Source organism: Triticum urartu, chromosome 5 (genome assembly GCF_003073215.2).
Source record: "Triticum urartu cultivar G1812 chromosome 5, Tu2.1, whole genome shotgun sequence".
In the NCBI taxonomy this organism is placed as follows: Eukaryota; Viridiplantae; Streptophyta; class Magnoliopsida; order Poales; family Poaceae; genus Triticum; species Triticum urartu.
This window is the reverse complement of record NC_053026.1, coordinates 45,622,417-45,694,505: the sequence shown is the minus strand read 5'-3', so window position 1 is coordinate 45,694,505 and position 72,089 is coordinate 45,622,417. Positions and strand designations below refer to the sequence as shown.

At 44.5% G+C, this 72,089-nt stretch overlaps 2 protein-coding genes across 4 annotated transcripts; both read right to left on the bottom strand.

Moving 5' to 3' along the window:
• Positions 1–34,656: 34,656 nt before the first annotated feature.
• On the bottom strand, positions 34,657–53,732 carry LOC125507786 (histone-lysine N-methyltransferase ATXR7-like). The gene is made up of 22 exons (XM_048672283.1): positions 53,213–53,732; positions 52,378–52,447; positions 50,837–52,033; positions 49,886–50,422; positions 49,014–49,088; positions 46,888–47,033; positions 46,332–46,782; positions 46,119–46,241; positions 45,174–45,464; positions 44,739–45,071; positions 44,323–44,628; positions 43,889–44,237; positions 42,813–43,808; positions 42,331–42,734; positions 42,127–42,249; positions 41,956–42,036; positions 41,593–41,646; positions 41,364–41,515; positions 40,542–40,584; positions 36,408–36,689; positions 35,561–35,670; positions 34,657–35,470 (listed from the first exon to the last, which is right to left on the bottom strand). Exons 1-19 carry the CDS (start codon positions 53,269–53,271, stop codon positions 40,563–40,565), a joined length of 5,769 nt encoding a protein of 1,922 aa, XP_048528240.1. The 5' UTR covers positions 53,272–53,732; the 3' UTR covers positions 34,657–35,470; positions 35,561–35,670; positions 36,408–36,689; positions 40,542–40,562.
• Positions 53,733–56,092: 2,360 nt separating this feature from the next.
• Positions 56,093–60,291, bottom strand: LOC125507785 (protein TRIGALACTOSYLDIACYLGLYCEROL 2, chloroplastic-like). Of its 3 annotated transcripts, XR_007282989.1 has the most exons (7): positions 59,843–60,285; positions 59,198–59,582; positions 58,433–58,762; positions 57,486–57,601; positions 57,291–57,381; positions 57,011–57,212; positions 56,093–56,469 (listed from the first exon to the last, which is right to left on the bottom strand). XR_007282989.1 is itself a non-coding variant. In XM_048672282.1 (6 exons), the coding sequence occupies exons 1-6, from the start codon at positions 60,166–60,168 to the stop codon at positions 57,120–57,122; spliced, it is 1,341 nt and encodes a 446-aa protein (XP_048528239.1). In that variant the 5' UTR covers positions 60,169–60,285; the 3' UTR covers positions 56,813–57,119. The 3 variants fall into 3 exon arrangements, 1 of the variants encoding a protein (XP_048528239.1); XM_048672282.1 differs by lacking the exon at positions 56,093–56,469 and having other exon boundaries at positions 56,813–57,212; XR_007282990.1 differs by lacking the exons at positions 56,093–56,469; positions 57,011–57,212 and having other exon boundaries at positions 57,339–57,381; positions 57,486–57,705; positions 59,843–60,291.
• Between the last annotated feature and the right edge of the window lie 11,798 nt (positions 60,292–72,089).

The following is a 72,089-nucleotide window of genomic DNA, read 5'->3' as shown; positions in this document are numbered from 1 at the left end:
TAACCACATACAAACTTCCTTTACAACCCTAGCGTCATCGAACCTTAAGTGTGTAGACCCTACGGGTTCGGGAGACATGCAGACATGACCGAGATGTTCTCCGGTCAATAACCAACAGCGGGATCTGGATACCCATGTTGGCTCCCACATGTTCCATGATGATCTCATCGGATGAACCACGATGTCAAGGACTTAATCAATCCCGTATACAATTCCCTTTGTCTAGCGGTACGATACTTGCCCGAGATTCGATCGTCGGTATCCCGATACCTTGTTCAATCTTGTTACCGGCAAGTCTCTTTACTCGTTCCGTAACACATCATCCCGTGATCAACTCCTTGATCACACTGTGCACATTATGATGATGTCCTACCGAGTGGGCCCAGAGATACCTCTCCGTTTACACGGAGTGACAAATCTCAGTCTCGATTCGCGCCAACCCAACAGACACTTTCGGAGATACCTGTAGTGCACCTTTATAGTCACCCAGTTACGTTGTGACGTTTGGCACACCCAAAGCACTCCTACGGTATCCGGGAGTTGCACAATCTCATGGTCTAAGGAAATGATACTTGACATTAGAAAAGCTTCAGCATACGAACTACACGATCTAGTGCTATGCTTAGGATTGGGTCTTGTCCATCACATCATTCTCCTAATGATATGATCCCGTTATCAACGACATCCAATGTCCATGGTTAGGAAACCATAACCATCTATTGATCAACGAGCTAGTCAACTAGAGGCTCACTAGGGACATGGTGTTGTTTATGTATCCACACATGTATCTGAGTTTCCTATCAATACAATTATAGCATGGACAATAAACGATTATCATGAACAAGGAAATATAATAATAATCAATTTATTATTGCCTCTAGGGCATATTTCCAACAGTCTCCCACTTGCACTAGAGTCAATAATCTAGTTCACATCGCCATGTGATTAACACTCACAGGTCACATCGCCATGTGACTAACACCCATAGAGTTCTTGGTTTGATCATGTTGCTTGTGAGAGAGGTTTTAGTCAACGGGTCTGAACCTTTCAGATCCGTGTGTGCTTCACAAATCTCTATGTCATCTCCTAGATGCAGCTACCACGTTCTATTTGGAGCTATTCCAAATAACTGTTCTACTTGGAGCTATTCTAAATTGTTGCTCCATTATACGTATCCGGTGTCTCCACTCAGAGTTATCCGGATAGGTGTTAAGCTTGCATCGACGTAACCCTTTATGACGAACTCTTTTACCACCTCCATAATTGAGAAAATTCCTTAGTCCACTAGTTACTAAGGATAACTTTGACCACTGTCCTGTGATTCGTTCTTGGATCTCTCTTGTACCCCTTGACTGACTCATGGCAAGGCATACTTTAGGTGCGGCACACAGCATAGCATACTGTAGAGCCTATGTCTTAAGCATAGGGGACGACCTTCGTCCTTTCTCTCTATTCTGCCGTGGTCGAGCTTTAAGTCTTGACTTCATACCTTACAACTCAGGCAAGAACTCCTTCTTTGACTGATCCATCTTGAACACCTTCAAGATCATGTCAAGGTATGTGCTCATTTGAAAGTACCATTAAGCGTTTTGATCTATCCTTATAGATCTTGATGCTCAATGTTCAAGTAGCTTAATCCAGGCTTTCCATTGAAAAACACTTTCCAAATAACCCTATATGCTTTCCAGAAATTCTACGTCATTTCTGATCCATAATATGTCAACAACATATACTCATCAGAAATTCTATAGTGCTCCCACTCACTTCTTTGGAAATACAAGTTTCTCATAAACTTTGTATACACCCAAAATATTTGATCATCTCATCAAAGCGTACATTCCAACTCCGAGATGCCTACTCAGTTCCTTAGAAGGATTGCTGGAGCTTTGCATACTTATTAGCATCTCTCAGGATTGACAAAACCTTCCGGTTGTATCACATACAACCTTTCCTCAAGAAAATCGTCGAGGAAACAATGTTTTGACATCCTATCTGCAAGATTTCATAAATAATGCAGTAATCGCTAATATAATTCCAACAGACTCTTAGCATCGCTACGAGTGAGAAAGTCTCATCGTAGTCAACTCCTTGAACTTGTCAGAAAACATCTTAATGACAAGTCGAGCTTTCTTAATGGTGACATTTACCATCATTGTCCGTCTTCCTTTTAAAATCCATCTACACTCAACAGCCTTACGAACATCAAGTAGTTCTTCCAAAGTCTACACTTTGTTTTCATACATGGATCCTCTCTCGGATTATATGGCCTCAAGCCATTTATCGGAATCCAGGCCCACCATCGTTTCTCCATAGCTCGTAGGTTCATTGTTGTCTAGCAACATGTCTTCCAAGACAGGATTACGTATCACTCTGAAGTAGTATGCATCCTTGTCATCCCACGAGGTTTGGGAGTGACTTGATCCGAAGTCTCATGATCAATATCATAAGCTTCCACTTCAATTGGTGTAGGTGCCACAGGAACAACTCTTTGTGCCCTGCTATACACTAGTTGAAGTGACGGTTCAATAACCTCATCAAGTCTCCACCATCCTCCCACTCAATTCTTTCGAGAGAAACTTTTCCTCGAGAAAGGACCCGATTCTAGAAACAATCCTTTATTGCTTTCGGATCTGAGACAGGAGGTATACCCAACTGTTTTTGGGTTGTCCTATGAAGATGCATTTATCCGCTTTGGGTTCGAGCTTATCGGCCTGAAACTTTTCCACATAAGCGTCGCAGCCCCAAACTTTTAAGAAATGACAGCTTAGGTTTCTCTAAACCATAGTTCATACGGTGTCATCTCATCGGAATTACGTGGTGCCCTATTTAAAGTGAATGTGGTTGTCTCTAATGCTCAACCCATAAACTATTGTGGTAATTTGATAAGAGACATCATGGTATGCATCATATCCAATAGGGTGCAGTTATGATGTTCGGACACACCATCACACTATGGTGTTCCAGGCTGTATTAGTTGTGAAACAATTTCCACAATGTCTTAATTCTGTGCCAAACTCGTAATTCAGATATTCATCTCTATGATCATATCATAGATATTTTATCCTCTTGTCACGACAATCTTTCAACTTCACCCTGAAATTACTTGAACCTTTCAATAATTCAGACTCGTGATTCATCAAGTAAATATACTCAGCATCTACTCAAATCATCTGTGAAGTAAGAACATAACGATATCCACTACATGCCTCAGCACTCATTGGATTGCACACATCAAAATGTATTACTTCCAACAAGTTGCTTTCTAGTTCCATTTTACTGAAAATGAGGCTTTCAGTCATCTTGCCCATGTGGTATGATTTGCATGTCTCAAGTGATTCAAAATCAAGTGAGTACAAAATGGTCCATTTGCATGGAGTTTCTTCATGCATATATGCCAATAGACATGGTTCGCATGTCTCAAACTTTTCAAAAACGAGTGAGCCCAAAGATCCATCAACATGGAGCTTCCTCATGTGTTTTATACCGATATGACTTAAGTGGCAGTGCCACAAGTAGGTGGTACTATCATTACTATCTTATATCTTTTGGCATGAACATGTGTATCACTACGATCGAGATTCAATAAACCATTCATTTTAGGCGTAAGACCATTGAAGGTATTATTCAAATAAACAGAGTAACAATTATTCTCCTTAAATGAATAACCGTATTGCTATAGTCATAATCCAATCATGTCTATGCTCAACGCAAACACCAAATAACAATTATTTAGGTTTAACACCAATCTCGATGGTAGAGGGAGCGTGCGATGCTTGATCATATCAATATTGGAAACACTTCCAACACATATCGTCAGCCCACCTTTAGCTAGTCTCCGTTTATTCCGTAGCTTTTATTTCGAGTTACTAACACTTAGCAACCGAACCGGTATCTAATACCCTGGTGCTACTAGGAGTACTAGTAAAGTACACATCAACACAATGTATATCCAATATACTTATATCGACCTTGCCAGCCTTCTAATCTACCAAGTATCTAGGGTAATTCTGCTCCAGTGGTTGTTCCCCTTATTACAGAAGCACTTAGTCTCGGGTTTGGGTTCAACCTTGGGTTTCTTCACTAGAGCAGCAGCTGAATTGCTGTGTCATGAAGTATCCCTTCTTGCCCTTGCCCTTCTTGAAACTAGTGGTTTCACTAACCATCAACAATTGATGCTCCTTCTTGATTTCTACTTTCGCGGTGTCAAACATCGTGAATATCTCAAGGATCATCATATATGTCCCTGATACATTATAGTTCATCACGAAGCTCTAGCAGCTTGGCGGTAATGACTTTGGAGAAACATCACTATCTTATCTGGAAGATCAACTCCCACTTGATTCAAATGATTGTTGTACTCAGACAATCTGAGCACAAGCTCAACAATTGAGCTTTTCTCCCTTAGTTTGCAGGCTAAGAAAATCGTCGGAGGTCTTATACCTCTTGACGTGGGCACGAGCCTGAAATCCCAATTTCAGCCCTCGAAACATCTCATATGTTTCGCGACATTTCAAAAATGTCTTCGGTGCCTCAACTCTAAACCGTTTAACTGAACTATCACGTAGTTATCAAAATGTGTATGTCAGATGTTCGAAACATCCACAGACAACGTTCGAGGTTCAGCACACTGAGCGGTGCATTAAGGACATAAGCCTTCTATGAAGCAATGAGGACAATCCTCAGTTTACGAACCTAGTCCGCACAATTGCTACTATCAACTTTCAACTAATTTTTCTCTAGGAACATATCTAAACAGTAGAACTGAAGCGCGAGCTACGACATAATTTGCAAAATCCTTTTGACTATGTTCAGAATAATTAAGTTCATCTTATGAACTCCCACTCAGATAGACATCCCTCTAGTCATCTAAGTGATTACATGATCCGAGTCAACTAGGCCGTGTCCGATCATCATGTGAGACGGACTAGTCAACATCGGTGAACATCTTCATGTTGATCGTATCTTCTATACGACTCATGCTCGACCTTTCGGTCTTCTGTGTTCCGAGGCCATGTCTGTACATGCTAGGCTCGTCAAGTTAACCCTAAGTGTTTCGCGTGTGTAAATCTGTCTTACACCCGTTGTATGTGAACGTTAGAATCTAACACCCGATCATCACGTGGTGCTTCGAAACACGAACTGTCGCAACGGTGCACAGTTAGGGGAGAACACTTCTTGAAATTGTTGTAAGGGATCATCTTATTTACTACCGTCGTTCTAAGCAAATAAGATGTATAAACATGATAAACATCACATGCAATCAAATAGTGACATGATATGGCCATCATCACTTTGCTCCTTTTGATCTCCATCTTCGGGGCTCCATGATCATCATCGTCACCGGCATGACACCATGATCTCCATCATCGTGTCTTCATGAAGTTGTCTCGTCATCTATTACTTCTACTACTACAGCTAACGGTTAGCAATAAAGTAAAGTAATTACATGACGTTTATGTTGACACGCAGGTCATAAATAAATAAAGACAACTCCTATGGCTCCTGCCGGTTGTCATACTCATCGACATGCAAGTCGTGATTCCTATTACAAGAACATGATCAATCTCATACATCACATATATCATTCATCACATCCTTTGGGCCATATCACATCACATAGCATACCCTGCAAAAACAAGTTAGACGTCCTCTAATTGTTGTTTGCATGTTTTACGTGGCTGCTATGGGTTTCTAGCAAGAACGTTTCTTACCTACGCAAAGACCACAACGTGATATGCCAATTGCTATTTACCCTTCATAAGGACCCTTTTCATCGAATCCGATCCGACTAAAGTGGGAGAGACAGACACCCGCTAGCCACCTTATGCAACTAGTGCATGTTTGTCGGTGGAACCGGTCTCACGTAAGAGTACGTGTAAGGTTGGTCCGGGCCGCTTCATCCCACGATACCGCCAAATCAAGATAAGACTAGTAACGGCAAGCATATTGAACAAAATCAACGCCCACAACTACTTTGTGTTCTACTCGTGCATAGAATCTACGCAATAGACCTAGCTCATGATGCCACTGTTGGGGAACGTAGCAGAAATTCAAAATTTTCCTACGTGTCACCAAGATCTATCTATGGAGAGACTAGCAACGAGGGGAAGGAGAGTGCATCTACATACCCTTGTAGATCGCTAAGCGGAAGCGTTCAAGTGAACGGGGTTGATGGAGTCGTACTTGTCGTGATTCAAATCACCGATGACCAAGTGCCGAACGCACGGCACCTCCGCGTTCAACACACGTACAGCCCGGTGACGTCACCCATGCCTTGATCCAGCAAGGCGAGAGGGAGAGGTTTGAGGAAGACTCCATCCAGCAGCAGCACAACGGCGTGGTGGTGATGGAGGAGCGTGGCAATCCTGCAGGGCTTCGCCAAGCACCACAGAAGAGGAGGGAGAGAGAGATGCAGGGCTGCACCAACGAGAGATCGAATCTGTGTTATGGGCAGCCCTAGGCCTCATATATATAGGGAAGGGGAGGGGCTGCGCCCCCTCTAGGGTTCCCACCCCCTAGGGGGGCGGCAGCCCTAGATGGGGATCAAGGATGGCGGCCAAGAGGGGGAGAGGAGAGGGAGGCGCACCAATATGGGCCTTAAGGCCCATATCCCTTAGGGTTTGCCCCCTTTCCACCTCTTAGGCGCCATGGGCCCTTGTGGGAGGCGCACCAGCCCACTAAGGGGCTGGTCCCTCACCACTCTTAGCCCACGCAAGCCTCCGGGGTTGGTGGCCCCACTTGGTGGACCCCCGGGACCCTCCCGGTGGTCCCGGTACGTTACCGATAAACCCCGAAACTCTTCCGGTGACCAAAACAGGACTTCCCATATATAAATCTTTACCTCCGGACCATTCCGGAACTCCTCGTGACGTCCGGGATCTCATCCGGGACTCCGAACATACATTCTCTATAACCCTAGCGTCATCGAACCTTAAGTGTGTAGACCCTACGGGTTCGGGAACATGCAGACATGACCGAGACGTTCTCCGGTCAATAACCAACAGGGATCTGGATACCCATGTTGGCTCCCACATGTTCCACGATGATCTCATCGGATGAACCACGATGTCAAGGACTTAATCAATCCCGTATATAATTCCCTTTGTCTAGCGGTACGATACTTGCCCGAGATTCGATCGTCGGTATCCCGATACCTTGTTCAATCTCGTTACCGGCAAGTCTCTTTACTCGTTCCGTAACACATCATCCCGTGATCAACTCCTTGGTCACATTGTGCACATTATGATGATGTCCTACCGAGTGGGCCCAAGATACCTCTCCGTTACACGGAGTGACAAATCCCAGTCTCGATTCGTGCCAACCCAACAGACACTTTCGGAGATACCTGTAGTGCACCTTTATAGCCACCCAGTTACGTTGTGACGTTTGGCACACCCAAAGCACTCCTACGGTATCCGGGAGTTGCACAATCTCATGGTCTAAGGAAATGATACTTGACATTAGAAAAGCTTTAGCACGAACACGATCTTGATGCTTAGGCTGATTGGGTCTTGTCCATCACATCATTCTCCTAATGATGTGATCCCGTTATCAACGACATCCAATGTCCATGGTTAGGAAACCATAACCATCTATTGATCAACGAGCTAGTCAACTAGAGGCTCACTAGGGACATGGTGTTGTTTATGTATCCACACATGTATCTGAGTTTCCTATCAATACAATTATAGCATGGATAATAAACGATTATCATGAACAAGGAAATATAATAATAATCAATTTATTATTGCCTCTAGGGCATATTTCCAACAGTGTCTTCATGAAGTTGCCTCGCCAACTATTACTTCTACTACTATGGCTAACGGTTAGCAATAAAGTAAAGTAATTACATGGCGTTTTCATTGACACGCAGGTCATAAATAAATTAAGACAACTCCTATGGCTCCTGCCGGTTGTCATACTCATCGACATGCAAGTCGTGATTCTTATTTCAAGAACATGATCAATCTCATACATCACATATATCATTCATCACATCCTTTTGGCCATATCACATCACATAGCATAACCTGCAAAAACAAGTTAGACGTCCTCTAATTGTTGTTGTATGTTTTACGTGGCTGCTATGGATTTCTAGCAAGAACGTTTCTTACCTACGCAAAACCGCAACGGTGATATGCCAATTGCTATTTACCCTTCATAAGGACCCTTTTCATCGAATCCGATCCGACTAAAGTGGAAGAGACAGACACCCGCCAGCCACCTTATGCATCAAGTGCATGTCAGTCGGTGGAACCAGTCTCACGTAAGCGTACGTGTAAGGTCGGTCCGAGCCGCCGGATCAAGATAATACTAGTAACGGTAAGCAAATTGAACAAATCATCACCCACAACTACTTTGTGTTCTACTCATGCATAGAATCTACGCATAGACCTAGCTCATGATGCCACTGTTGGGGAACGTAGCAATAATTCCAAATTTTCCTACGTGTCACCAAGATCAATCTAGCAGATACTAGCAACGAGAGAGAGGGAGTGCATCTTCATACCCTTGAATATCGCTAAGCGGAAGCGTTCAAGAGAACGGGGTTGATGGAGTCGTACTCGTCATGATCCAAATCACCGATGATCCTAGCATCGAACGGACGGCACCTCCGCGTTCAACACACGTACGGAACGGAGAGACGTCTCCTCCTTCTTGATCCAGCAAGGGGAGAGGAGAGGTTGATGGAGATCCAGCAGCACGACGGCGTGGTGGTGGAAGCAGCGGGATCTCGGCAGGGCTTCGCCAAGCACCAACGAGAGGGAGAGGTGTCACGGAGGGAGAGCGAGGCGCCACGGACTTTGGTGCGGCTGCCCTCCCTCCCCCCACTATATATAGGACCCCTAGGGGGGCCTAGGAGATCCATACTCCAAGGGGGGCGGCGTCCAAGGGGGGGACTTGCCCCCAAGTCAGGTGGGGCGCCCCCCACCCCTAGGGTTTCCAACCCTAGGCGCAGGGGGAGGCCCATGGGGGGCGCACCAGCCCACCTGGGGCTGTTTCCCCTCCCACTTCAGCCCATGGGGCCCTCCGGGATAGGTGGCCCCACCAGGTGGACCCCCGGGACCCTTCCAGTGGTCCCGGTACAATACCGATTACCCCCGAAACTTTCTCGATGGCAGAAACTGGACTTCCTATATATAAATCTTCACCTTCGGACCATTCCAGAACTACTCATAATGTCCGGTATCTCACCCGGGACTCCGAACAACTTTCAGGTACTGCATACTAATATCTCTACAACCCTAGCGTCACCGAACCTTAAGTGTGTAGACCCTACGGGTTCGGGAGACACGCAGACATGACCGAGACAACTCTCCGGTCAATAACCAACAGCGGGATCTGGATGTTGGGGAACGTTGCAGAAAACAAAAAATTTCCTACGGTTCCACCAAGATCCATCTAGGAGTTCGTCTAGCAACGAGTGATCGGATTGCATCTACATACCTTTGTAGATCACGCGCGGAAGCGTTCAAAGAACGGGGATGAGGAAGGCGTACTCGACGTGATCCAAATCACCGGAGATCCTAGCGCCGAACAGACGGCACCTCCGCGTTCAACACACGTACGGCCAGCGTGACGTCTCCTTCTTCTTGATCCAGCAAGGGGGAAGGATAGGTTGAGGAAGATGGCTCCAGCAGCAGCACGACGGCGTGGTGGTGGTGGAGCTGCAGTACTCCGGCAGGGCTTCGCCAAGCACTATGGAGGAGGAGGATGTGTTGGAGAGGGAGAGGGAGGCACCAAAGGCATGGGGTGAGAAGTCCTCCATCTCCCCACTATATATAGGAGGGCCAAGGGGGGGCGCCGGGCCTAGGAGATCCAATCTCCTAGGGGGCGGCGGCCAAGGGAGGAATCCCTCCTCCCCAAGGCACCTAGGAGGTGCCTTCCCCCTTTGGGACTCTTCCCTTCTTGAACCCTAGGCGCATGGGCCTCTTGGGGCTGGTGCCCTTGGCCCATGTAGGTCAAGGCGCACACCCCTACAGCCCATGTGCCCCCCCGGGGCAGGTGGCCCCACCCGGTGGACCCCCGGGACCCTTCCGGTGGTCCTGGTACAATACCGGTGACCCCGAAACTTGTCCCGATGCCCGAAATAGCACTTCCTATATATAATTCTTTACCTCCGGACCATTCCGGAACTCCTCGTGACGTCTGGGATCTCATCCGGGACTCCGAACAACATTCGGGTTACTGCATATACATATCCCTACAACCCTAGCGTCACTGAACCTTAAGTGTGTAGACCCTACGGGTTCGGGAGACATGTAGACATGACCGAGATCGCTCTTCGGTCAATAACCAACAGCGGGATCTGGATACCCATGTTGGCTCCCACATGCTCCTCGATGATCTCATCGGATGAACCACGATGTCGAGGATTCAATCAATCCCGTATACAATTCCCTTTGTCAATCGGTATGTTACTTGCCCGAGATTCGATCGTCGGTATCCCAATACCTCGTTCAATCTCGTTATCGGAAAGTCACTTTACTCGTACCGTAATGCATGATCCCGTGCCCAGACACTTGGTCACTTTGAGCTCATTATGATGATGCATTACCGAGTGGGCCCAGTGATACCTCTCCGTCATACGGAGTGACAAATCCCAGTCTTGATCCGTGTCAACCCAACAGACACTTTCGGAGATACCCGTAGTATACCTTTATAGTCACCCAGTTACGTTGTGATGTTTGGTACACCCAAAGCACTCCTACGGTATCCGGGAGTTACACGATCTCATGGTCTAAGGAAAAGATACTTGACATTGGAAAACTCTAGCAAACGAACTATACGATCTTGTGCTATGTTTAGGATTGGGTCTTGTCCATCACATCATTCTCCTAATGATGTGATCGTTATCAATGACATCCAATGTCCATAGTCAGGAAACCATGACTATCTGTTGATCAACGAGCTAGTCAACTAGAGGCTTACTAGGGACATGTTGGTGTCTATTATTCACACATGTATTACGATTTCCGGATAACACAATTATAGCATGAATAAAGACAATTATCATGAACAAGGAAATATAATAATAATGCTTTTATTATTGCCTCTAGGGCATATTTCCAACAGTCTCCCACTTGCACTAGAGTCAATAATCTAGTTACATTGTTATGAATCGAACACCCATGGAATTCTAGTGTTGATCATGTTTTGCCCAAGGGAGAGGTTTAGTCAACGGATCTGCTACATTCAGATCTGTATGGACTTTACAAATTTCTATGTCTCCATCTTGAACATTTTCACGAATGGAGTTGAAGCGACGCTTGATGTGCCTTGTCTTCTTGTGAAACCTGGACTCCTTGGCAAGAGCAATAGCTCCAGTGTTGTCACAGAAAAGCTTGATCGGCCCCGACGCATTGGGTATGACTCCTAGGTCGGTGATGAACTCCTTCACCCAAATTGCTTCATGCGCTGCCTCCGAGGCTGCCATGTACTCCGCTTCACATGTAGATCCCGCCACAACGCTCTGCTTGCAACTGCACCAGCTTACTGCCCCACCATTCAATATATACACGTATCCGGTTTGTGACTTAGAGTCATCCAGATCTGTGTCGAAGCTAGAGTCGACGTAACCTTTTACGACGAGCTCTTCATCACCTCCATAAACGAGAAACATTTCCTTAGTCGTTTTCAGGTACTTCAGGATATTCTTGACCGCTGTCCAGTGTTCCTTGCCGGGATTACTTTGGTACCTTCCTACCAAACTTACGGCAAGGTTTACATCAGGTCTGGTACACAGCATGGCATACATAATAGAACCTATGGCTGAGGCATAGGGGATGACACTCATCTCTTCTATATCTTCTGCCGTGGTCGGACATTGAGCCGAGCTCAATTTCACACCTTGCAACACAGGCAAGAACCCCTTCTTAGACTGATCCATATTGAACTTCTTCAATATCTTATCAAGGTATGTGCTTTGTGAAAGACCTATGAGGCGTCTTGATCTATCTCTGTAGATCTTGATGCCTAATATATAAGCAGCTTCTCCAATGTCCTTCATTGAAAAACTCTTATTCAAGTAGGCCTTTATGCTGTCCAAGAGTTCTATATCATTTCCCATCAAAAGTATGTCATCTACATATAATATGAGAAATGCTACAGAGCTCCCACTCACTTTCTTGTAAACACAGGCTTCTCCATAAGTCTGCGTAAACCCAAACGCTTTGATCATCTCATCAAAGCGAATGTTCCAACTCCGAGATGCTTGCACCAGCCCATAAATCGAGCGTTGGAGCTTGCACACCTTGTCAGCATTCTTAGGATCGACAAAACCTTCCGGCTGCATCGTATACAATTCTTCCTTAAGGAAACCATTAAGGAATGTCGTTTTGACGTCCATTTGCCATATCTCATAATCGTAGAATGCGGCAATTGCTAACATGATTCGGACGGACTTTAGCTTCGCTACCGGTGAGAAAGTCTCATCGTAGTCAACCCCTTGAACTTGTTGATAACCCTTAGCGACAAGCCGAGCTTTATAGATGGTCACATTACCATCCGCGTCTGTCTTCTTCTTAAAGATCCATTTATTTTCTATGGCTCCCCGCTCAACGGGCAAGTCAGTCAAAGTCCATACTTCGTTTTCATACATGGATCCTATCTCGGATTTCATGGCTTCTAGCCATTTGTCGGAATCCGGGCCCGCCATCGCTTCTTCATAGTTCGAATGTTCACCGTTGTCTAACAACATGATTTCCAAGACAGGGTTGCCGTACCAATCTGGTGCGGAACGTGTCCTTGTGGACCTTCAAATTTCAATAGGAGCTTGATCAGAAGTATCCTGATCATCATCATTAACTTCCTCTCTTGTCGGTGCAGGCACCTCAGGAACATTTTCTTGAGTTGCGCCATTTTCCGGTTCAAGAGGTAATACTTCATCAAGTTCTACTTTCCTCCCACTTACTTCTTTCGTGAGAAACTCCTTCTCTAGAAAGGATCCATTCTTGGCAACAAAGATCTTGCCTTCGGATCTGAGGTAGAAGGTATACCCAATAGTTTCTTTAGGGTATCCTATGAAGACGCATTTTTCCGACTTGGGTTCGAGCTTTTCAGGTTGAAATTTCTTGACATAAGCATCGCATCCCCAAACTTTTAGAAACGACAGCTTAGGTTTCTTCCCAAACTATAATTCATACGGTGTCGTCTCAACAGATTTCGACGGAGCCGTATTTAAAGTGAATGCGGCAGTCTCTAAAGCATAGCCCCAAAAAGATAGCGGTAAATCGGCAAGAGACATCATAGATCGCACCATATCTAATAGAGTGCGATTACGACGTTCGGACACACCATTACGCTGAGGTGTTCCAGGCGGCATGAGTTGTGAAACTATTCCACATTTTCTTAAGTGCGTGCCAAACTCGTGACTCAAGTATTCTCCTCCGCGATCTGATCGCAGGAACTTGATTTTCCTGTCACGTTGATTCTCAACCTCACTCTGAAATTCCTTGAACTTTTCAAAGGTTTCATACTTGTGTTTCATTAAGTAGACATACCCATATCTACTCAAGTCATCAGTGAGGGTGAGAACATAATGATAGCCACCGCGAGCCTCAACACTCATTGGACCGCACACATCAGTATGTATGATTTCCAATAAGTTGGTTGCTCGCTCCATTGTTCCTGAGAACGGAGTCTTGGTCATTTTACCCATGAGGCATGGTTCGCACGTGTCAAATGATTCGTAATCAAGAGACTCTAAAAGTCCATCAGCATGGAGCTTCTTCATGCGTTTGACACCTATGTGACCAAGGCGGCAATGCCACAAGTATGTGGGACTATCATACATCTTTTGGTACTCACACTATGAACATGTGTAGTATTACGCTCGAGATTCATTAAGAATAAACCATTCACCATCGGAGCATGACCATAAAACATATCTCTCATATAAATAGAACAACCATTATTCTCGGATTTAAATGAGTAGCCATCTCGAATTAAACGAGATCCTGATACAATGTTCATGCTCAAAGCTGGCACTAAATAACAATTATTAAGGTTTAAAACTAATCCCGAAGGTAAATGTAGAGGTAGCGTGCCGACGGCGATCACATTGACCTTGGAACCATTCCCGACTCGCATCGTCACCTCGTCCTTCGTCAGTCTCCGCTTATTCCGCAGCTCCTGTTTTGAGTTACAAATGTGAGCACCCGCACCGGTATCAAATACCCAGGAGCTACTACGAATACTGGTAAGGTACACATCAATTACATGTATATCACATATACCTTTCATTTTGCCGGCCTTCTTGTCCGCTAAGTACTTGGGGAAGTTCCGCTTCCAGTGACCACTTCCCTTGCAATAAAAGCACTCAGTCTCGGGCTTGGGTCCATTCTTTGGCTTCTTCCCGGCAGCTTGCTTACCGGGCGCGGCAACTCCCTTGCCGTCCTTCTTGAAGTTCTTCTTACCCTTGCCTTTCTTGAACTTAGTGGTTTTATTCACCATCAACACTTGATGTTCCTTTTTGACTTCTACCTCTACTGATTTCAGCATTGCAAATAATTCGGGAATGGTCTTTTCCATCCCCTGCATATTGAAGTTCATCATAAAGCTCTTGTAGCTCGGTGGAAGCGACTGGAGGATTCTATCAATGACCGCGTCATCCGGGAGATTAACTCCCAGCTGAGTCAAGCGGTTATGTAACCCAGACATAGTGAGTATGTGCTCACTGACAGAACTGTTTTCCTCCATCTTACAGCTGAAGAATTTGTCGGAGACTTCATATCTCTCGACCCGGGCATGAGCTTGAAAAACCATTTTCAGCTCTTCGAACATCTCATATGCTCCATGTCTCTCAAAACACTTTTGGAGCCCCGGCTCTAAGCTGTAAAGCATGCCGCACTGAACGAGGGAGTAGTCATCAACACGTGTCTGCCAAGCGTTCATAACGTCTTGGTTCTGTGGGACGGGTGCGTCACCTAGCGGTGCTTGTAGGACATAATCTTTCTTGGCAGCTATGAGGATGATCCTCAGGTTCCGGACCCAGTCCGTATAGTTGCTGCCATCGTCTTTCAGCTTGGATTTCTCTAGGAACGCGTTGAAGTTGAGGACTACGTTGGCCATTTGATCTACAAGACATATTGTAAAGATTTTAGACTAAGTTCATGATAATTAAGTTCATCTAATCAAATTATACAATGAACTCCCACTTAGATAGACATCCCTCTAGTAATCTAAGTATAACATGATCCGAGTTAACTAGGCCGTGTCCGATCATCACGTGAGACGGACTAGTCAACATCGGTGAACATCTTCATGTTGATCGTATCTTCTATACGACTCATGCTCGACCTTTCGGTCTTCTGTGTTCCGAGGCCATGTCTGTACATGCTAGGCTCATCAAGTCAACCTAAGTGTTTGCATGTGTAAATCTGTCTTACACCCGTTGTATGTGAACGTTAGAATCTAACACCCGATCATCACGTGGTGCTTCAAAACAACGCACTGTCGCAACGGTGCACAGTTAGGGGAAACACTTTCTTGAAATTATTATGAGGGATCATCTTATTTACTACCGTCGTTCTAAGTAAACAAGATGCAAAACATCACATGCAATCAAATAATAATAGTGACATGATATGGCCAATATCACATAGCTCCTTTGATCTCCATCTTGGGGCTCCATGATCATCTTGTCACCGGCATGACACCATGATCTCCATCATCATGATCTCCATCATCGTTTCTCCATGAAGTTGCTCGCCAACTATTACTTCTACTACTATGGCCAACGCGTTTAGCAATAAAGTAAAGTAATTTACATGGCGTTTCTCAATGACACGCAAGTCATACAAAAATAAAGACAACTCCTATGGCTCCTGCCGGTTGTCATACTCATCGACATGCAAGTCGTGATTCCTATTACAATAGCATGAACATCTCATACATCACATATATATCATTCATCATTCATCACAACTTTGGCCATATCATATCACAAAGCACTTGCTGCAAAAACAAGTTAGACGTCTTCTAATTGTTGTTGCAAGTTTTACGTGGCTGAAATAGGGTTCTAGCAAGAACGTTTTCTTACCTACGTGAAAGCCACAACGTGATTTGTCAACTTCTATTTACCCTTCATAAGGACCCTTTTCATCGAATCCGCTCCAACTAAAGTGGGAGAGACAGACACCCGCCAGCCACCTTATGCAACTTGTGCATGTTAGTCGGTGGAACCGGTCTCACGTAAGTGTACGTGTAAGGTCGGTCTGGGCCGCTTCATCCCACAATACCGCTGAAGCAAGATAAGACTAGTAGTGGCAAGAAAGTTGACAACATCTACGCCCACAACAAATTGTGTTCTACTCGTGCAAGAGAACTACGCATAGACCTAGCTCATGATGCCACTGTTGGGGAACGTTGCAGAAAACAAAAATTTTCCTACGGTTTCACCAAGATCCATCTAGGAGTTCATCTAGCAACGAGTGATCGGATTGCATCTACATACCTTTTTAGATCACGCGCGGAAGCGTTCAAAGAACGGGGATGAGGAAGGCGTACTCGACGTGATCCAAATCACCGGAGATCCTAGCGCCGAACAGACGGCACCTCCGCGTTCAACACACGTACGGTCAGCGTGACGTCTCCTTATTCTTGATCTAGCAAGGGGGAAGGAGAGGTTGAGGAAGATGGCTCCAGCAGCAGCATGACGGCGTGGTGGTGGTGGAGCTACAGTACTCCGGCAGGGCTTCGCCAAGCACTATGGAGGAGGAGGATGTGTTGGAGAGGGAGAGGGAGGCACCAAAGGCGTGGGGTGAGAAGTCCTCCATCTCCCCACTATATATAGGAGGTCCAAGGGGGGGCGCTGGCCCTAGGAGATCCAATCTCCTAGGGGGGCGGCGGCCAAGGGAAGAATCCCTCCTCCCCAAGGCACCTAGGAGGTGCCTTCCCCCTTTGGGACTCTTCCCTTCTTGAACCCTAGGCGCATGGGCCTCTTGGGGCTGGTGCCCTTGGCCCATGTAGGCCAAGGCGCACACCCCTACAGCCCATGTGCCCCCCGGGGCAGGTGGCCCCACCCGGTGGACCCCCGGGACCCTTCCGGTGGTCCCGGTACAATACCGGTGACCCCGAAACTTGTCCCGATGCCCGAAATAGCACTTCCTATATATAATTCTTTACCTCTGGACCATTTCGGAACTCCTCGTGACATCCGGGATCTAATCCGGGACTCCGAACAACATTCGGGTTACTGCATATACATATCCCTACAACCCTAGCGTCACCGAACCTTAAGTGTGTAGACCCTACGGGTTCGGGAGACATGTAGACATGACCGAGATCGCTCTCCGGTCAATAACCAACAGCGGGATCTGGATACCCATGTTGGCTCCCACATGCTCCTCGATGATCTCATCGGATGAACCACGATGTCGAGGATTCAATCAATCCCGTATACAATTCCCTTTGTCAATCGGTATGTTACTTGCCCGAGATTCGATCGTCGGTATCCCAATACCTCGTTCAATCTCGTTACCGGCAAGTCACTTTACTCGTACCGTAATGCATGATCCTGTGACTAGACACTTGGTCACTTTGAGCTCATTATGATGATGCATTACCGAGTGGGCCCAGTGATACCTCTCCGTCATACGGAGTGACAAATCCCAGTCTTGATCCGTGTCAACCCAACAGACACTTTCGGAGATACCCGTAGTATACCTTTATAGTCACCCAGTTACGTTGGTGACGTTTGGTATACCCAAAGCACTCCTACGGTATCCGGGAGTTACACGATCTCATGGTCTAAGGAAAGATACTTGACATTGGAAAAACTCTAGCAAACGAACTATACGATCTTGTGCTATGTTTAGGATTGGGTCTTGTCCATCACATCATTCTCTAATGATGTGATCTCGTTATCAATGACATCCAATGTCCATAGTCAGGAAACCATGACTATCTGTTGATCAACGAGCTAGTCAACTAGAGGCTTACTAGGGACATGTTGGTGTCTATTATTCACACATGTATTACGATTTCCGGATAACACAATTATAGCATGAATAAAGACAATTATCATGAACAAGGAAATATAATAATAATGCTTTTATTATTGCCTCTAGGGCATATTTCCAACACTGGATACCCATGTTGCTCCCACATGTTCCACGATGATCTCATCGGATGAACCACGATGTCGAGGATTTAATCAATCCCGTATACAATTCCCTTTGTCTATTGGTACAATACTTGCCCGAGATTCGATCGTCGGTATCCTGATACCTCGTTCAATCTCGTTACCGGCAAGTCTCTTTACTCGTTCCGTAACACATCATCCCGTGATCAACTCCTTGGTCACATTGTGCACATTATGATGATGTCCTACCGAGTGGGCCCAGAGATACCTCTCCGTTACACGGAGTGACAAATCCCAGTCTCGATTCGTGCCAACCCAACAGATACTTTCGGAGATACCCGTAGTGCACCTTTATAGCCACCCAGTTACATTGTGACGTTTGGTACACCCAAAGCATTCCTACGGTATCCGGGAGTTGCACAATCTCATGGTCTAAGGAAATGATACTTGACATTTGAAAAGCTTTAGCATACGAACTACACGATCTTGTGCTAGGCTTAGGATTGGGTCTTGTCCATCACATCATTCTCCTAATGATGTGATCCTGTTATCAATGACATCCAATGTCCATGGTCAGGAAACCGTAACCATCTATTGATCAACGAGCTAGTCAACTAGAGGCTTACTAGGGACATGGTGTTGTCTATGTATCCACACATGTATCTGAGTTTCCTATCAATAAAATTCTAGCATGGATAATAAACGATTATCATGAACAAGGAAATATAATAATAACTAATTTATTATTGCCTCTAGGGCATATTTCCAACAAGAAGAGGATGTCTGGACTTTGGTGGTAGACTAGCTCCTAATGAATTTGAAAAGATCTTGTTTAGGCTTTAAAACCTCCAGCATCTTAACAGCTTCCAGCACCCTGAAATGCATAATTGTTCCAGCATCTACAAGAGGAAGCATCGGATACACGTTTAAACTATTCCAAATGATTAGATAATTAGACTAACATTACTAGCATAAAAGTATCATAGAAATATCACATAACTGTTGGAGTTGTGCATACCCTGCGTTGCTTATACTTTTGTCTCGAATTGCTGGTAAAGATGGGCCCTTTCTATTGAGCCGCAAATCTTGTATGGCTATAATGCAATCCTTCAGCTCTGATGCCTTGTAGCCTATCGGTTTTGCATTTCCTTACTCTACTACACAAAATCACAGGATTGTTTTGTTGGAAATATACCCTAGAGGCAATAATAAAAGCATTATTATTATATTTCCTTGTTCATGATAATTGTCTTTATTCATGCTATAATTGTGTTATCCGAAAATCGTAATACATGTGTGAATAACAGACACCAACATGTCCCTAGTAAGCCTCTAGTTGACTAGCTCGTTGATCAACAGATAGTCATGGTTTCCTGACTATGGACATTGGATGTCATTGATAACGAGATCACATCATTAGGAGAATGATGTGATGGACAAGACCCAATCCTAAACATAGCACAAGATCGTATAGTTCGTTTGCTAGAGTTTTCCAATGTCAAGTATCTTTTCCTTAGACCATGAGATCGTGTAACTCCCGGATACCGTAGGAGTGCTTTGGGTATACCAAACGTCACAACGTAACTGGGTGACTATAAAGGTAGACTACGGGTATCTCCGAAAGTGTCTGTTGGGTTGACATGGATCAAGACTGGGATTTGTCACTCCGTATGACGGAGAGGTATCACTGGGCCCACTCGGTAATGCATCATCATAATGAGATCAAAGTGACCAAGTGTCTGGTCACGGGATCATGCATTACGGTACGAGTAAAGTGACTTGCCGGTAACGAGATTGAACGAGGTATTGGGATACCGACGATTGAATCTCGGGCAAGTAGCATATCGATTGACAAAGGGAATTGCATACGGGGTTGATTGAATCCTCGACATCGTGGTTCATCCGATGAGATCATCGTGGAGCATGTGGGAGCCAACATGGGTATCCAGATCCCGCTGTTGGTTATTGACCTGAGAGTCGTCTCGGTCATGTCTGCTTGTCTCCCGAACCCGTAGGGTCTACACACTTAAGGTTCGGTGATGCTAGGGTTGTGAAGATATGTATATGCAGTAACCCGAATATTATTCGGGGTCCCGGATGAGATCCCGGACGTCACGAGGAGTTCCGGAATGGTCCGGAGGTAAAGAATTATATATAGGAAGTGCTGTTTCGGCCATCGGGACAAGTTTCGGGGTCACCGGTATTGTACCGGGACCACCGGAAGGGTCCCGGGGGTCCACCGGGTGGGGCCACCTATCCCGGGGGGCCCCATGGGCTGAAGTGGGAGGGAACCCAGCCCATAGTGGGCTGGGGCGCCACCCCCCAAGGGCCCATGCGGCTAGGGTTGGTGGGGAAACCCTAGAGGGGGCGCCCCCTTGCTTGGGGGGCAAGCCCCCCACCCTAGGCCCCCCCCTAGTAGATCCATCTACTAGGGCCGGACCCCCCATGGCACTCCTATATATAGTGGGGGAGAGGAGGGACTTCATACCCAGCCCCTGGCGCCTCCCTCTCTCCCCGTTACGTCTCTCTTCCTCGTAGTATAGGCGAAGCCCTGCTACTGTGACGCCTTGCATCCACCACCACGCCGTCGTGCTGCTGGATCTTTATCAACTTCTCCTTCCTCCTTGCTGGATCAAGTAGGAGGAGATGTCTCCTGTCCCGTACGTGTGTTGAACGCGGAGGTGCCGTCCGTTCGGCGCTTGGTCATCGGTGATTTGGATCACGTCGTGTACGACTACTTCATCACCGTTCTTTGAACGCTTCCGCACGCGATCTACAAAGGTATGTAGATGCATCCGATGGCTCGTTGCTAGTTGAACTCCTAGATGGATCTTGGTGAAACGAGTAGGAAAATTTTTGTTTTCTGCAACGTTCCCCAACAGTGGCATCATGAGCTAGGTCTATGCGTAGTTCTTCTTCTTGCGCGAGTAGAACACAATTTGTTGTGGGCGTAGATTTGTCAACTTTCTTGCCGCTACTAGTCTTTTCTTGCTTCAGCGGCATTGTGGGATGAAGCGGCCCGGACCAACCTTACACGTACGCTTACGTGAGACCGATTCCACCGACTAACATGCACTAGTTGCATAAGGTGGCTGGCGGGTGTCTGTCTCTCCCACTTTAGTTGAAGCGGAATCGATGAACAGGGTCCTTATGAAGGGTAAATAGAAGTTGACAAATCACGTTGTGGCTTTAACGTAGGTAAGAAATCGTTCTTGCTAGAACCCTAATTTAGCCACGTAAAACTTGCAACAACAATTAGAGGACGTCTAACTTGTTTTTGCAGCAAGTGGTTTGTGATATGATATGGCCAAAGTTGTGATGAATGATGAATGATCTATATGTGATGTATGAGATGTTCATGCTATTGTAATAGGAATCACGACTTGCATGTCGATGAGTATGACAACCGGCAGGAGCCATAGGAGTTGTCTTTATTCTTTTATATGACCTGCGTGTCATTGAGAAACGCCATGTAAATTACTTTACTTTATTGCTAAACGCGTTAGCCATAGTAGTAGAAGTAATAGTTGGCGAGCAACTTCATGGAGACACGATGATGGAGATCATGGTGTCAAGCCGGTGACAAGATAATCATGGAGCCCCAAGATGGAGATCAAAGGAGCTATGTGATATTGGCCATATCATGCCACGTTTATTATTTGATTGCATGTGATGTTTATCATGTTTTGCATCTTGTTTACTTAGAACGACGGTAGTAAATAAGATGATCCCTCATAATAATTTCAAGAAGTGTTCCCCCTAACTGTGCACCGTTGCGACAGTTCGTTGTTTCAAAACACCACGTGATGATCGGGTGTTTTATTCAGACGTTCACATACAACGGGTGTAAGACAGATTTACACATGCAAACACTTAGGTTGACTTGACGAGCCTAGTATGTACAGACATGGCCTCGGAACACAGAAGACCGAAAGGTCGAGCATGAGTCGTATAGAAGATACGATCAACATGAAGATGTTCACCGACGTTGACTAGTCCGTCTCATGTGATGATCGGACACGGTCTAGTTAACTCGGATCATGTAATACTTAGATGACTAGAGGGATGTCTAATCTAAGTGGGAGTTCATTAATATTTTGATTAGATGAACTTAATTATCATGAACTTAGTCTAAAATATTTTACAATATGTCTTGTAGATCAAATGGCCAACGTAGTCCTCAACTTCAACGCGTTCCTAGAGAAAACCAAGCTGAAAGACGATGGCAGCAACTATACGGACTAGGTCCGGAACCTGAGGATCATCCTCATAGCTGCCAAGAAAGATTATGTCCTACAAGCACCGCTAGGTGATCCACCCGTCCCACAGAACCAAGATGTTATGAACGCTTGGCAGACACGTGTTGACGACTACTCCCTCGTTCAGTGCGGCATGCTTTACAGCTTAGAACCGGGGCTCCAAAAGCTTTTTGAGAGACATGGAGCATATGAGATGTTCGAAGAGCTGAAAATGGTTTTTCAAGCTCATGCCCGGATCGAGAGATATGAAGTCTCCGATAAGTTCTTCAGCTGTAAGATGGAGGAAAATAATTCTGTCAGTGAGCACATACTCACTATGTCTGGGTTACATAACCGCTTATCTCAGCTGGGAGTTAATCTCCCGGATGATGCGGTCATTGACAGAATCCTCCAGTCGCTTCCACCAAGCTACAAGAGCTTTGTGATGAACTTGAACATGCAGGGGATGCAGAAGACCATTCCTGAGTTGTTCTCAATACTGAAATCAGCGGAGGTAGAAGTCAAGAAGGAACATCAAGTGTTGATGGTCAATAAAACCACTAAGTTCAAGAAAGGCAAGGGTAAAAAAAACTTCAAGAAGGACGGCAAGGAGGTTGCCGCGCCCGGCAAGCAAGCTGCCGGGAAGAAGCCAAAGAATGGACCCAAGCCCGAGACTGAGTGCTTTTATTGCAAGGGAAGCGGTCACTGGAAGCGGAACTGCCCTAAATACTTAGCAGACAAGAAGGCCGGCAAAACGAAAGGTATATGTGATATACATGTGATTGATGTGTACCTTACTAGTGTCCGTAGTAGCTCCTGGGTATTTGATACCGGTGCAGTTGCTCACATTTGTAACTCAAAGCAGGGGCTGCGGAATAAGCGGAAACTGGCAAAGGACGAGGTGACGATGCGCGTCGGGAATGGTTCCAAGGTCAATGTGATCGCCGTCGGCACGCTACCTCTACATTTACCATCGGGATTAGTTTTAAACCTTAATAATTGTTATTTAGTGCCAGCTTTGAGCATGAACATTGTATCGGGATCTCGTTTAATTCGAGATGGCTACTCATTTAAATCCGAGAATAATGGTTGTTCCATTTATATGAGTGATATGTTTTATGGTCATGCTCCTATGGTGAATGGTTTATTCTTTATGAATCTCGAACGTAATACTACACATGTTCATAATGTGAGTACCAAAAGATGTAAGGTTGATAATGATAGTCCCACATACTTGTGGCACTGCCGCCTTGGTCACATAGGTGTCAAACGCATGAAGAAGCTCCATGCAGATGGACTTTTAGAGTCTCTTGATTATGAATCATTTGACACATGCGAACCATGCCTCATGGGTAACATGACCAAGACTCTGTTCTCAGGAACAATGGAGCGAGCAACCAACTTATTGGAAATCATACATACTGATGTGTGCGGTCCAATGAGTGTTGAAGCTCGCGGTGGCTATCGTTATGTTCTCACCCTCACTGATGATTTGAGTAGATATGGGTATATCTACTTAATGAAACACAAGTCTGAAACCTTTGAAAAGTTCAAGGAATTTCAGAGTGAGGTTGAAAATCAACGTGACAGGAAAATCAAGTTTCTACGATCAGATCGTGGAGGAGAATACTTGAGTCACGAATTTGGTGCACACTTAAGAAAATGTGGAATAGTTTCACAACTCACGCCGCCTGGAACACCTCAGCGTAACGGTGTGTCCGAACGTCGTAATCGCACTCTATTGGATATGGTGCGGTCTATGATGTCTCTTACCGATTTACCGCTATCTTTTTGGGGCTATGCTTTAGAGACTGCCGCATTCACTTTAAATAGGGCTCCGTCGAAATCCGTTGAGATGACACCGTATGAATTATGGTTTGGGAAGAAACCTAAGCTGTCGTTTCTAAAAGTTTGGGGATGTGATGCTTATGTCAAGAAACTTCAACCTAAAAAGCTTGAACCCAAGTCGGAAAAATGCGTCTTCATAGGATACCCAAAAGAAACTATTGGGTACACCTTCTACCTCAGATCCGAAGGCAAGATCTTTGTTGCCAAGAATGGGTCCTTTCTAGAGAAAGAGTTTCTCTCGAAAGAAGTAAGTGGGAGGAAAGTAGAACTTGATGAAGTATTACCTCTTGAACCGGAAAATGGCGCAACTAAAGAAAATGTTCCTGAGGTGCCTGCACCGACTAGAGAGGAAGTTAATGATCAAGATACTTCTGATCAAGCTCCTACTGAAATTCGAAGGTCCACAAGGACACGTTCCGCACCAGAGTGGTACGGCAACCCTGTCTTGGAAATCATGTTGTTAGACAACGGTGAACCTTCGAACTATGAAGAAGCGATGGCGGGCCCGGATTCCGACAAATGGCTAGAAGCCATGAAATCCGAGATAGGATCCATGTATGAAAACGAAGTATGGACTTTGACTGACTTGCCCGTTGAACGGCGAGCCATAGAAAATAAATGGATCTCTAAGAAGAAGACAGATGCGGATGGTAATGTGACCATCTATAAAGCTCGACTTGTCGCTAAGGGTTATCGACAAGTTCAAGGGGTTGACTACGATGAGACTTTCTCACCGGTAGCGAAGCTGAAGTCCATCCGAATCATGTTAGCAATTGCCGCATTCTACGATTATGAAATATGGCAAATGGACGTCAAAACGGCATTCCTTAATGGTTTCCTTAAGGAAGAATTGTATATGATGCAGCCGGAAGGTTTTGTCGATCCTAAGAATGCTAACAAGGTGTGCAAGCTCCAACGCTCGATTTATGGGCTGGTGCAAGCGTCTCGGAGTTGGAACATTCGCTTTGATGAGATGATCAAAGCGTTTGGGTTTACACAGACTTATGGAGAAGCCTGTGTTTACAAGAAAGTGAGTGGGAGCTCTGTAGCATTTCTCATACTATATGTAGATGACATACTTTTGATGGGAAATGATATAGAACTCTTGGACAGCATCAAGGCCTACTTGAATAAGAGTTTTTCAATGAAGGACCTTGGAGAAGCTGCTTATATATTAGGCATCAAAATCTATAGAGATAGATCGAGACGCCTCATAGGTCTTTCACAAAGCACATACCTTGATAAGATATTGAAGAAGTTCAATATGGATCAATCCAAGAAGGGGTTCTTGCCTGTGTTACAAGGTATGAAATTGAGCTCAGCTCAATGTCCAACCACGGCAGAAGATATAGAAGAGATGAGCGTCATCCCCTATGCATCAGCCATAGGTTCTATTATGTATGCCATGCTGTGTACCAGACCTGATGTAAACCTTGCCGTAAGTTTGGTAGGAAGGTACCAAAGTAATCCCGGCAAGGAACACTGGACAGCAGTCAAGAATATCCTGAAGTACCTGAAAAGGACTAAGGAAATGTTTCTCGTTTATGGAGGTGACGAAGAGCTCGTCGTAAAGGGTTACGTCGACGCTAGCTTCGACACAGATCTGGATGACTCTAAGTCACAGACCGGATACGTGTATATTTTGAATGGTGGGGCAGTAAGCTGGTGCAGTTGCAAGCAAAGCGTCGTGGCGGGATCTACATGTGAAGCGGAGTACATGGCAGCCTCGGAGGCAGCACATGAAGCAATATGGGTGAAGGAGTTCATCACTGACCTAGGAGTCATACCCAATGCGTCGGGGCCGATCAAGCTCTTCTGTGACAACGCTGGAGCTATTGCTCTTGCCAAGGAGCCCAGGTTTCACAAGAAGACAAGACACATCAAGCGTCGCTTCAACTCCATTCGTGAAAATGTTCAAGATGGAGACATAGAGATTTGTAAAGTACATACGGACCTAAATGTAGCGGATCCGTTGACTAAACCTCTCCCTAGAGCAAAACATGATCAACACCAGAATTCCATGGGTGTTCGATTCATCACAATGTAACTAGATTATTGACTCTAGTGCAAGTGGGAGACTGTTGGAAATATGCCCTAGAGGCAATAATAAAAGCATTATTATTATATTTCCTTGTTCATGATAATTGTCTTTATTCATGCTATAATTGTGTTATCCGGAAATCGTAATACATGTGTGAATAACAGACACCAACATGTCCCTAGTAAGCCTCTAGTTGACTAGCTCGTTGATCAATAGATAGTCATGGTTTCCTGACTATGGACATTGGATGTCATTGATAACGAGATCACATCATTAGGAGAATGATGTGATGGACAAGACCCGATCCTAAACATAGCACACGATCGTATAGTTCGTTTGCTAGAGTTTTTACAAATGTCAAGTATCTTTTCCTTAGACCATGAGATCGTGTAACTCCCGAATACCGTAGGAATACTTTGGGTGTACCAAACGTCACAACGTAACTGGGTGACTATAAAGGTATACTACGGGTATCTCCGAAAGTGTCTGTTGGGTTGACACGGATCAAGACTGGGATTTGTCACTCCGTATGACGGAGAGGTATCACTGGGCCCACTCGGTAATGCATCATCATAATGAGCTCAAAGTGACCAAGTGTCTGGTCACGGGATCATGCATTACGGTACGAGTAAAGTGACTTGCCGGTAACGAGATTGAACGAGGTATTGGGATACCGACGATCGAATCTCGGGCAAGTAACATATCGATTGACAAAGGGAATTGCATACGGGGTTGATTGAATCCTCGACATCGTGGTTCATCCGGATGAGATCATCGTGGAGCATGTGGGAGCCAACATGGGTATCCAGATCCCGCTGTTGGTTATTGACCTGGAGAGTCGTCTCGGTCATGTCTGCTTGTCCCGAACCCGTAGGGTCTACACACTTAAGGTTCGGTGACGCTAGGGTTGTGAAGATATGTATATACAGTAACCCGAATATTGTTCGGGGTCCCGGATGAGATCCCGAGACGTCACGAGGAGTTCCGGAATGGTCCGGAGGTAAAGAATTATATATAGGAAGTGCTGTTTCGGCCATCGGACAAGTTTCGGGGTCACCGGTATTGTACCGGGACCACCGGAAGGGTCCCGGGGGTCCACCGGGTGGGGCCACCTATCCCGGGGGGGCCCATGGGCTGAAGTGGGAGGGAACCCAGCCCATAGTGGGCTGGGGCGCCACCCCCCAAGGGCCCATGCGGCTAGGGTTGGTGGGGAAACCCTAGAGGGGGCGCCCCCTTGCTTGGGGGGCAAGCCCCCCACCCTAGGCCGCCCCCCCCCTAGTAGATCCATCTACTAGGGCCGGACCCCCCATGGCAATGGCACTCCTCATATATAGTGGGGGAGAGGAGGGAACTTCATACCCAGCCCCTGGCGCCTCCCTCTCTCCCCGTTACGTCTCTCTTCCTCGTAGTATAGGCGAAGCCCTGCTACTGTGACGCCCTGCATCCACCACCACGCCGTCGTGCTGCTGGATCTTCGTCAACCTCTCCTTTCCCCTTGCTGGATCAAGAAGGAGGAGACGTCTCCCGTCCCGTACGTGCGTTGAACGCGGAGGTGCCGTCCGTTCGGCGCTTGGTCATCGGTGATTTGGATCACGTCATGTACGACTACATCATCACCGTTCTTTGAACGCTTCCGCACGCGATCTACAAAGGTATGTAGATGCATCCGATGGCTCGTTGCTAGTTGAACTCCTAGATGGATCTTGGTGAAACGAGTAGGAAAATTTTTGTTTTCTGCAACGTTCCCCAACATGTTTAGCCTTGAGAGCACAAAATATCAAAGGCAAAAAAATGAGCTTTTAGAATCTACCTCTTAGCTCTTACCCGAGGATTAGTATCTAGCCCGGTGGTCAACCTAGAAAGAAAAAATGATGAAGCAACAATATTGATGGCAAGAACGGGAGACAACTCTAGTCCAAACGACTCGGCTCAGCACAATAGCTACCCAGGAACTCAAGTAACAAGCTGGAGCACCGCGACAAAGCATGCAAGAATAACTTCAGGCGTCGACACAAAGAAGCAATGGAGGAAGGATTAAATGAAGTTGGTCCAATATAATGAAAGGATTGGTAGTCACCTTTTGTCTCTTGGGCTAGATCTTGTAAACCACATGACATTATTAGCGAGACAAAGGTAAAATACACAAGGACTTATTTAGACACAATTCGAAACATACACATCACAGAATTGGCAAATGACGCAATATGATACCACCAAGCAATAGTTCTTATATAAAAAACAAAGATGCATTTGATTGTTCAGTTAGTTGCTAGCATACTATCTCTATCAATCATAGGAAAACTAGTACTCCTAAAGTGCCAATTACCAAACTATATAGACTCCTAAACTTCTAAACTACCAATTACCAAACCATATGTTCATATTATCCTCTACGATGAGCCGACCATGAGAAAGCTTCATCTGCTCCAAAAGGCAGAGCAATAGAGATGGATGTTAGGTGGTGCTACTGTTGGAGATGAAGCACTATACAATTTAATTCATCACATGGCATAATATGGAAATGAGCAAACACTAGTCCATTTATTTATCTTACTTTTGAGTCTAAAATATGGTACAAAGAATTTTCTTAGCAGTGTGTCATAAGCTCCTTTGAGAAGGAAACATAATGGTTTCTCATGAGCTAGCTAATATCCAGGCTAATAATGGCTCTTGAATTGACATCAAAGCAAAAAACAGATCATAAAATAGGGACAAAATTATCCAAATCATGAAAAAAATACAATGCATCAGCAAAGAGTACGAGCTTTATCTCAGCGCTTGCGAGTGTAGAGCAAGAGAAAGAGGTAAAGCTACGGCCATATGAATTCAAAAGTTTTAATTCTAGAAAGTATGAGCTCTAGCATTTCATTCGTCAACCATAGATAGAAAAATGTGTAAGAATAGGTCAAAAAGCACAAAACGGGTTGGCAACCAGGTGTTAGTATCAAGGCAATCTAACTATAAACAAAGAAAAACGCTTTGCATTTCCTAAAGGGGTGATCTTCTTCTAATTACTTGGTTTTATGTTTTAAAACAAAAAGATACAATGAACATTACAAAAATATAAATGGTACGGCGGTCCCTCCTCTTTTTACCCGGACTTGGGATTGGCTACACATAGCATAGGCAGAGTTACCCACCCACCCTCCAAAGTGAGCAAAACAATCCTTAATTTTGGGGAGAGCAAATTTTCTCTCCCCTACTAGTAAGGATTGCCTCGCCCTTGAGTAGCATTAAGCAGCAAGGATTTCCTCTTGCATAGGCTTTTTTTAACCAAATGATCAAGGCAAACGTTAGTTTTGATGGAGAGCAAAATTTGCTATCCACCAATAGCAAGAATTGCCTTGCCCCTTCAGTAGCCTTAAGTGAGCAAGGTTTTCCTTGGTTTTGAGGGAGGCCAAATGGCTCTCCTTCACTATCAAGGATCACCTTACCCCTTGCTTAGATTTACATTTGTATTAATTAACCAGAGTCTTCCTTCAATTTTAGAAGTAAAATATGATATTCTACGTAGCCAAAATTGATTTGCCTCTTGCATAGCCTTATCTTTGCGCCAAATAAACAAGCCAGTCATTGTTTTTTATGAAGAGAAAATTTTGCTTTCCTCCACTAGCAAGGATTGCTTGAGTAGACTTAAGTAATCAAAGATTTCCTTGATTATAAGAAATGTGAGCAAAATGCTATCCCTTTTGTGGAGGGGTCAATTCTCTAGAAGCGAGGATTAAGCTATCCATACTTTTGAGCAAAGTGAGAAAAAAATCCCTTATTATGGGGAGTCAATCCTCAAAGAGCAAGGATTTCTATTTACCTAACCAATTTTTTGTGCAATGTACACAAGACTTTGTTGCATACGTACGAAGTCAACCCTCCATGAGCAAGATGATTTTGCCACTTGTCTGATAGGCACCATACTTTCGGGGACAATGCGCAGGTGCAATGTTGTATGAAGCATCGGTTCAACGAGTGCAACATGTACACCACTACCTGTTATCATGAAACAATTATCGTGATAAGAATCAACATCATATTTCATAATAAAAGTGCATTGAGGTTCAAGTAATAATTATGAACTGTGTAAACCCTGCTATTTTACTAAAGCATGAGCGCCAGACCAACATAGAGATTCACTTGGGGTATCCAGTATACATAGGAAGTAGAAACTACATCCATACAACATAGCGTCACGCTCTAAAAGATCAAAGGATCAACTGTATCAAAAAGAAGAAAGGGCTCCCTCATAAAGTAGCAAAACTACAGAAACAGAGTATTACTCATAGGAATAGAAAAAAAATGAAATGTTTGCTTAATCATGACACTTGTTTGTGGTAGGAAAATGACCTAATAGTGGAGATAATAAATAAATAGGATAATTTATGTGATCAAACGTGTATCTATTATCACCAACAGTAAAGAAAGTTGCTATTTCAGAAAGTAGGTGTAGAAATATTTGGAAACCATGTTTCAAAGGAAATGAAAATATATTCATAAATGGATAGTTGCAGGTACAAACTTATGGATTCGATGCAAACAACAAGGAAAAATTATGACTCATTAAGCTCATAGAATTGACAACATATTTTTCGTAAATAAAGAAAGTTCAACAATGTTATAGTAATAATTATGAACTATTGTATGTAGACCCAGCCTCGTTATCATGACCCAGCCTAATTCTCACACATATTTGTGGTACGAAACCGACCCAATTAATAGTGGGGATAATAAATAAGTTGGATAATTTCTGTGGTCAAACTTGTGTCTATTATCATCGAGAATACAAAAAATTGCTATTTTAGAAAGCCTGTGCAGAAATATTTGGAAACGAAGTTTCAAAGAGAATGAAAAGATTTTCATATATGAGTAGGTACAGTATACAAAATTAAACATATGGACTCAAACGACGAATGATAAGAAAAAAAAACATTGACTCGTTGAGCTCATGTATGATCCGAGAACGAATGGGTTCATCAAGCACTACCACGGCGCACCGTGCGTGAAGAGGGATCGGATGAAAGCTTGGGCGTGCGTGAAGCACAAGCCGGCGTCCGAGTCTAGCCTCCCGGCGGGCAAAATTAATCCAGCCAACACCATAAAAAGTGTGGGCGAGCTGAGGTGGGGGAGAGGCATGGAAGCTAGTCTGGAGAAGAGTGCGTGCGGTGAGGGACGATGAAGAAGGGGGCTGGACGGCGCTACCGGTTTGATGCGACGAACGGTCAGCGCGGGTCAGAGTTGGATGGGTGTGATGCTTCTTTCTCCACTTTCAAAGTGCTAACCAATCGAGTAAGTTTAAATAGTTTAGTCACAATCAAGTAGCTCATGCTTAATAGGCATTCTTTCCTTTGCAATGCCGCCGTTAGGATATTCAGGAGAGGGGCCAAAAAATCAAGCTACTACTACATGCTCATATCTTCGTCAACATTCTGGATGTCTCTTTTTTATAAAAAGTTGTATTTCTGGGTGTTTCGAATGAACAAAGCAATGTTGGTTTCCTGCGGGCAGAAAAGGTGATACCCACCGCACACACACAAAAATAACATGTATTTGAGCAACAAGTAATTCTGGACAAAGGTAGTAGTGGATTTTTATATCTGACATTTCTAAATACCCAAAAAAACAAGTTGAGAAAAATCTATGCATTGGCGGATTACTCGTTTCATGGAGGGTTGCGGTGGCTTCTATATTTCAATCTACGGTTTTAGAAATTTATAATTCTTTTTTTTTACTAGGCGGAATTTTAACCAATCAAGTTTTTTTCTGAAAAAACCCTCAGATCTATTAGCAACACCAGCAGTACAAACAACCGCAACAAAATAGAAATCACAAAGAGATCCAAATGGAGTCAACCACCTCCATCTTAGCTAGCTAAAACTGTAAAGCCATGGTTTTTCCATAAAAAAAGGCAATAGAGGGATATAGCTACCGCGGGGAGTTAAATGTGACGATAGATGGCCACCGAATAATACTGGTGAGGATAGTTGATTGTGATGCCCGTTTGCACCGAAGTACCAAGAATGGGGCGGCGCACCAAGCGATACTACAACAATGATCATATGGACTAATGATGGACAAGGAAACCAACATTTATATTAAGCATTAGGTGGAACGTCCACTAAAATTTTCACTAGATGGCTTAATGCTTATTGTAATTTTGAGCATCGTCGATGTCGAAATTGAGTCGTTGCTGAAATCATCGTCGTCAAAATCATCCTCATCCTCACCTGCGTGCTTGTGGTCGTCTTCACCATCACCTCCGTGCTCACCCTCGCCACGTTTGTGACCGGCGGCATCGACCCCGTCGCCACCGGCATGCTCTGATATATGTCACATTTGCCATTTGGTCCACTATTGTTGGTTATTTGAATATGCAATTTTAGTCTAATTGAAGAATAAGTATGTAGCTAATGATATACGGGTCTCGTATATAAAAAAATTATGAAGGCTCGGATATGGAAACTCTAAATTTCCATGCCTCCAAAAGCAGCAGGACAGGGACGAAAGATGTTGAAGAGTGAAGACCAATGCTCATCGCGCAGGAAAGTCCATTTCCGAAACCTGCTCTTACATACATTATGCCATGTATTTTCCATCATTTTTCTTGTGAGCTTGGTCATATTTCTTGTAGCAGTTCGCTGCAATAGAACAATAGAGAAAGTCGCAATCTCTTGTACTTCAACTCGGTTCCTGATTAATGAACTGTATTGCACTCATTTTATAATAAAAAGGGCAGCCCGATGCACGTAGCTCCTGCTTGTGCAAGGTTCGGAGAAGGGTCCAGCCACTTTGGGTCTTTTGTACGTAGGTTTTTCCTACATTTCTACAAGAGGCTATTTTCAGGATTCGAACCCGTAACCTCATGATCACAAGGCAACAGCTTTAGCACTGACAATAAAATATAAGATAGAATATATACAAAAAAATTAGCCATATAAGAAGATAGGCGCGAGTAAAACAAACGTTGAAATAGCAAAATCTGGTGGAGCAAGCAGAACTTTGGTGATCTGACAAAAATGCCAAACACAACCTCAGTGTTGTTGTCTCTTGAGAAGGAGTTCCGCTTGAGAAGAGGTGACCTTGCACTTCACGGCCAAGAGCCCAATACCACGCGAGGTGCAAACGGTTTTTTTTTCCAGCCACACAGACACAGGACCTCAGATGTGCTCTGACACGCACTGTTTGCCTTTTATATAACAACAGTTACATACAAGAATGCAAACAAGTCTTAAAATGGCAATACAGTTACTTTGTGGCATGAATTTTACAGGAAAAGAAAAACAGGGGTTCAATGAAGCTTTACATCCTTGCGTTGCATGCTCGGTAACATTTCACTCCTCGAAATACGTATATTTAGGTAAAAAGGTAAACCAAGTCCATTAGTCTGAGCTAAATAAATACTCCCACCATGGGACGGAGGGAGTATTTGTTAATTGAACTAAAATCACGACATTTTTTTGGATCGGAGGGAGTATTATTAACCAGGACTGATCGCATAGCAAAACAGACACGAGAAAACTATATTCAGGCGGTCAATTTTAATTTTATTTAGTTGAAGTTGCCGACCTGCCGGATTCGAACCGACCAAAGGAGAGCACGGGGGATTTCCCATCCCTGTGCTGCCACCCACGCTCTTCCGACCGAGCTCAAAGCCGGTGACACAAACAACCACTTGTTACACCTACTAGTAGGCTTAATAAAGACAGGACATTAACAAAGGATTATTTAGTTAAGTATGTTGTTTGTTTATATGACATGAAATGGCTAGTGTCACAAAATATATTTTTAAAAACAACTACTAATAATTGTGATTTTGTATAGAGAAACCACATGTTAGCACAAGGATTTGGCGTACGAACATCTGCTGCTTTTATACGTGTGTGTGTGTGTGTGTGTATATATATATATATAGTATACTATACTACTAATAACACCCACAATAAAATCAAAATATAATCCACAGATCTCCTTGGGTTTGGTGTTCACTTTCCTTGCTCTCTCTTGTCCAAGCGATTGGGCCCGAATTTTTTTAAGTTTTCCTCACATAAATAAATCTTTGGTCCATGGAATGGGCCCAGCAAGGCAGATCAGCGTTTCCTAGGCGCTCAAATACAAATCATACGCTTGCAAATGCTTCTAGATGATTGACGTTTGATGGATGATCCAACATTTATCCACGCTTCCAGTGGACATGGTTACATTTACAGTGTACCATTAAAATGTAATTTTTCTCCACTTGACATAAATTTTCTCCACGGTTGATTTTGTCCTGGAAGTCTACAGCATGCACGAACAGGTGGGCCAAGGCTAACGGGACAGAGAACCAGAGGCCATATACCAACAGTGTGACGCAAGGGTCTGATGTGTTCTGTCATACTAGTGACTTTATTTGGGGGCTCAACCCTTCACACGTCATGCAAAAAAAGGAACTTCCTACGTCGGTTGGTCATTAAAGCTGCTATGAAAAATATACTGCCTGTTTATGTATTTTGACAGTGAAAATAGCGGTTAGTTTGGTTGTAAATAGGATCAATAAATCTAGCATAGCCACAAACGATTGCACGCTCACGTCACACCCCAAAATGCCAAGCGGAGCCATGTGGCTTCACTGAGCTTGAGCTTCCATGGAAAGATGGTAACAATGGGCGTACGTGTTCGGCCTGTGCCCAAACTAACCATGAATTTTGTCCTGCTGGCAGAGCCTAAAAGCTTGTCACATGCTTGGATGATTGCCAAAAGCTTGGTCTTTTCTCGCATGCCACAACTATGTATTGGCTTGGCTATCCATGGGCACAACTCCTGGCTTAAGATCTCCTTTTTTCCGGGTTTGTCTATCTATGTCTAAGTCGACTGAGATTTTCAGTTCAGAAGAGTGCATTTTTAGTTTAGTGAAGTAGCGCAACTTACATCTTATTTTTCACCAAAAGTTGCGCTTCTCTAAGAGAATCTCAGTCGACTTAGAAGTAGCAACGCCGGGTTTTTTTCTTCTTCTTTTTCTTGGCAAAGCCAGCTGATTTAGCAACGCACCAAACTCGAATTACCCATTATTTTCTTTGGGATATGCCGAGCCTGAGACCTGCGAGCCTCTTCATATTCTTGCCTGCTTTGGACTATTTCCCCGTTCCTGCTCGCTTTTGCAGTGAGATCAGCATGCACACCTGCATCACGGGTTGGAGCTACACAAGCAAACAGATTAAGAATGCACTTACTTACACTGGTGGATTATGCATGTCTCGGGCGAGAAATCAAGCAACCTGCAAGAACGCCATCCTGTGGTTAACACAGAAGTCAGACCAAATATAAGCAATGCAATTAGGGGAAATAATTGGTGGCTAATACAGGCAGGAGATGAACACATACCACACTGGTTCCGAATAGTTTGTGGATAGAAGCATATACATTCACATTCATACAGGGCGTCTCTACATACAAACCCCACGGATGACAGATAGAGATATATATGTATGTACCTGCAACAAGACGAGCAGGTCCATGAATAAACAACACGGCTTACCCAAAGACAGGATACAACTGCGCCCAAGAAAACAAATTTTATAGTGTGATTTATAACATATTAAAGCATGTGTGCAATGGCTCTGACAGGATTTCTTGTCAATCCCAAGAAAATGGGTCCGACGAGAGTTGTATCATCAAAAGTTCCAAGCGACAGTGTTTCCCTGCTCAAAGCAACTAAAGCCAAAGCAAAGAAAAGGCCCAAATCTGATTCATGCTGATCCGGGTGCAAAAGCTGGCCATGTTGGTAGGTACATCTTCCGTATGTAGGGGATACACGGAGAAGGCATCACACCACAGGCCCATCAAGCAGGAAAGGAGATTCCCTGCCATGCATGTGCAAGCAAGCGACAAGGCTATTTCCTTCCATACTGCCATGCACGCAACTAATATGCATACTTCGTTCAAGTTGATCAAACACAGCAGGGGCAATGCATCCGTGACATTCTAGCATTGGGGCAAAGAGCATAATCCTCACAAGATGAAGGCAAAACTTCATTATTGCTTGCCTTTCTGTGTTTCATCTTTTACAGGCTACTAGTTAGATTTACTTCTCGTCCAATAACCACAATGTAATCTCTATATCTTTCAATCGGTCAAATGTAATTAATCATAGTGTTGGGCTGTTTGGCAATGTACAAGATTGTGGGTTTTCCAAATCTATCCAGATATGAGCAAGAACATTAGTATTAACCTTGTCAGCAAGTAACCAACCATCCACTAGCTCCGCCCACGCTGAACTCACTTGTCCTCCTCTTCACTCTCACCAGACCAGAGGGAGAAAGCTCACTTGCAGTCTTCCACAAGGCAGTGGCGAGCTGGCAACCAATAGTCGGCGATTGTGCCTTACTCTGGATAGCCTGAATTAGCAGCTCATCTAGCCTAAAATAGTGTAGTTTGTTCTTCATCACAGGGTAAGAAACTGTAATCTCCCCAAAACAGCATGTTCCACCATCCTGTACTTTAGTGTAAAATCCTGCCCAGGGACAAAAGGAAGACAATAAAAAACTCTAGATCTCCAGCAAGTCGTTTTCAAGTTAAAGATTCAAAAGAAACTCCAAAGTTGCCAGCAATGCAGATATAATGATATGGAAATAAAATGATGGCATTAGCCCACTAGAAGTTGGCCGCTGGTGCTGGATCAAGCCTAAAGGTACATGTAAGTAGCTCAGTACCCAACCATATATGAATATATGGAAGGTCATCCATATACAGGTAAAAGTTGCATTACACTCTTACAAAGTACTTGGGTTGCTGAAGTCTAAAATAACTGATTTTATCAATCGGGATCTTTATGTCAGAAATATTAACAAGAAGGCATGCAATTGTGCGAGCTTGGACTACAAAGTAACTCGTTGACATTCCGTGTTCCATGTCATCTCTACACTATTAAAGGGGGATCTGCTGTCGTCGTGATGGTTCCACCTCCTTACCACGTACGATTCCCTCACCCATCATTTTTCCCATCCCAGGGATCTGTCGTCATCGTGATGGTTCCACCTCCTCCTTACCACATACGATCCCCCTTCCCATCGTTTTTCCCATCCCCGCCGATCCCCACCAATTTTTTCCGTAACAAAAAGGAAACAACCCAACCCACGCACACACGTCTCGCCTATGTGATCCCTAACTGCCACGGGCCACTTACCTCTACACATGCACGATCTGCTAGGGCGAAAGAAATTGCTACCCTGCTGTCGCCTCCTATCGCACTCCCTTCGTCGTCATGCTCGCCGTCGTGCCAGCCGCCTTATTGCCATGGTGTCCCTCCCTCCCTCCCTCTCACGATGGTTGTGCGGAAAGCGATCGGAGGGCATGGCCGGCAGCAGCACACGGAGGCTCGCAGCGGCACTTGTGGTTCATGCTTGCGGCGGCTGCGGAGAAACGTGCACAAGCCCAGGCAGGCAGCAGCCAGGAGCAGCGGGCGAGACCGAGGACAGGCTGTGCTCATGTTCGTCTCTCCCCTTCTCTCCCTCATATGCGATGTGCTTCCTCCTGTACACTACTCTCTTTACCTCTTGTATTTTTACTTTTCAAGCAACCTCTTTGCCTCTTGTATCCTGTAGCCCTAAGTATGACTTGTGCAAATCAAGATGAAAAATCTAGGTGGAGAGTTTGATGAAGGTTTTTTTTTCTGGTCAACAAAAATCAAGTTTGTTCCTACACTTTGATATTATGATTTGTGGTATAGTAAACACCATTGCTGCTTATTCAGTAAATATGAGAATATAAATGGGTAGCATGGTCTAATAAATAGATTATGGTACTTTTCTGCAAGTTATTTTATGAATGATAAAGATACAAAATTTATCATGTAATATTCAGATCTCACATTTATCTCTATACACTTATGGCATCGAAGGTCTTTGTTTCCTAGAAACCGAAAATAGATACAAGATCAAGGGGCTGTTTGGTTTGTGACTAAGATTGCCAAACGTTGCCGCATCTAATTCTAAGGTTAGGCAAGTTTGACCAACTTAGGTGAGTGTTTGGTTGAAGCCACACCTTAGGCAAGCCACAATATGGCCCCACGTGACATACACACGAAAAGTGTGGCAAGATTCCCTCAGGCTTGCCAACTTGTGGCTCTCATTTTGTTGAACTAATCTAAGGCAAGCTTGGCAAAAATGTGTGGCAAAATATGAATGCAAGGCCTAGAACCAAACAGCTCGCAAGTATTTTGTATGTTTTTTTCAAACTGAAAATTCTAATATTTATCTAGCAATCTTTTGCAGGTTGTGAGGCTGCTCCATCATTCCATATTGTCGAGCTTCCTAAAAATGGAGGGGACTTGTTGCAGACTCATAATCTATGATCTCACGTGTTACGTTTTTGGTACCATTTATTTGTCGAACATTTTTAAGAAATTTGACTCTTCGCACTACTAGATAAGTGGCAGCATTCAATATGTAGTTCTACATGAGTTTATCATCATTATGTAAATATGGTTTTGGAATCTTTCACAAGCGCAACAAAACAAACATGATAAGCTCTGCTAAGCTTTCATATTAATGCTACTTATTGTAGACATGCTAATAAACTACTAAGCTTTCATATTAGAATTTTAACGTTCCGTAAGTACTTTCCTTTACTCCCAGTTTTGTAGGTATAATGATCAAGGTCCAGATTCACTAATTAACTGATGGATTTGTGCAAATATTTTGAGGTCAAGCGAAAAGAAAATCAACTTCTTGATTTCACGATTTAGCGAACATGATCAAAGAGTTGTGTAGTCATGAGGACGCCAACTTCACACTGGAATACTTAACGTAAGGAGTCATGAGGCTGGAATATAACACTTCTTTACCTTCTACTTATATTTGCTACAGTGAAGGAGAAACTATCTATCTTGAACACTATGTGTCATTGTTGTATTGTGTAAATTGTAGCCATGCACCCGTAAGTATTAAAGCTAGGAAGGCATGAAGCAGACTTTTATTTTATGTACTCCATTCTTCCCAACATGTAAAGCACTTACTTTGGAGGACACGACTTTGACCTGTTGTATATGCCAAAGTACGTGGATTGAACATGTTTAAAAGGTATGGTAGTATTTCTCTTGAAAAATAATTTTATTCCATGTGTGTATACTAATTTTATAGCCATACACTAAGTGAAAATAATAGTCAAAGTTGTGTGACGAGGAACATAAAAAGGCAAGCGGGCCCTACATTTTGGAAGGAGAGAGAATACTATACATTTTTGGAAGAAGGGGGTATTAGTTTATTGGTGTCACTTAATATCTAATTGTTTTGTTTCAAATATAAGTGTCAAATTGAGTGATTAATTTTGCTTTCCCATGTCATGCATGTGCCTCTAACCTTTACTTGTTCTGATGTACCTGGACCGTAGAACCTTAATGTTCTACACTCCCAACTACACCATGCGACAGGTTGCTTCAATAAGGCTTTTGTCGGCAACGCCAAGAAAATGTTGTGACTTATACAAGAAATGAATTCTAAAAGTAATGGTCTTGTCACTAAAGTTTTAGATGTAATTTAACTTTTCAAAAGTTGTTATCCAAAAATATATTTTTGAATGCTTCAATCTCGTAACACTTCTATGATACAGTTCAATAAACAATGCATTAGCTATAACTAAATGGATCAAATAACCTCATACACCAAAGTAAGCACATCAAACATTGAGTACTTCCATCATCTGATCGATAAATCGTCACTATTTTATATCCTCCCATGGCAACACACGGGCGTTCAACTAGTCGCTGTAATAACACAATATGACAGAATTGCATTTGATTATCTGACTGCACAACACCCCCATACGGCTTCAGTAATGGAGTTAAACTGATCTCAGAAATGGAGATATATAAAATGAATGAGGGGACTGTGAACCATTGCTAAACCAATCGGATTACTTCCCCATTGACCTAGATTTCTCGAACCCACACCGAAATGCATGTAGTTTGTATTAGAAGAGGAACGCTGAGAAGGGGACAACATTGCCCATTGTCCTGGAAATTAAGTTCATTATAGCAATCAGCTGAGCATTTGCAGTTCCATATAATGAAACCTATATATGCTGTCCAACTCTGGCAAAAATTCTAACCCAACGATAATACTAACACCCAAATTTAGGGCACACAATAACGTAACACAATGATTTGCCACTTCAAAGAATGTCTACTGATGATATGGCTATGCTACATTTTTTCTTATCGAGGAATACCATATCAAATTCTTTGGAGCAGATTATTGTCGGCTTTCAGCTTTTCACCAATAAGAATGATAGCTAAACAGACGACAAAGTATAATGTAAATGCTAACTTCTGAGCCTAACATGGAAATACTTGTAACTGTAGCATTACCTCAGTAATAAGCTTGACTTCTTAGTTCATTGATCCACGGCACCTAAACAGCCAGCACGTAGTTAGCAAGTGAATGAGTAAAAGAGAAATATCCTAAAAATGGCACAAACAACTATCTCGATAAAATAAGGATAAGATTAAAATAAAACAAAATTTAATGGTAGCATAAATATTGTATCAGATGAATAAACACATGAAATTATTCTACGGGCACTCCCAAGCTCCAAAAAAATTGAATTTGAGTACTGGCTATTTGTGCTCAGGTCCACATGACGGTGGAACAGTCAGTGGCAAGCGCAGAATTTCGGAACACATCCCAAGCAAATTACAGGAAATAGCACGACAAAGAAAATCAATGAGAAAACAGACGTCATTCAATTTAGCAACATATGAATTCATATGTATGTAGATCATAGTTTAAAATCTTGTTGGCTAATCAAAGTGGATAGCAGGAGTATCAGTTCCTGGTGAGAGTGTCATTTCCAGCTGTCAATTGTTTTGTAGTTTATTCTCTATTAGATCATACTGAAACTTACATAATACTGAAAGTTTAAAAGAAGAATGAAGGTTCACAGCAATCAGAGCAGTAACCAATCCTGTGGAGGTGTAGATTTTTTTTGGGGGGGGGGGGTGTTGAGTGAATACAGAAATGGTATCATTCTGTAGCTATCAACAGTTAGTGAATATCCTGTGCAAGCAATTCCTTAGCATTCATATATAATTAACCAGGGGGGGGGGGGTCAGACCTAAAATCAGTAGAAACTATAAAAAAAACGCATTAACTTCTACAGAAGATGTCATGTGAAATATCTAAGCGATTACCTTTGGGAACCACAGTGGCATGGTATCTTCTTTTCCTCCAATGGAAATTTGTAATTGTACGTCAATTCTTCGCCAGCATATATACGCCTCTTTGCGTAAATGAAAATCTTCTTGTGGCCCTCAACAGTAATTACTTTTGTATAACAATTCGGCTGGCAAGGAAATAATGAGACTGCTATTCAGCATGTTACAGACATCACAGTTGAATGTTTATTGTTAAGCAGTTTACCTCACACGAATGGTTGATAAATCTTGCTAAACCACCACGCTTAGTAGCATCAACCTGTGTAAATTAAGAAAAAATGGAGGCAATGAACAGAGTTGCGCAAGGTGCAGTCACAAAAACTGGCAAAGATTAAACATGATTTCAATCAAAGGTTTGAGACTACCAAGCATCACAAGGACCCCAACCCATTAAAAGATCACATTTATGCTTTACATTATTATATTGTCACATAGCTCCATCATTTTCTGTACTGCTTCAACATTATCCAATTCTTCTATTGTCTAAGAAGCAAATATCAGAAATAAAGACATGTATGCAGCACACCATTTTAGATAAAGGCAGATAGGAATAATCTTCTACACCTACCACATAATCATCGTCCAAGCGAAAAAGGTAACTGCTTCCAATTCCACTCTTCTCATATTGATCCTCACGTATGTCTGAGACCTGCATGGTACAGATATATCAATAAGCTTCTTATAAAAACTACGTACTACATTGATGAAGGGATTGTTGATTTCAAGATAACAAAATTACCGGACGGCGAATCAGTTCACCAACATATTCAATAACGAAATCTTCTGCATCAATTGACTCAAGGGCCACCAGACCCCATTCATGGATCTTGCTCCTTTGAAAACGTAACCGCTTCTTCCTTGCCTGTATGCCAAAGATAGAGTCAGTGGTCATCCAAACTGTCATGGCAAGAGAAACTTGTGTACATGCAATGATTTATTTTACCTTCGATTGGGTAATTTTCAGTAGCTCAGTGCCTTCAGAAGCAGCTAACAGGTTTCGTAACTTTACGCGATTTGTTCGCGCAGATGTACCTTTAACTTGCGGATTTTTCCACACATTATTAGCTGAAGTTGAAAGAATACTCCGAACATGGTACCCTCTCACACGAGTCCTTTCTGATGGAGTGGCGGTGCGTGCCCAATTACGCCACTCCCACCCATTGGAGGAAGCTCTTGCACAGCCATCTGACTCTGGACACAAAATCAATGGCTTTGCCTTCTGACTGGAGTCAGTAGACATGTTCTTATTCTTTCTTTTCTTTGCGAGCTTTGTGGGCACACTAATGTTCTCAAAAGGAACCTCATTATCAACCAGAGGCGTCCTAGTAAGATGAGAAGTCCTTTGTCCTACAAAAGAAAGATGATGCATGTGATAAATCTATGCAAATTTACAGGGGATGAAGCAAACAGGATTAAAATGCTTACTCTTTGGCACATCATTGGAAAGCCGCTTCAAGTCTTGTTCGATATTCAAAGGGTTTACAACATTATCAAGAGTTTTGGTACGACTCTTGGAGGTCTTTGGCACATCACTGGAAAGCCGCTTCAAGCCTTGTTCAATATTCGTAGGGTTTACAGCATTATCAAGAGTTTTGGTACGACTCTTGGAGGCTTTTGGCACATCATTGGAAAGCCGCTTCAAGCCTTGTTTGATATTCAAAGGGTTTACAGCATTATCAAGAGTTTTGGTACGACTCTTGGAGGCCTTTGGCACATCATTGGGAAGAAGCTTCAAGCCTTGTTTGATATTCAAAGGGTTTACAGCATTAGCAAGAGTTTTGGTACGACTCTTGGAGGTCTTTGGCACATCATTGGAAAGCCGCTTCAAGCCTTGTTCGATATTCAAAGTGTTTACAACATTATCAAGAGTTTTGGTACGACTCTTGGAGGACTTTTTCGACTTCCCGGCCTTCCTTGGTTCCTGGACATTTTTAAGATGAACCTTGCGCTCAACAAGCTCGCGTAGAGGCTTGGAAAGCTGCTCATCCGTTGGAGTTCCCACTGCTTTTTTGGATGACACTGCTTCACAGTTGTTCCTTAACTTTCTCTTTTTGTAGTACGCATATTCTTTATTAGGTCTCAATGATTCGTCGATGTTTTTAGGCACAAAAGTCTGCTTGGTATACCATGAATCAAGGCACTCGCTGATAGTATCTGACAGGAGAGATGCCCACTCTTCTATAACATTCGTATGCAGTGTCTGCCTGCAGATAGCCACGCTGATATGTCTAGATATTCCGGGCATAGAGTTAATTGATTTTGAAGGTCGGTATTTGTTTTTGTCCATGACCAGCACAGAAGCTGAGCCAGTCTCCACACCAGGAGGCACCTCATCAAAACTCTCATCCGATTCAGCTGCCTCAGATACATCCAGCTTTTCAAATATACTAGCATAAGATGAAGAAGGGGATTGATGCTCCACTGCATGCAAATTAAAGGGGTTAAAAATAATATAACCAAGCTCAGGTAAGACAAAATGCAATAGAATAATGGTCATTTACCATGAGAAGTGAGCATTTTATCTGTTGCCACATCAGATACAGATGATGTTGCGCCTGCCACCATGTCAGCAGGACTGGGTACAGTATCAGTAGCTATTTCAGCGGTAACCAACACTTCATCTACAGCCATTTCAGCCGGACTGGTTATTGCATCTAGAGCCATTTCAGCCAGACTGGTCATTGCACCTAGAGCCATTTCAGCCGGACTGGTTATTGCAACTGTAGTCATTTTAGCAATATCCAATGATTTATCTTGAGCCATTTCAGGAGGAATGGGGGGTGTTTCAAGAATGTCCATTGCAGCAGAACTAGGCGAGTCCGGTGCATGAACAGGAGTACGAATTAGTTCCTGCAATACACATGTCCAACATGAATCATGTAAATTTCAAAATCTCAGTAGTCATAAGAGAAATTATTTATCATTGATATCTCACTTGTTCAGTGATGTCTTCAAGTCCAAAGCACAACCAGTTTGTTATCTCCTCTGCAATAACCTCCCTGAAATGGTGAAACAAAGTTTCCTTTGCTGCCACGTATAGTTCATTCGCCAGCATTACCTGGACTCCTGATGAGGGGTCAAAATACATGGTGGAACTTGATTCACGCCACCAACTATTTTTGTCATTGCAAGAACTAATGGCTAACAGCGGCGGAGAGACGGGACTTGCACACTCCAATGTTGGCCCAAATCCAGGTGGGAAATCCATGTCGCACTCAAGAGCTACTGAATCACATATTACCTGCAAAGACATGGAAGTATAAGAACCCGTTATATATGACGAAAGAAAGGATATGAACGACAAATTGCCCCCCTCCAAGAAATAGATACACTTGGTGTCAGAGACAAAACCTTCAATCCATCAGCTTCTTGCTTGTTTGCGTTATCAGACGCACCAGGAATACTCGTACAAGGAAGACTTGAATGGTGATTTCTCTTAATCCATGAACCACAGTAGTCCATAACAGGATCATACAATATCCCATCCCAGATATTCTTCATGGATTCATAATAAAGAGTTTGCCAAACTGCTGATAATATATCAGAAAATTTGGCATGCACCGCAGTTGACTGAACAGCCACAGGAGAAGTTGCTCGTACTGTATTATATGAGTTTCCTTTTTTGTGATTAGTAAATTTTGCATGAGCCTTGCCCTTTAATGCTGAAGCCTTCTTGCTGTCAGGCTGCCAATGTCAAAACCATGAGGGGGAGATTATGAAAAACTGAAGAAGGACCATACAAAGAGGTGCTCTTATTAGAAACACTTTGTGCCAAATAATACACACCTTAACAGCTAGGAGTTTCGATTTTGCAGCTAGCTGCTTCTCAGTCTTCCTACAGGCGATAATTTCTGGAAGCACACAGCTGAAAATTTCATCAACAAAAATCTTGCGGGCTGATTTCACTATACCGGCATGGAGCTGATGACTAATATCATCGACTATGTCACCCATCACGTCACTGGCTGACCCAGAATCATTCTCTGAAGCTTCTGAATGCTCTGTGTGACCTCCACTCCACCAATCAACTAATGATACAAGTGTAAATGGACCAAATTTGCTATCAACATGGTAAACCTACAATAAAAACAGACTTCATTCAGATTGCAGACTAATAATGAGATAAAGAAAATAGTTCACAGCTATACACGCAAGATGTGTAAGTATGGTATTATAAAAAGGATCTAGTAGCACAGCACGTCAACTTTTTTGTTTAACTTGATTCACGGGAGAACAACAAAACCTTACAGATAGAAGTTTCATTGACATTTAATGAATTTAACCGTTTGTACGCAGAAAATAGCTTGTGCTATCAATTTGGTATTCAACCTCACTGAGTTACCCAGTATTTTGCACTTGACAAGGCGAGAAGAGAAATGTAAATGAAATAATTTATCAAACGGTTTACAAGTGGTGTTAATCTAACACATAAGTGCAAGGACACTCAAGCCAATAATGCAACGAATTTCAAGAGGTCTTCACAAAACCAACAGCATAAATAGTGTATGTACCAGACTAATATTCTTGAGCTTTGGCTAGTTATGACCAGATATGTAATTGCCTTCTAATAATTGCAGACCTGCCATTATGTAACTTGAATTGAAACATTGCAGTAAGCCAGTAACAGGGTAACAAGAATGAATTGTTGCTCGAATGGATAAAGCATATGCCAACATAACTCAAGAGGATGGGATTTACAAGACATGGTTTTGATTGCTCAATATTTTTTACCATAGAAAGATCCTGGAGATAGCTGCTATGAAGCCAATAAGAAAGTTCAGCAAGAGAATGTGGCCCATGACGGCTGCCATCGCTGTCCTCGAACATCCAGCATGACTCATCGCTTGAGAGAGCCTGGTGAGAGAACAGAAGCTAAACAAATCAGGGAGGTAGACAAGCGGCTGGACGGTGTGCAGAAACATAGGTAAAAAATGCTCAGCGTACATTTGGAAGCGCCAGTTTATCAGTACGAGCCACTGTCTTATTCTCCTTCGGTTCATTCGGAGTGGTGACCGCGCCAGCAGAATTCCATTGTGAAAGAAACTGCTCCAGAGAACTCAAGGCTACAGGATTGAGCATTTGCCCACCAACAAGAGCATAAATAGCAAGATCTCGAGGCAAGAAACCACTGGATAGCCCCTCATAGAGCTGCTTGGGTGCGTAAGGCCCACACATCTGGCCATGCTCATTCACATACATACAGCCTTCAAAGGGCTGATGTTGCGGATATGCACCGTATGTCCCATTTTGACCATTTGAATGGCCCGTGCCAGACTGCGAATAGATCCCACCGCCGTTATTGACAGGACAAACATTCCCCTGCATGGCAACAAACATGCCAGAGCTCTGCGGTTGGTCGCCACTACAGGAAGCAATCTGCCGCCTCTCCGAACACCTGGTCAATCAGAGCCCGTGATCAGCTCCAGCTTTAATTAAGTAAAAAAGGAAGGAAACAATAATGTGACCAAAACAAACAGAGAGGATCAACGGAAGGTTGTACCGGTCAAGCATGTTCACGCGTGCACCACTGCAGGCCGACGCGGAACAATCAAGCGGCTCCCTGTCAGACCACTTTGTACGCTTCGTTCTGGGGAAAGAGCTGGGGCTGCGGAAGCTCGACGACTCTGCTGGCGAATCATCCAAGCCCTGCTCACAAGGAAATTGCATAGGGGTCACACTAACAACAACATAGTATTTCTCAAGTTCAGAACAAAAACCGACGCCGTGACCCTTCACGCAACACGAAATTCACCATGCTATGTAACAGAACTCGCAAATTCAGGACGATCTCTAGGAATCGACCACCGTCACGTCTACGAGAGCAATCGCAAAAGTTCTCTCCGTCCTCGCCTCGCTCACACGCTACCAGCGGGCGCTATCGCCATAAACTCCAAAACCACGCTGTAATCCAAACCACCCACACGGCCGCGCAAGAGACATAATCCCCGGGGCCCAGTGGGCAGATCCCCGACGGCGGGACGAGGGGGCCCCGAGCCCGCCTCGCGGCGACGACCACGCGCGCGGGCCGGCGAGGCGGATCCGGTGACGGGGAGAGAGCGGGAGCGAGAGCTCACCAGATCGGAGCGCGCGTGCGGCATGGCTTGCTGGCGGGGGATCGGGCGCCCTCCGGAGTCGGGTCTCCGCCGCGCCGCCGGCGGGTAGGGTTAGCGGTTGGGGGGGGGGGGGGGGGGGGGGGGGGGGGGGGGGGGGGGGGGGGGGGGGGGGGAGAGCGTGCCGGGCAAGAGGAGAGAGAAGACGGGGAGGAGCGTTTCGGACAGCTGGCCCGGCCAGTAATCATCATCATGATCGGAAGAACAAAATTACTCACCTCTGATTATTGATTTCCAAACTGGGCAGAACATGAAGTTTCTATAAATTTTGTGTTCCTCTCCCTTGCTTCTCTGAATCCCGCGATGGCGGAGGCGGGGGCGACGGTGGGGACGAGAGCCGCCTTGACGACGAGTTAGGGATTGGGGCGGAGGGGTTTCGGAGTCTGGGGAGTTTGGGTAGAACGCATGAACCGAAGATGGAGGCGGCAGCGAGAAGGATGAAGTTAGGGTTTAATTCTGGGTGTTTGTATGAAGAGGGTGGATATAAGGTCCATGTATGAAGATCTACGAGTTGGCGGTTAGGGCAAAGGTATTCACCTGAGTCAAGAGAGTCCCCGTGATCCAGGATGAAGGTCGCCGGAACCGTGGATGATGAAGGTGGTGGGTGCGAGTAAGGTGGGAAGCGGATTGATCCAGTGAGGAGGCTGCAAAATCGAGGAGGACGAAGGCGGCGGCGGCTGTGGGCGGGTAGGATGAAATTAGGGTTTCGATTTGGGGTATTTGTACGAGGAGGAATGGGTTTAGGTCGTTGGATGAAGATCTCCAAATCTACAAAATTCTAATTTTTGGCAAATAAAAAATAGTTAAGTACTAAATAATGCACCCCATCCCAAAAAGGGGAAAAAAGAACAATTTTGATCTCTTCCCCTTTCGTCTTCATAACCAGGAACTCGAGCGATATTGTTGAGACAAGATTCACCTCGAGTCAAAGCTAATAGCAAGGTAAAAGGCTAGGCGATGACAAGTTAGAGGTTATGATGATGAGTTTCATCAGAGTCGGGAGAGTTTTGAGGAAGCGATTGATCCGTGGTGGAGAAAAAAATAGGGAGGATGGAGGTGGTTGTAGTGGGTAAGGCATGAAGGGTGAAGTTAAGTTTTCAATATGAAAGTGCCTATACATTAGGTACCTGAAAATTTCATCCGCGTCGGTCACTTTCGTCAGGACCGCTATATCTTTATCCAACGGCCAAAAACATATCGTGCATTGTTCATCTTTAACCCCATCTTCTTCCTCACACAATCACCCCCGCCTACCCCACCTCAACCGTCTACCTCCGCCACATGCGGCCGGCAAGCGCTGCCACACGCCACCCCGCCCTTCCCTCAGTGTCCCCCCCTCCCTCCCCCCTCGCCATTGCTTGAAGCTATCTGAGCTCCCCAACTACATAAACTCTAGCCCCCCCCCCCACACACACACACACCACCACCCTCCTTGCGCCCATATCAAGTTTCGGACTCACTATCGCCGGTTCATGCTCGTGCACGGCTCGGCCATGACATGGTCGGCATTCCTCACACCATCCGCGCAAAATTGCACCTTCAACCTCACGCAAAGCGGAAATTGTCCGACGCTCAAAAGAATTTCAGGTGCCTGACGATTAGCAAACACATTTGAGTATTCCTATCAAAGATGAATACAACAAAGATCATAGAAAAATCTATTTCAGCCAACTGAAAAACATATTACTACGAAAAACTAACATTCCTGTGTTTGTACAACTCTGATGGTTCTCAATTGACGCCATGAGCCAGAAGATCTTCATCCCACGCTAAAACTATGCTATTCCGAGAGAAGATGACAGAAATTGATTAAAGGAGTAGACAAAAACAGAAAGCAGAGATGAATTCCAGCATACACCAAGTGCTTTACAAGCTGAGCAATGTAACAAATCCACAGAGCATTTGGGCAGGGCTTTGAAAGACTTTCCCTAAAATACACTCACAGTTGATCACTGCCTTACAACTGCTGCTACTTCAGTGAGACATCTACTTGACTCATGAACAACTCGACTCCTTATCTAGAGATGCAGCAGGGGTAGGGCAGTGCAACTCTCTAGCTAAATCATGGCAACCAAAAGGTGTTTGTGAATGCCTGAAATCGAACCATTTCCCGCGAAACCCGCGCCTCGGTCACTCTTGCTCCAGTTCTTAGTTACTACTGCTACAACATTACATTGCTGGTTCCATCTGCACCGCTAGTACCACCCAAAACATCACAATGGGTTCAGAAGTCATCAGTGACAGTTTCACCTGAAGAACTCTTGCCACTGCACTATCAGCCCTGAAGCTCTCCGCAGGAAAACCATGGAAGCCAAAAGGAGTTCCAGGCCAGGGTAAAAGCTTCAGAGCTCATGCATCAATGGTGAGGTGCTTCTTGTGACTGGACACCTTGGCCTGCAGCTTCTCCAGCTTGGCGCTGGCGCTCCTGTGCCGGTCGTTCATCTTCCCCTCCTCGGTGCTGCACATCTGCAGCTTCATCTTCAGGCTGAACATCCGCTGGACCCGCGCCGCCCACCCGTCCTTCCCCGCGGCACCGCCGAGCTTCCGGATGTCCTGCCGCATGCCAGAGCACTCCCTCTCCAGCTCCGCCAGCCGCAGCCGCATGCTGTCCATGCCGGCCCTGAGCGCCTGGTTCTCCCTCACCGCCGCCGACGTGACCCAGCGGGCACCGGCTTCGCCGGACGTGGCGATGGTGCCACTGCCATGGAGGGGGCGTGAGGATCCTTCCAGGTTGTCGGAGACCATAAGGCACCCGGCGATGGATGTCCGCAGCTGGAGCTGCTCGAAGAAGAGGACCTGCACCACCACACGCAGCGGCAGGCGCTCGTTCTGCGCTGCGTGGGTGCATGCCTCCAGGGACAGCTTCTGGCAGTCGATCAGCCGGCAGAGATGCTCGCGCTCGGATTCCGGTAGACAAGAATGTGCCTGTCAGCATTGCAGAACAAGACTAAACAGCATCAGCAATGGTAAAGTTCAGAATTTAGCAAGTCAAGCGGCTAAGAGTGACGATGTGATTATTATGGAAAACAATAAACAGCATTAACAATGTGTATGTGAAAAAAAATGCAAATGTGTCTTCATTTCTTGGCAGAAAAACTTAAACATATATGGACATTAGTGTCACCATGCCTTTGGAAGAAGTATCAATTTTACAAATTACAACACTAGGGCATGTTTGGTTGGCTTCCACACTTGGCCACATTTTTGTGCCACCACAAAAACTGTGGCACGCCACTTGTGGCAAACTATGGATGGCAACCAAACATGCCCCCTTTGAAGTGGAGATGAAGAAACTGCATGGTAACTATTTTCAGATAAAAAACAGACTCAAAAGTTTACCTTCAAGTATACATCAATGGCGCGGTAAAGTCCATCATCTAGAGGCCGGGCATATTCAGGCAAAGCAGTTGCAAGAGATTCAAATTTCGGTGGCTTCAGGTTGATATCTGGTGCAATCTCTGCAAGGTAGCCATCAATCAGCTTGGCGACAGCGGTGATTGGTGCAAGTGAAGGAGAACCCATCACATCATCCAAGCACGGGGAGCCACCACCCATGGTCTGATCCATCGCCAAGAAGTGATCAAGGATCCTGCGCACACATTCGACATTGTAGAGCGTGTCCATTGTGTACGAGAAGTTCGGCAGCAGCAGATCCTCCAGTGTGGCTTCATCTAGTTGCATGCCAACCCTTTTCTCCAAGTTGGAAATGCAAGCACGGCTGACTTTCAGAATCATGGCAGTTCGAAGCAGCCAGAGCAGAACATTTGTGGATATCAGGCCTCTCTGAAGAGGCAGCATCCTGTCAATGTCCTCAAGCAAATGCCTTTGTTCTTCCTCGGATAAGGTAGCAGCAGCAGAAGTCAGGGGCACCGGTCCCATGCTTTGACGCCTATTCAGTCCTGGGAGACACTTCTTGGCATAGTACGTGAGTGAACCGGCGACGATCTCCTCCTTGGCGCCTCTTGACTCCATGGTGGAGATAAGCCTCTTGTATGTAGGGAAGCTCAATGATGAAGCATCATCATACCACCAATCTGAGCTGAAGTTCCCGAGCTTTGCGCCCGTGCTAATACCATTCCACAATACACTGCCACCAGGGCTATGCATCGCACCGTGCTCTGATACTGGCCAGCCAAAGAGGTCTGGGTCGATGCTAGCCTTGGCGGCCAACGATTCGACGCACCTCTTTGCAATGTGAAGGTCTTCGGCATGAGGGAGAAGGACATCACATGTCTTGAGTGCTTCCAGGGAATCTTTCCAGCTGCGGAGAACGACTTGGTTGAAGAACATTTCTGCCTGGTGGATGAGGTTATCCTGAGCTGTTTCTTCTGTCATCTCGAGATATTCGGCGGCGCAACGAAGGTGGACAATATTTGCTGGAGAGAGCTCTATCTTCAAACCATAACAGAACCTTGCCACTAACTCGAATGATTTTGCACCTCCAGGGATGTCAGACAGTTTGATGGTACATTCATCTTGGTCTGAATTCTCCTCAATCAACCTTCCCAAGATGGCACTCTTTGAAAGCAGAGGGAACTGCAAGGAGATAAGGACCATTTGGAACAAAAGGACAGCCAGTAAATATCAACCTCACACATTGAAGGCGAACATCGAGAGGAAGTAATTTGTAAGTGCTCTTTCTTTCATTCTTCTCCTTGAGAATCACTTTGTTAATGTATAACTATTAAGGACTACACTAATTAAGTACAGGTGTACAACTCATCTAAGAAAAGGTAAGGAAGCAGAGATGATGTTTTTTCTTCGAGCTTGTACCTAACGGTCTAAATACAAGCGCGGGCTAAGCTACAATATCTTGCTTCAAATCATCACAAATTTACAGTGGGCTACTAATACTGTAGTAGATTGAAAAGGCAAATTACCTTGTGGAGGTGGAAAGACATCTCCCCGACCTGAACGATAACGTCGCTGGGAAGTCCAGTTGTGCAGAACCTGCAAGGCCCACAAGAAGACGGTCATCAGTGAATCACTAACCACATATATTTCGGCTTGCACAGTTTTAGTGAAGCAAGTGAGGTAATGGGTACGAGTAGTAGTGTAAAAGAACAGCTTCCCTGTTTAACTCAGATGCTAAAGAGAGAACTGATAAGGCATTGTTTCATATCCTGACCATCTCTTTAAACAGAATCTATAGACAGAACGGCATTGCTTCTACAGAAGCTACTATAAAAGAGCAGGAAGGTCGCTGTAGGCTAGACTCTAAAAATATCCACCCTGAAGTACTGGAAGGGGACACCTGCATTATCTGGCATTTCAGCCTCACCAAACCTTAAAACTGGCCCTGTACATGAAAGCGAAAGGGGAAACAAAAACCCTAGCGCTTCATAAAGCACAACAAGAAGAGGAAGTAGTAGCAATGTGGGTGCAGACTGGAGTAAATCACACAAATCGCCATGCCATGCCATGCCAGAAAATTGGGCAAGAAAGGAAGATCCTGGAGTTCATGTCATGTGCCCCCAAATCCCCATTTGAAACACATTATACTCTTTCTACCTTTTCTAATTTTCAGACTATACATAGTAAACTAACAGCAGGAGGCCAGGAACAGGACAAGCGCGCCCAATTGTTTAATGTCGGCCACGAAGCTTCCAAATCGCACACATTTGCATGCATGGCAGCACAAGTCTGAAAGAACTGAAGCAAATGGCAAAGCCATGGCTGGTAAAAAAAAAGGAAGGAGCAGAGCATGGAGCATACCATGCTTGGCCTCGCCTGGTGAAGGCGTCCGGCTTGGAGCCCAGCTTGACGGAACCCATGGATCCTTGGAGGGATGGAGCGAGGGAGGAACGGATCTGACTCCCGTGCGTCCAAATCCGGGGAGCACGCACGGCACGGGCAGCACACCCCAGCCAGGTAACCGCCACTCCAGAGTTCTCTCTCTCTAATCAACGCCCCGGTCCCGAGATGGAGCAAGAAAACATCACCATTGCAAAGGGCGAGGGAATGTGGAGGCGCAGAGGCTAGAAACTCCTCACGATTCCTGGGGCTGGAGCTCTAGCAATGGGGGATGGGGAGCGGGAGCAAGGCGGAGCAGAAGGGAAGGAGCGGAGAGTCCAAGAAACGATGGGCCGGCGACTGCGGTGGGGGAGAAGGAGAAGGCGAGAGAGCGGGCGGCTGCAGCCGGGGACAAAGAAGAAGGGTGGATTGGTGCGAGAGGGGGCTGCGTGCTGACAAATGGTGCATTGATGTGGGTTTTGGAGACCTGGGGTGGGAACGAAGAGGGGAATGCTCCAGAGAGAGAGAGAGAGATAGATTAATTTTTTGTTGGAGATCTACCTCTACTTTACTCTAATCCAATCTGGGGCGTGGTGCAGTGCAGTGAGATCCTCCTGTAGTCCTGTTGATTTCCACAGAGTGGACCCGGTAGCGTCCAGCGTACTACTACAGTGCAGATCCATGGCATTAACAGTCTGCACACAGCGTTTCGTTCACGTCGTCTGTGATCTACGGTACAGATAACAGATCCATGGCATTATCTTACTAGCACTCTTATTACAGCATTCATTCGTTCACGTTGTTTGTGTGGTCAAATCCGGCACATGGATAACAACATCTCATCATTATTCTTCTGCAAGAGAGAGGAGCGTATCATTTGATGCCTACCGATGGATCAAATCCGGCCTGATTTACACTTTCTACTGATGTACTGTATGCTTTGGGTATGCGAGTGGAAAAGGCTTTGGCATCTGCTTGCACATGACCGGAGCCCGGCCGCTTTGCTTTTGCTTTGGGACTGCAGCGGCAGGGAGCACGTAGTACGTGGTACTAGCCGGGCGTTGGAAACGGAACGGAATGGACGCTTGCTTGCTTGCCTTCTGGTCCACGCCGCGGACCTTTGGCAGGCGCCCGCAGCGCCTTCCCCCATGCAGCTGCAAAGAGCCGGCGCGACAGTCAGAGCAATGACCACGAAAAGATAAGATTCCTGCTCCGCGCTGCGCCCTCACCGACAGAAAGTAGTACAGTAGGCCTGTAGGAGGCCGGTCGATCCCACTGGATTTGCTTCCCGTTGATTCTTCTTCTCCTTCACAAGGATGAGAAGGCACGTGTGTACTCATCCAACAAGTGTTCGTCTTTGGGTGAGTGAATAACTTGGAATTATTTGAAAATGGAAGTTGGAACGTGGAGACGGTCCCTGGCAAAGCGTGGTCAGAGCCAGGTATGAAATCACCGGTGGGATTAAGCGGACGAGGCATAAAACGAAATGATTGATTGTGCCATGTGGCATGATTTGCTCAAAGTCAAAGATCTAGACTACTAGTAGAAGGGAAGGAAAATGGTAATAGGGAATGGCCAGCAAACTGACTTTTCTATAGATGCATTGTGTGGTGACTTTTCCCCTCGGTGAAAAGTCCCCACAATTGTATGGAACTTAACTGGTCCGGACTACGATAGTTAAGGAGCAACAAACTTGAGAATCTTCCTGGGCTTTGGCAATACATTGTCTTGAAACAGGCTTTCACCCCGCTTTATATATAAAAAAACTACATTGGCAATACATTGTTAAAGTCAAGTATTTTTTTTGGGGGGGGGGGGGGGGGGGGGGTGCACTGTTCCTACTGTTAAATCTAAATTTACTGATTCTCCAGCTTGGAAATCTCTATTGAAAGTAAATGAGGTAAACTTCAGCTGAGCAAGGCACTAAAAAGGAGAACATTTACAGTAGATATGATTTGAATAATCTTATAATCTAAGAGGCTGCAGTACCTAGGAATGCATAAAACATTCAGCACCACAGCTTAATTTTCTTGGAACAGATACTTCTATTCCAAATAAGTTGTTGCACATTCATGACTATATGCCAGAAGTATGAGCACTATATACTTGTTAACAGATACGCGAGCCATTATAATGACCAGAAGTGGGCACTATTATTATTTTTGAAGTATAGGAAGGAGAGATTTGTTCGGTACCGCTCACATTATCCATTATCCATATCAATGGACCAGGATAACCATACACAAAATCTGGACGAATGATCTAACTCATACAGTTATAAAGCAAAATCATAGTATTATCTTTTTTTTAGTACTCATCCTCGTGAAAAAACAAATAAAGCACTTTGTCCTTCTCCTTAGGTGAACAACACCAGCTTGGCGTTGGGGACAAAAGCCCGCTGGTCTTTGCAGCTCACATAAAAATCATGAATGAATTATTGGAGAAACATTGATTCCTGAAACAAAATGAGCTTGTTTTTGCTGTATGAACCAGGAAATTAAACAAGGAAAAAATCATGCATAAATCATGGTCGGTCTAATCGAGTCAAACAAGAACGGACATCTTTACCATATCACTCTTGCTACAGAAGGAATCCATTGCATTGCAAAGTCTTCTCCACGGTTGGAGAAGATTCAACACTAGTTCATGAGATCAAATACGAAAACAAATTGCCAACAAAGTAGCCAAACAAGCAAAGCACAAGTTGAACGATCCTGACTCGTCTTGCAATTCTGTCGCCTCCAAATCTTGGCTCTCTCTCAACTCTCGGGTGTGGGTGGTTTTCTCATCGGTGCCTTGCCTCTTTTGGGGTAATATGCACCATAGCTAGAAATCTATGCAACAGCCAAGGGGGGCAATCAATATCATCAAGACAATCATTTTCTTGATTTATTTAAGCATTCAATGATCATGAATTCATCCTATTTGTAAGTCCAAGAAGAAACAGCAATGAATCAGAACTGTGGTTGCTTTGTTCATGCCAAACCAAGTCACCTCCCTCAGGTGGTTGCTTTGTTCTTGCTAATTCTTAGTCAATCGAGCTTTGATTTAAATATGTTTCCACTCATGTTGCACAACGTCTAGTACCAGAGAAAACCTAGTCCGCTCACTCACTAAGGCTTACTATTTGCATTATTACTATATATGGATAGCACATTGTGGTCCAACTCGCTGACAAGGAAGGCGATCAAAATTCCTGGAGGCAGCTGCAGTGACCCTTTATGCAAGGAGGCATAGGCCTACGATCCAAAGAAGCAACTCATCAAATTACAAATCTCAAAGAATGTCATTGTGGGACAGGGTTGTGGCCTATATAAAAAAAAGTATATTAAAGGATAGGGTTGTTTTTAACATGTTATATGCAGCAGGCTATAGTTGACATAATGTGCTCTGAAAAAAAATTCAAAATGTTGATTATCTAGTTTTATGCTGGGAAAGAAAAATCACAAGTTGCTCTAACCAAGTAAAATATAGTCTACCATTTCATAGGACAAAAAACAGTCTATTTCTAGAAGTATAATCTGAATTTAACGAAGACTGATAAAAGTAGTAGTTCATTAGATGTTCAGGAGCCACTGTTCATGGGACAAAATATCGACAATTTATAGATTGCTAACATAAGCACAATAGTACTAGCAAATTCCTTGTACACACCTGTTCAACCACAACCGTGCTGCACACACAAAAAACCGGCCTACTATAACTCCTCGACAACAACAAATAATACTGCTTTTCGTGTCAAGAATGCAGAAAAGATATCAGGAAAAAAAACTGACAGACCTCAACAATTATTAGCTTCTCTTAAAGATGCTTCAATCTCATCTGGATGGCCTACTCTACTCATAATTCTCCATCTCAACACATAACTGTGTTTTGTTCAACTGAGGGATCACAATAGTCTGCTAAGTGACTTAATCAGCAGCTTGATGTTCTGTCGTGTCGCCTCATCGCCAGTGAAACCAGAGATGTCTGAGCTGATGCTCTGAAAGTAACCAAGGACACATGTAAAAACCTTGCTTGCCTCCAGTTCCAGAAATAACTAAAGATACAGATAACAGACCTCAATGTTCTTCAAAGTAAATATAAGGGTGAAAATAGACTGCTTGATTAGATCACTGTTCTCAGGGGTAAGCATGGAAGACTTCAACCTTCTGCAAGGTGGCATAAGGACAAGTAAGATAAAGAGTGCCATAAAATTTGCACTTCCGATGCTATAATAGAGCAGAAACAGCAGTTGGTAGGATTAATCAAGTACCTTAAATCGCCGGATGCCTCAGCCAGACCTTTAGCTATGGTTTCCACATCCTTCACCAGATCACTCTCACGCACCTCCGAGAGCAAAGGTTGAACTTCTTCAGCTAATGCTTCAATCTGTTCCATCACTAACATTTAAGTTGATGCATATGACATTTAATGGCACAACTAGTGACCACTATGTTCCTCTATTGTCTGCAAATAAGTTGAGATCCAGGAAACTGCATATATGTGGAGAAGGCATCAGCCACCCTGTTTTTGCAAACAGAAAATAAAAACCTAACAACATATGCCAACTGAGTGGAGGTCTTTCCCCTTGATGATGGCCCTGAAACAGTTAGCCAAGCATACTAGCCAGTGGCCGGGGTAGGTATGCAATAGCAACATGATGGACCTAATCTTGGAATTTTCAGCAGTTCAACCCAAGTCCCACGGAAGTATGCGAAACTTGTATCAGTTTTGACAGAGTTAGTTTTGAGCTCTAGTATTGTAAAGATGACCAAGTTTTTTTTAGCAGTATTAAAACAGACTATGTTACTTGGTATGCTGCCCAATACCCATCATATGCAGGACATATATGGAAAACATGTTGACGCTCAGAGATGAGTATCAATAGTCACAAAATTAGGACATAATATATGCCATCACTTGACAAGAAATGCTATGAGGTAATGCAGAACCAGCCCCCTATATAGTACCACATGCATTTGGCAAACGAGTCTTTCTTCACAAATAAAAAGAACTGAGGTTTGGGAAACACTACTGCAAGAATGCAGACCTGCTTCGCAGAACTTCATCAGGTAGGGGTCATTTTAATTTTGTAAAATGAAATCCTATTCAGAAGTATCGAGTAAAACGGAGTGGTTTCACAGATAATTCATTAGCTAAATGTGGCAAACGTATCAAAGGATGCAAAATGTCACACAAGAATTAGTCAGAAAATTGTACCCGTGAAAGGAGAGGTTGTGCTTCTTCCATTATAGATGCAACCTTTTCTGCCAACTTGAAGCTTTTTTGAACACCAATTTCCTCCATGTCTCTTCCTAAACGGGTAAATATACCAACCAGTGCATCTAAGCTTACTCCTTGATGTCCTTTCATTCTCTCTTTGTCACAAAGGATTAAGCCTTCTTTGGAACAGTCTGCGTCAAGTGGACCAACTGAAGGTGTAGGGAGTGGATCTTTTGGTGTAATGTCAATCATTGTCTCCATTAAGAGACCAGATTGATTCACCTCAACCAATGAATTACGGGGCACAATAATTTTATCATCTTCAACCTGCCATATAGAAGAATTCATCTATCAGAGATTGAGTCCAAAAAAGGGAAGTCTTCTATCGTACAGCAAAGAAACTGCAGCACAGGAAAAAACAAGGGAACTATTGATAACAACTTACTAGCATGCCACACCCACTCACTATCATAATGGAACAGGAGAAATGTGACAAAATGATTTATTGGGCAAACTAAATTATGGTTCAGTATTGAAAAATGCTTACACGAATTGCAAGCACTCAGGAAGAGAAGGCAAAGCAACACCTTCCAGAGTGAATTTTGTCAGAGTTCGGGACTAACAACTTTATTTTGTGTTCAGTTTCCACATACTACATTCTACACAGTACAGTGAGAAATCTATGGATACCAGTAAAAAGGGAACTATTGACATGAATTATTGATGAAAAAAGAGGAGAGAGCAAGAAGTGTTGATGCGCACCTCAACATATGCATCAATACTCTTGAGCGAAGAGTCGACACGGACGACGTTCCCAACGGTGACCCCGCGTATCCTGAGGGGCGTGCCCACGCAAATCCCGCACGCCTGGCTGAACTCGAACACGGCATTATACTTGCGGAACCGCGACCGCAGCTGGAAACCCCGGAGCCACGCAAGCGCGAGCGCCAGCAGGACCGCCCCGGAGACCATGAAGAGTCCCACACCGCCTTCCCACACGCTGCGCTTCCCGAATCCATAATCCCCTAGCGGTTGCACCGTCCGTTGCCACAGCTCGACGAGTGGGGCCAACAGGTTATTGCCGCCATTAGTCGAAGGCGAGGGCTCGCCGCCGCTCGAGGCTGCCGCATTGGTACAACACAAGAATCTGCGCCCCCCAAGAAAAAACAAGAAACAGCAAGAATATGACTATTTGCTAGGCTTCCTCAGTATGCATAGCAGCAGAAACATACTACTACAAGCTCCACAGGATATAAGTCTAATCTCACTGTCATAGTGGAAACACAGGAAAAGTTCTACAGCCTGACTCCCACCCTTGTCGTGATTATTACAACGTTTCTATCACAAACCATCACCGCAGCCCAGAACCTTAGAGAAAGCGGAGGAAGAGGAATCAGAGTGGCTTACCTATGGCGGAGTGGAAGAAGAGGCCGCCGCGCGGAAGGCGTCAGGGCGAGCGCCGGCGCGGGCAGAGCTCCTTCGCCGGCCAAACTGGTGGCCGGACGGCGCCGTCTCCGTGCCGCGGTCGCCCAGGGCACTCCCGCCAACAGCGCTGCTCCGCGCTGTGGCCCTGTCGGTGGCCCAGTTCCCGACGGCACGCCTCGGAGGGCGGCGGCGAGCAACGTCCCACGCCGGCCCCGGTTCCCTCCGGCCGCGCAACGGAGGAGGCGTGGAGGGAGCAGCAGGGGCGCGGGAGCCGCGCCCGTGACCCTAGGATTCGCCGCCGCGGCCATCGGGCCCCCACCGCCGTGGATCCGTGGAGTCCGTCGCTGGAGAGGTGGAGGAGCGAGGGCGTGGCCTGTGCGGTTGGTTGGGCCCGATGGGGAAATTGGGATGGTTGGGCCTACTGAAAATTCGGGGGCTATTCTCCTCTGCAGGAAAAAAAATCTCTCACTTACGCTGATGGCGGACGCGAACGTCGTTGTTGACCATTTCTCGTCAGTGTCGCTGTGATGCAAAAACGTCTGTGTTCCTTCCAACGACGCTGCTCGGCTGCACTACGCGTCCAGTTCAAAGGTCTGTGCAAGAGATTGATCTCGATGGCGTCTGGTGTGCCACTTATGATGTGTTTGGTAGTCTGCGCGGATTATGGACACTTTATGTACGTTAGCGGCCGAGTGAAATCAGGCAAAAAGAAAATCATGTTGTGCACATAGTGTGTTTGTCTTCATCTCATCCGCCTTCAATCTGGTTGGACAGATAAAACTAGATATGTCGTAAGTCTGGTTGAGTAGATACGCATGCAATGGTATTTGGTTGTGAAGCTTGTTTTGTGCAGATGAAGAATGTGGTTGTTTGGTTACTGGTTACATATAAAACATGTAGTCTGGCAACCTTTTTTTGATGTGGTGAGATTCAAAATGCAAGGTCAATTGGGACATGGTCTGCCGGCCTTTTGAGAGGGGAGGTCTCGGAGTACTAAACACAACAAAGTTTGCGAGAGTGAGATGGCTTTGATTCGAGTGGAAGGAACCAACGAGAATGTGGGTTGGCACGGGAAACCCTTACGATGAGATGGACCTCAATCTCTTCTACACATGCACGACAATCACGGTTGGTAATGGGGCGAGGACCCCCTTCTGGGAAGCTCCTTGGGTTCTAGACCGGAAGCCAAAGAAAATCCCGCCTGTTATCTTCGAGGTATCCACAAGGCAAAATGAAAAATCAAGGAAGCGCTCCTTAATGATGCATGGATCTCCAAGATTAAGATTACGATTAACTTTACTGTTGAGCACATTAGGCAATTTATAAACTTTTGCACTCTCATCAATGGCTTCCATCTTGAGGAACACGTCGAGGATGAAATCATTTGGAAGCACATGGAGAACAGGCAATTATCGTCGGCCACCGCTTACTTGACACAATTCATGGGCTCTACACTCTCTCCAATGCCACATGCGGCATGGAAAGCCTGGGCGCTACCTAAAATGAAGTTCTTCGCGTGGTTGGTTATCCAAGATAGGATTTAGACCGCCGGTCGATTTAGCAAAACATGGGTGGCCAAATTGCGACCTTTGCCCCCTATGCAAGAAAGTGCAAGAGTCTGGTGCCCACCTCTTCTACAAGTGTAGATTCACCCTTCGTCTTTGGAATTTGGTCAATGAATGGCTGCATATTGAGCACCTTGACACTTCTACGTGGCATCTCGAGCAATCCGTCAAAGATTTGTGAGTCAACCGCTCCAACATCACCACGCCAAATTGCAAGGCCCGGGCTTCCCTTACCATGCTAATATCTTGGGCTATTTGGAATGAACAAAACGCGAGGGTCTTCCGCAACAAGTCCTCTCCGCCAACAATCTTGCTTAATGACATCAAGCTTGAAGTTAAACTTTGGGTCACTGTGGACGCAAAAAAGTTAGGGACTATCATTCCGGGAGAGTAACATCCTTGTAGTTTGCGGACGTGTAACAAAACATTCTTATCCTTCCTTAATTAATATACGCGGCAAATCTTTTGCTCATTTTTAGAAAGTGTGTATTGTCACATAGGCACAACATAGTCATAGGCAACAATGCTGATTTCACTTGTCAGGCTTGAACAGGCTGAAGCCACCCTCCACGGATCATTTTCTTTCTACTGCTAGTACCCTGACCCAGCCTACTAGCCCGTCTACATATACACACACAAATCCAACGAAGAAATAGAAAAAAAAGTTGCTTCAGGCAGACGTCAAACTCTGCCGCTAGGCACTAGCGTACATGGAATATACAAGAAATTTATGGCATCTCCAAAATATGAACCCTCAAACTGCCTGCAACTGTCCGGACTATGAAGTCCGGACGTGTTTTGACATCCGAAGTGGGTTTGTATACGTCCGGCGGCCAGTCTAGACGTTCTTTTTCCCGCAAACTCAGAAGCAAACTGGAGGATGGGTTTTGCAGGAGTTCGAACGGCAATCACGTAGGATTCCGACACCCCGGCCCACCCAAACCCCCCCGGATCCTACACCTCCATCCTTCCATATTTCTTTGCATCCATTTTCTCTCTTGCGGACGCTGCTGCTCCACCACCCCGCCCGCCCGCCCGCCCTTTTTGGAACTCCACGACTCCATCACTCCACCACTTGACCCAGGCTCCATAACGCTTGTTTGCCGTAGTCGGTCTACACCTCTCCTTTGTCCGATGCACATGTACCGTCCGCCCGTACGGTAGTCATCATGCCCAACAAATGTTCGGTGAAATGCTTGTGCTAATTTTTCGTCGCTTCTTCTTTGAAGCAATGGATTCAGATATAGAGTACTTATACAAGCATTATGTTGAGTCGTCTGACGACTCATTGATGAGGAGGACTAGACGGATGAGACGGTGATGAGGCGGCGGTCCTTATAGACATGGAGAGTGCGGAAGAGCATGTTCTCAATTTCAAGGGATCGATCAAGGGTTAAAGGGGACAACTAGTTCATATGTGCTAGTAAAATTCAAAATTGAACTACTATAATTTGAATACTTTGTTGGATTGTAATATTTAAATTAGAACTACTGCTGCCATCATGGATATAATCCTGACAATACTAGGGCGTATGGATGTAGAGGCAATCGTATATAGTGAACGGTGGGGTTAGGAGTATGCTCAAGGAATTATACAAGTTTTTTTAACAGAGAAAGGCACCAACAGGTGCCAATATATTCAGCTCAAATTCAGTGTACATCATGATTACAGAAACTGCTTGCAAGAAAGAGAGAATTAGACTGCAGAATCTGAGAAAGAAGAGCTGAATAGAAGTCGGAGAAGACAGGAAGGGAGCATAATCCCTTCTGATGAACCACATGACTAAACAAAAGAAGGCAGCCTAAAGAAGAAGATGACATGAACTGCCCTTCTGCTACTCAAGGAGCAAAGATACACCATGGAAACTGCACCAATAGCTTCAGAGTGAAATTGGGCTCAATAGCTTGCATCATGTTCTGAAGAAGAAAGAGAACTTCGAACACAGAGATAGCAGTCCAGCCGAGCTCCAAAATCATTGGCTTAGTTTGCAGATTCACCAACAAGTCTCCTTGCGCCTGAAGAAGTCCATCCCTGCAACTGAAATACTACAAGAACAAATGAAGCAGAGTATGTTGAACAGAGAAGAACCAAGAAGCAAAGAGCTAGTAACAGTGCACCGTGTGAATCTTAGGGCCCGTTCGGAAGCTGTCTCGCTTCCCAAGTGGCCAGCTTCTTGGCCAGCCAGCTTCTCACGGGAAGTTATATGCGTTTGGCAGCAGCGGCAGCTTCCCATCCGTCAACGTGGGCCAGAAAGAAGAGGACCCCACAGGGCGAGGATGCTGGTTCGCTCCTCTCATATCGAATCGTTATGCATGCCACTTCGGAAGGGCATTGGGATGTAATAAAGTGCAACTTCTGCTCCTGGTTTTCGCGAAGCTAGGCTGGAGTAGCTCCTGAAAATTGCACCGCGGCTAGAATTGCTCCGCGGAGCAGGCTTCTCGAAGCTGCGGCGTTCGGCCAGCTTCCCGCCCGCTTCGGGAGAAGCACGGAGACGTAGCGCTTCAGAACGGGCCCTTAGTACCAGGAATTTGGAAATTAGAAAAAAGGGATACAACATTGTAGGAATTAGAAGAGTGATTACGAGCAAAGCAACAAATCTGAGTATCCCTATTCGTTGTGAAAACCTGGTGAGCAAGGTTATGGGCAACTCCATTAACTTATCTAGCAATATGAAATGCTTTAGGATTAAGAGCTGCAGAATGTTTGAAAAAAATGGCAAGATCCTTTCTGATATTCCAAGGAATAGAGGGATCTAAGGTGTTGTCCGAAGCAGCACATTTAGCAAGAGTAAGACAATCAGTTAGAAAAGTAGCATGCATAATATTGAGCCGAGAGGCTATATTAGCAGCAGAAGCAAGAGCAATAGATTTAGCTTGCAAAGGAGTGGATGTAGAGGAAGCAGAGGCCTGAATTTGAATATTAATTTCTCCCTGCTCCGAGGGAAGAGAAATATAGATACCAACACCTGTAGCCACATCACCTGGAGGAAGGCCAAGAACTTTTTTTGTTCTGAAAGCTGTATCAGAGTAAATTCTTGGCCCGACAGCTAAAATATCAGACATGAGAGAATTACCTGGCAAGGGGAGCTGATTGCTAGCAGGAATGTGTTGAACCTGTTGATTCTTAGTAGAAAGACCAGAAAGAACATCATGAGGCTCCAAATTTAAAGCACCAGCCGCAATGCTAACTTGATAAGGATGAGCTTTGTTTCTATCAAAAAGAAAATCATTTCTTGCTTCCAAAGTCTCCACATAAAATTTAGGATATTCGAGATGGAGCCATGTGGGTGATTCATTTGAATGAAAGCAATAAGCACTGAATGCATTGTAGTATGGCATTGGGTTAAAACATTAGCTTTGAGAAACCAGGGAGAAGAAAACCAGGCCGCACGAGCAAAATAACAAAGGAAAAATAGATGAAACTCATCCTATGGTTGACCACATCGACAACACTACCCGTAGGCAAAGCTTTTCTTAAAAGTCTCCATGCAAAAGTTTGCACCCTAGGAAGCATATTCTTTTGTTTCCAAAATATTTTAAGTAGATTTTTCAAATCCAAAGGAACAACAGTAGGGGCATGTCTAGGATTAGAATGAATATCTTGTAAACACAATTTATAAGCAGATTTGCAGGAACAAATACCATTTGGAGTAAGATCCCAACACAACAAATCTGGAATTTCGTCATCAACAATATCAGTATGAACAATAATGGAAGCCAAAGGTTGCTGAAAAATCGAGAAAATGAGAGTTTGATTCCAAATCCTTTGACCTGGAAGCCAAAGATCCTTAACCAAGGCCGGGTACACAAAAACAACATGTTGAGGAATGAGATTCTCATGAATGGAACTCCAATTATTACACCAAGGAGTGCTCCAAATAGAAATGTTACCTTGCGTTATTTGATAGAATGAATGAGTTTTAAGCTTAGGTAACATTTTAAGAATGGAAGCCCAGAAAGCAGATTTAGGAGGAGTAGTAGTGGCAGTCCAAATGGAAGCATTAGGAAAATATTAGCTTTAAGCACGGGATACAAATGAGAAGAAGGGTCTTTAGCTAACCTCCAAGCAGCAGATAAAACCAGACTTTCATTGATGGCCTTCAAGTTCCTAACACCTAGACCTCCTTCATCTTTGGAGTTGCAAATGTCTTTCCATGCTCTAAGACAAAGACTCTTTGTAGAGTCATTTTGTCAAACACCTGTCCACCAAAAATTCCTAATAATAGCCGTAAGCTTAGCAATCAATTTCTTAGTGAACAGGATATTAGCCATATAGTAGACATGAATGGACGAGAAAACCGAACGAATCAGCTCAAGACGGGCAGCATGAGAAAGCAAGTTGGCTTTATAAGAAGGCAATTTTTGCAAGAATTTGTCCAGAAAAAAATTATAAGCAAGAACTCTGTTTTTAGCAGGAAGAATCAACGGATGACCAAGATGAGTAAAATTTGCATCCAAAGAAGAAACAGGGAAAATCCGCTTAATTTCTTGCATAGCATTTAGGAGAAACATGAGAGCTGAAAAGAATTGCAGATTTAGACCAGTTTGGAGTTTGACCAGAAATAGCACAAAATTGGTTTATAAGATTAGCCATGGTGTGAGCTTCCTACAAAGTGGCCTGTCCACAAACCAATAAGTCATCCGCAAATAAAAGAGAGTGAATGGAGGGGCAATTTGGTCCAAGAGAGATACCCTGTAATTGATGAGCAGCAAGCGTCATTAAGGGCAATGGAGAGTTCATTGATAGCAATAACAAATAAATAAGGAGACATAGGACAACCTTGACGAATACCCCTAGAACTGTTAAATTTTTGAGAAGGTTGCCCATTAATGACGACAAAAAACGTAGGCGAGGAGATGCAAGCATGAACTAAATTTATGAAATGACCATGCAACCCTGAAAGCACAAGTGCTCCCTGGGTGGTTTTGGTAATTAATGTCAACATATCTCTTGTTGGACTAACACTTTTACCTAGTATGTTTCAGATAAGTTCAACAATGGAGTGGCATGGAGTAGAGGATGTGGAACCCCTTCAAGATGTTAAGGACAAAGGATTGGCTCAAGCTTCAAGATCAAGACTCTACATTTTCTATTTTAGTGATCCAAGATCACATTGAGTCTATAGGAAAAGCCAATACTATCAAGAGGGGATGAGATGTTGCTTAATGGCTTGCTTGCTCAAAGTGCTTAGTGATATGCTCCAAAACCCTCAACTACCTTCCCACATCCACATATGACCTAAACCAAAAGTCAAACCCAGCCCCACCGATTCTATCTATCCGGCGCCACCGAGTTTCAGATGTCATAGCCACTGCCACAAACCCTAGCAAATCGGTTTCACCGATAGGGATCTCGGTCTCACCGAGATGGGATTGTAATCTCTCTGTGTATGTCCATTACCAAAATCGGTCTCACCGAGTTTGAGCAATCGGTACTACCGAGATTACAATGCAAACCCTCTGGTTAGCTTATTACCAAAATCGGTCTCACCAAGTTTGTGTAATCGGTCTCATCGAGTTTGCCTGACCAACTCTCTGGTTAGCTTATTATCAAAATCGGTCCCACCGAGTTTGTGTAATCGGTCACACGAGATTACATTATGCCCTAACCCTAACCATATCGGTCCTACCGAGTTGCATCTCGGTCCCACCGAAAATCCTAACGGTCACTAAGTTTGCCGAATCGGTCCGAGCGAGTTTAACCATTCGGTCCCACCGAGTTTGGCAAATTGTGTGTAACGGTTAGATTTTGTGTGGAGGCTATATATACCCCTCCACCCACTCTTCATTCGTAGAGAGAGCCATCAGAACATACCTACACTTCCAATACACATTTTCTGAGAGAGAACCACCTACACTTGTGTTCAGGTCAAGATATTCCATTCCAACCATATGAATCTTGATCTCTAGCCTTTCCCAAGTTGCTTTCCACTCAAATCTTCTTTCCACCAAATCCAAATCCTGTGAGAGAGAGTTGAGTGTTGGGGAGACTATCATTTGAAGCACAAGAGCAAGGGGTTCATCATCAACACACCATTTGTTACCTCTTGGAGAGTGGTGTCTCCTAGATTGGCTAGGTGTCACTTGGGAGCCTCCGACAAGATTGTGGAGTTGAACCAAGGAGTTTGTAAGGGCAAGGAGTGTTGGGGAACATAGCATAAATTCAAAAAATTTCCTACGTGTCACCAAGATCTATCTATGGAGAGAGACCAGCAACGAGGGGAAGGAGAGTGCATCTACATACCCTTGTAGATCGCTAAGCGGAAGCGTTCAAGTGAACGGGGTTGATGGAGTCGTACTCGTCGTGATTCAAATCACCGATGATCAAGTGCCGAACGCACGGCACCTCCGCGTTCAACACACGTACAGCCCGGTGACGTCTCCCATGCCTTGATCCAGCAAGGAGAGAGGGAGAGGTTGATGGAGATCCAGCAGCACGACGGCGTGGTGGAAGTAGCGGGATTCCAACAGGGCTTCGCTAAGCGCTGCGGGAGGAGGAAGATGTGTCACGGGAGGGAGAGGGAGGCGCCAGGCCTTAGTGTGTTTGCTCCTCCTTTTCCCCACTATATATAGGGCCAAGGGAGAGGGGGAGGCGCAGCCCTTGCCCCTTCCTCCAAGGAAGGGTGCGGCCAAGGGTGGGGAGGAGTCCATCCTCCCCAAGGCACCTCGGAGGTGCCTTCCCCTTTTAGGACTCTCCCCTTTTTCCCATCTCTTGGCGCATGGGCCTCTTGGGGCTGGTGCCCTTGGCCCATATAGGCCAAGGCACACCCCCTACAGCCCATGTGGCCCCCCGGGGCAGGTGGCCCCACCCGGTGGACCCCCGGGACCCTTCCGGTGGTCCCGGTACAATACCGGTGACCCCGAAACTTGTCCCGATGGCCGAAACAATAGCACTTCCTATATATAATTCTTTACCTCCGGACCATTCCGGAACTCCTCGTGACGTCCGGGATCTCATCCGGGACTCCGAACAACATTCGGGTTACCGCATACTAATATCTTATAACCCTAGCGTCACCGAACCTTAAGTGTGTAGACCCTACGGGTTCGGGAGACATGCAGACATGACCGAGACGACTCTCCGGTCAATAACCAACAGCGGGATCTGGATACCCATGTTGGCTCCCACATTCCACGATGATCTCATCGGATGAACCACGATGTCAAGGACTTAATCAATCCCGTATACAATTCCCTTTGTCTACGGTACTGATACTTGCCCGAGAATTCGATCGTCGGTATCCCGATACCTTGTTCAATCTCGTTACCGGCAAGTCTCTTTACTCGTTCCGTAACACATCATCCCGTGATCAACTCCTTGATCACATTGTGCACATTATGATGATGTCCTACCGAGTGGGCCCAGAGATACCTCTCCGTTTACACGGAGTGACAAACCCAGTCTCGATTCGTGCCAACCCACTTTCGGAGATACCTGTAGTGTACCTTTATAGCCACCCAGTTACGTTGTGACGTTTGGCACACCTAAAGCACTCCTACGGTATCCGGGAGTTGCACAATCTCATGGTCTAAGGAAATGATACTTGACATTAGAAAAGCTTTAGCATACGAACTACACGATCTTTGTGCTAGGCTTAGGATTGGGTCTTGTCCATCACATCATTCTCCTAATGATGTGATCCCGTTATCAACGACATCCAATGTCCATGGTCAGGAAACCGTAACCATCTATTGATCAACGAGCTAGTCAACTAGAGGCTTACTAGGGACATGGTGTTGTCTACGTATCCACACATGTATCTGAGTTTCCTATCAATACAATTCTAGCATGGATAATAAACGATTATCATGAACAAGGAAATATAATAATAACTAATTTATTATTGCCTCTAGGGCATATTTCCAACAGATTTCCAACAGTCTCCCACTTGCACTAGAGTCAATAATCTAGTTCACATCGCCATGTGATTAACACTCATAGGTCACATCGCCATGTGACTAACACCCAAGAGTTTACTAGAGTCAGTAGTCTAGTTCACATCACTATGTGATTAACACTCAATGAGTTCTGGGTTTGATCATGTTGCTTGTGAGAGAGGTTTTAGTCAATGGGTCTGAACCTTTCAGATCCGTGTGTGCTTTACAAATCTCTATGTCATCTCCTAGATGCAGCTACCACGTTCTATTTGGAGCTATTCCAAATAACTGTTCTACTTGGAGTTATTCTAAATTGTTGCTCCATTATACGTATCCGGTATCTCTACTCAGAGCTATCCGGATAGGTGTTAAGCTTGCATCGACGTAACCCTTTACGTTGAACTCTTCATCACCTCCATAACCGAGAAAATTCCTTAGTCCACTAGTTACTAAGGATAACTTTGACCGCTGTACTGTGATCCATTCTTGGATCACTCTTGTACCCCTTGACTGACTCATGGCAAGGCACACTTCAGGTGCGGTACTCAGCATAGCATACTGTAGAGCCTATGTCTTAAGCATAGGGGACGACCTTCGTCCTTTCTCTCTATTCTGCCATGGTCGAGCTTTAAGTCTTAACTTCATACCTTACAACTCAGGCAAGAACTCCTTCTTTGACTGATCCATCTTGAACACCTTCAAGATCATGTCAAGGTATGTGCTCATTTGAAAGTACCATTAAGCGTTTTGATCTATCCTTATAGATCTTGATGCTCAATGTTCAAATAGCTTAATCCAGGTTTTCATTGAAAAACACTTTCCAAATATCCCTATATGCTTTCCAGAAATTCTACGTCATTTCTGATCAACAATATGTCAACATATACTTATCAGAAATTCTATAGTGCTCCCACTCACTTCTTTGGAAATACAAGTTTCTCATAAACTTTGTATAAACCCAAAATCTTTGATCATCTTATCAAAGCATACATTCCAACTCCGAGATGCTTACTCCAGTCCCTAGAAGGATTGCTGGAGCTTTGCATACTTATTAGCATCTTTCAGGATTGACAAAACCTTCCGGTTGTATCACATACAACCTTTCCTCAAGAAAAATCTTCGAGGAAACAATGTTTTGACATCCTATCTGCAATATTTCATAAATAACGCAGTAATCGCTAATATAATTCCAACAGACTCTTAGCTTCGCTACGAGTGAGAAAGTCTCATCGTAGTCAACTCCTTGAACTTGTCGGAAAACATCTTAACAACAAGTCGAGCTTTCTTAATGGTGATACTTACCATCATTGTCCGTCTTCCTTTTAAAATCCATCTGTACTCAATAGCATTACGACCATCGAGCCGTTCTGCCAAAGTCTACACTTTGTTTTCATACATGGATCCTCTCTCGGATTTTATGGCCTCGAGCCATTTATCGGAATCCAGGCCCACCATCGCTTCTCCATAGCTCGTAGGTTCATTGTTGTCTAGCAACATGACTTCCAAGACATGATTATGTACCACTCTGAAGTAGTACGCATCCTTGTCATCCTACGAGGTTTGGGAGTGACTTGATCCGAAGTTTCATGATCAATATTATAAGCTTCCACTTCAATTGGTGTAGGTGCCACAGGAACAACTTCCTGTGCCCTGCCACACACTAGTTGAAGAGACGGTTCAACAACCTCATCAAGTCTCCACCATCCTCCCACTCAATTCTTTCGAGAAAAACTTTTCCTTGAGAAAGGACCTGATTCTAGAAACAATTGCTTTCGAATCTGAGACAGGAGGTATACCCAACTGTTTTGGGTGTCCTATGAAGATGTATTTATCCGCTTTGGGTTTGAGCTTATCAGCCTGAAACTTTTTCACATAAGCATCGTATCCCCAAACTTTTAAGAAATGACAGCTTAGGTTTCTCTAAACCATAGTTCATACGGTGTCATCTCATCGGAATTACGTGGTGCCCTATTAAAGTGAATGTGGTTGTCTCTAATGCCTAACCCATAAGCTATTGTGGTAATTCGATAAGAGACATCATGGTATGCATCATATCCAATAGGGTGCAGTTATGATGTTCGGACACACCATCACACTATGGTGTTCCAGGCTGTATTAGTTGTGAAACGATTTCCACAATGTCTTAATTTTGTGCCAAACTCGTAATTCAGATATTCATCTCTATGATCATATCATAGATCTTTTGTCCTCTTGTCATGATGATCTTTCAACTTCACACTGAAATTACTTGAACCTTTCAATAATTCAGACTCGTGATTCATCAAGTAAATATACTCTACATCTACTCAAATCATCTGTGAAGTAAGAACATAACGATATCCACTACATGCCTCAACACTCATTGGACTGCACACATCAAAATGTATTACTTCCAACAATTTGCTTTCTAGTTCCATTTTACTGAAACCGAGGCTTTCAGTCATCTTGCCCATGTGGTATGATTTGCATGTCTCAAGTGATTCAAAATCAAGTGAGTCCAAACAGTCCATTTGCATGGAGTTTCTTCATGCATATATACACCAATAGACATGGTTCGCATGCCTCAAACTTTTCAAAAATGAGTGAGTCCAAAGATCCATCAACATGGAGCTTCTTCATGCGTTTTATACCGATATGACTTACGTGGCTGTGCCACAAGTAGGTGGTACTATCATTACTATCTTTTGGCATGAACATGTGTATCACTACGATCGAGATTCAATAAACCATTCATTTTAGGTGTAAGACCATTGAAGGTATTATTCAAATAAATAGAGTAACCATTA

Bases quoted from the DNA above. Each gene is read 5' to 3' on its own strand.
- LOC125507786 (XM_048672283.1), bottom strand. From the start codon at position 53,271: ATGGGTTCCGTCAAGCTGGGCTCCAAGCCGGACGCCTTCACCAGGCGA. The intron at 52,448-53,212 runs GTATGCTCCATG...TGGGCCTTGCAG, and splicing joins ACCAGGCGAGGCCAAGCATG to GTTCTGCACAACTGGACTTC. The intron at 44,238-44,322 runs GTGAGATATCAA...TGTGTATTGCAG, and splicing joins TTGAAGACATCACTGAACAA to GAACTAATTCGTACTCCTGT.
- LOC125507785 (XM_048672282.1), bottom strand. From the start codon at position 60,168: ATGGCCGCGGCGGCGAATCCTAGGGTCACGGGCGCGGCTCCCGCGCCC. The intron at 59,583-59,842 runs GTAAGCCACTCT...TGGGGGGCGCAG, and splicing joins CTTCTTCCACTCCGCCATAG to ATTCTTGTGTTGTACCAATG. The intron at 57,213-57,290 runs GTCTGTTATCTG...GGTTACTTTCAG, and splicing joins TTACTTTGAAGAACATTGAG to AGCATCAGCTCAGACATCTC.